This window comes from Panicum hallii, chromosome 1, assembly GCF_002211085.1.
Source record: "Panicum hallii strain FIL2 chromosome 1, PHallii_v3.1, whole genome shotgun sequence".
NCBI classification, from domain to species: Eukaryota; Viridiplantae; Streptophyta; class Magnoliopsida; order Poales; family Poaceae; genus Panicum; species Panicum hallii.
The window spans coordinates 48,705,830-48,766,828 of NC_038042.1; the positions used below are offsets into that span (position 1 = coordinate 48,705,830).

Consider the following 60,999-nt stretch of genomic DNA (forward strand, 5'->3'; position numbering starts at 1 on the left):
TAGCTTTGCAAGTGTTGTGACAAACTCTATTCGTTTGCTTTTGTTGCAGGACCAGCAGAAGGAGCTGAAGCATGGCCTTCCTGTCTACCTCCCAGAAATGGACAAGATGTTCCAAGGGGTGTGTGTCACAGGAGAAACTTCATATGTGCCGCAAAGGCTCACAGACCATTAGCAGTGACGAAGATGAAGTTGGCGGCGACACCACTCCACAGAGCACTCCACACAGTAGTGGCAGCAAGAGGAGCTCCAGCAGCCTTAGCACTCGCAGCACCGGCAGCAGCCCAATCAAGAAGTCCAGGAGCCCAGCAGTGCGTGCAATGCAGTCCAACATGAGGGAGCTCAACGTCATTCTAGAGAACAGGACTGCATCACAGAACCAGATTTGGGCAGATAGGCAGAAAAGAGAGGAACAACTTGAGGAACAGAAGAGAGCCAGGAGGAAGCGAGTGAGGGAGATGGCTAGGCAGCTGGGGGTAGCTGGAGATAGCCGCCTTTGGATTGGAGTTCTCAAGTTAGTCTGTTCTGATGAGGACATGGAGTCTTTTGAGGAAGCAGATGAAGAAGGAAGAAAATGCATCCTTGCACACCTTTCTGGGGTCGGCAACTAGAACCTCTAATCCATGCATGCACCTGTGTGTGGTTGTGTGGGTGTTGAACTCTGTGATGTTCTTAACTTTATTGTGTACGCTTGTGTTGTGCTACTTTGATGTGTTGTGCAACTTTATTGTGCTGTTGCTACTTTATTGTGGGTGTTGCTTGTGTTGTGCTACTTTGATATTTAAGTTATGTGGGTCCCTGTATGTGCGTTGTGTGCATGTGACAGTAGGTTACATAAGGCAAGGTTCTGCTACATCATTCCTTTTCTATATGTGATTATGTACTGATTAGAGCTTTTTCTCTTTGTTTCATGTGTGCAGGAAGCAGACGAAGCATCAGCAGAGGTGGATGCTGATGCTCGTAGGAAGCAGCTGTGGGAGAAGGATTTTTTTGGCATGCTAGCAGAGGAGGATCAGGAGGACATTGCACTAATATATGGTATGTACTCTCAGTATGCCCTCCATTTGGACAAGTTCTACAATAGGGTAGAACATAGAGTGCCCAAGATGAGTGGGTTGGAATGGGTAGAAGACAAACTAGCCAATGAAACCTCATGCTACAGCTTGTTTAGAATGAGTAATACTATGTTCTATAGTTTGCATACTCTGTTAGCAAATGAGTATGGCCTGAAGGACACTGCAAAATCGACCTCTATTGAGGCTTTAGGGATGTTCCTCTGGATTGTAGGAGCTCCACAATCAGCTAGGCAAGCTGAGGACAGATTTGAGAGATCACTAGGCACAGTACACGCAATGTTCTATAGAGTGTTGCAGTGTGTGGTTAAGCTTGCGGACGATATCATTAGACCTCGGGACCCACAATTCAGCACGCCGCATCCTAGGGTGCTTAACTCTCGGTTCAACCCTGAATTCAAGGACTGCATAGGAGGTATAGATGGCAGCCACATGCCTTGTGTAGTGCCTGCTGATAAATTTGTACAGCACTTATGTCGCAAGGGCGTGACGACACAGAATGTCATGGCTGTTTGTGACTTTGACATGTTCTTCACATTTGTCCTTGCGGGATGGCCGGGAAGTGTTCATGATATGAGAGTGTTTGATGATGCCATGACTACGTACAAGGATCAATTTCCTCACCCACCTGAAGGTAGAGTCTTAGGTGCTACTACATTTGGCATTTCTAATTCAAGTACTTAACACTTACAGGTACTTGCTGCTGTAGGGAAGTTCTATCTGGTGGACTCCGGGTACCCCAACCGTCCAGGTTACCTGGCTCCATACAAGGGAACCATGTACCATATTCAAGACTTCCAAAACGTCGCAGAACCACGAGGTAAAAAGGAGACTTTCAATTATGCCCATTCATCTCTTAGAAATGTCATTGAAAGGGCATTTGGTGTACTGAAAATGAAGTGGCGCATATTGATGCTAATCCCTAGCTATCCTCCCGCAACGCAAACGAAGATTATTGTTGCTTGTATGGCTTTGCATAATTTCATAAGATTGAGTGGGCTGGACGATAATGACTTTGGGCTGGTAGATCAACATGTGCATTATGTGCCGCCAGACGCCTCTATTGAGCAGACTGAAGCTGTTGATGTCCCAGATTTTGAAGATGTTGCACAGATGAATGCATTTCGTGATTATATTGCTGACCACCTGTACAATAGAGCCTGAGGACTTGTACTTGCTTTAGTTTCCAGAGGAACTTGTAATAATCTTGCTTGCGCCGGGCCTGTAGCACTTGTACTTTAGATTTATTTATTCACATACTATAAGCCAGCTAGTTCTTTCGGATATTTGTTGATTGTATCAAATGTTTGCTCAGAAGTTGCATGCGGTTTGTGCTATGGTACAGGTTTTTCAACTTGTAATATTGTCTGTTCAGAGGATTAGGAAAAAATCTGAGCTACTGAGTACTGTTGCATTTGAAACAAACATGCAAATGCTTGCAATGTGTGCAGCTGCATGGTGGACTTTCCTTGTGGACAGAGGGGCATTCTGGTCTTTCTTAGGCCAATTCAAAGAGTTGGAATTTTGTGTTGCAAAGTTGGAATTCCAAGATTTTCTAACCCTGTGATGTACTTGCAAGTTGGGTTAGAAAAAGTTGGAATCTAAACAAGGCCCTATTTCAACCGTTGATTTCACTTCATCCAGCCGTTGATTCACCTCATGTATCCATATACTCTCACCTACCTATACATTTTTCACCTACCGATGATCAATTTCACCATTAATTCAAAAATGAAGAACCACGATAACACGTATGGTCACATGTCCGTGTGAAAAATTACATATTAGTTTATTCATATAGTGTATCGGGCCAACACATTGGTAAGACTGTGCGTCGCCCATTCGTTGCACCTCTAGCTTTCGCTCCTAAATATGATGCCCCGTAGAATCTGATCCTGGACGATGCCGCCTCTAGGCTTTGGGCGGCGGCACGTAGAAGGACGAGTGACAGCAGCGGGGGCGACGTCCGCCATGCCGTGCTATGAGGGCTGCAGCACCATTTCGCAGCGGCGGCGGACCCGCCCCACACGCCCCTGCTCGGGCACTCCTCGACCGGGACGTACTTGTACTCTGGGAAGGTGATCAGCCCAAGGCAAGACACGTGGCTGCACGGGGGCTCCGCCTCCCGCGCCGCGGAGGAGGAGGAGGCAGGCCGCCGCTGCGGGCTTGGAGGCCGGCGACGCCGCCGCCATCGCTTACTGGGCCGGAGACCGGACTGACGGTAGCGCTTGATCGCTAGGAACGCGTGCGTACTGTGTGGAACACTATGTTGGTGCTTGGCGGCACGGCGCGAGCGTTGGTGCCACCGCGCACGCGTTCTGGACTTCTTACGGGCGAAGAACTCTGGGGCTGATACCTGACGACGAGAGCCAGCGGATATCTGCAACCGGCCGCTGCAGATACATCATACATGTAGATGGAGGCTGCAAAAGGAAATGCTTCGGTTCGGTGTTGCACAGCGGATTTGAATACGAGAACCGCTGCGGATTTTTCTTTTTCTCTTTCTGAGACCAAAAACCGCAGCGGATTGAACCAGTGGCAAGTATCCACGGTACCGTTTGTTGGTCTGCGGAATCGAGCTATCGGGATAGGAATTAGCGGGCATGGAGGCCGGTGACACCATCCCAGTTGGAGACGGACCAACGGTGCGAATCAGGTCGCTGCTTGTGAGCGTGTCCCCGAGACGCTAGCTGCTGCGTCGTTCCCCTTCTACGAGAAGAGAGCGTTGGTGCCATCGTGTGTTCTACGGTACCGTTTGGTTGGTTTGTGGAATTCAACTCGTTGTGTAGCTGATGAATTAGGGTACACCTGGCGAGCACGATTCAGAAATACTGACCTTAATTTCAGTTTCCATGATTTCCTCGTGAACCAAACAAAAAAAAATTACATCTTCCCCCATTGCCGTTTCCAACCGATATTTCTGGTCCGAGTCCTAAAACCTTCTGTTCCTGTGTTACTAACTTGATCCAAGCGTAGCAAGTGACAAATAACATACGACGTGATTTGCAACAAGTCATTCTAGAATCAGAATGCATTATAGGAATTCCCAGGTGCCTACCCATATTCTGCTCAAACCAAACTTACAACCCTGGCAAGGAATAATGAGATGCAAAAATCAAACTCAAGTAAGGATTTGTCAAATGTACCCATTTGACTTCATCTGTGATGCATCATCAGGTAACGCACAAGCTTCAAACAAGTTTGAAACTTCATTGCAACTACATACAGATTGGTCTACATGTACAGAAGCTCTATGTTACAAAACAATAAGAGAACTGTCGAGGAAGTTTGCACACAGCAGAGTTAGTCAAACAAGGATGAGGTTGCAGGGAATATCATCTTCTTCGCTCCAACCCTTCTGTGAAGAAGGAATGCCTCAGCGCCTCTTGTGCTGTCAGGCGGTTTGCTGGATCATACTTCAGCAGCCCTTGCAAAAGGTCGATGAAATCCCCAGCTGACTGATCCACATTTTGCATCACCAGATTCTGCTCATGTAACATAGAAATAAGCCTCACACCAGATAATATGGGTGTTTAAGCGAATGAATCAATGCATTACCTGGAGCTTGGGCAGTTTCATCACAGCTTTCATGCTCTCCCGCGAAGTACAACCCTCAGGCCAATTCAGACGTCCTTTTCTGATGTATCTCTCAGAGTGGCGACTACATACAAGGATTAATGAGCACACAACATTGACCAGACCTCACAACACTGAAGCTCAAGACTACATTGACATGGATCATAGACATGAACATACTCTGCCCTCCTAAGCATATGGTATGGCAAAGGTCCAAACACCCTCTCCATCATAGCCAGATGTTCCAAGTTTTCATGAGTCTGGAACAATGCCTCACCCTGCAGAACCTTGGTAACTCAAATCCCCTGTACTTGTGGTATATCAAAAATCAAAACAAGGCTTGCCAATATCATACCGTGCAAAGCTCAACAAGAATACAACCAACACTCCAGATATCACATGGGTAACTCCATCCAAGTCCTGAACAGAAGATCCACCAGTCATAAGAAGTCACCAAAATCAGGCTGAATTAGGATGACCTTTACACTAAACAAGATAGATACCAAGTATAACTTCTGGAGCCCGATAATGCCTGGTGGATACCACATAACTCTGATCCTGTTGATCATAGGTAGTGCTACCAAAATCAATCACCTTGATAGCACTAGACTTGGGCAACCGCTTGTAATAGGATCCCTCCTTTGGGGATCTGGATGAAACCTAGCAATTACACCAACAAAAAGGGATCAGTACAATATATTTTTGTCAAACTTCAATAGCTAATACAACAGAAATAAGAAGGCACAGCAAAAGGTAATTCATGGGTAGATCAATTAAGTAAAAGAACAAAGTATACTTTGTAATCAGGCACTTTAATGTACTCCGGAGAAACAAGAAGAATGTTCTCAGGCTTTAAATCAGTGTGTATGAGGCGCAATTCATGCATAACTGCAACACAGTACAGAGAGAGGGTAAATACATAAACATCCCATAGATGTTAGATATTCCTTAACAAACCATGAAAGGAAGAATTAGCAAAAGTCATGGATTAATGACGGTCTGCAATGCAAAGATAATGCGCAAGACTAATATATGCATGGTAGTGCAGGAGGGGTAATAGAAAGAACTGTGCACACACATGCTATACATTCCAACAGTTGTTTGGCAACCTCCCGAACTAGGGCAATTGGGAATGAGCGGTAATTGTTTTTCCGCAGAAAATCATATAAGCTTGGTCCAAGCCTCTCAAAGACCTGCTCACCATTAATCCAAATTCACCAACGTTTAAGCACCATATCGGTTATCTCTTTGGGTCAGTTATAATTGCCATAATCTAACAAAGTACTTACAATACATATATGGTTACGATAGTCAAACCAGTTCCGAATTTGAACACAACTGCAAAATAGACCAGCTTATATATACAAACAATCTTATGAACGTAAAGCACACAGAAGAGTGCTAACTGAACCAGAGACTCACCTGGATCTACTTTCATCGTATTTACCAAGCTGCTCGAGCATGCCAATTTCTATCATTGCAGCATCCCTGTACTTCTTAATCCCCCTAATGATCTTGATAGCCACCATTTCTTTCCTTTCCTTATCCCAACACTCCAACACCTGGCCAAAGGTACCTGATGTATTCCAGAGACGCATTCAGTTATGAACATAACTCCTAGGAGTTATGTATCAACGGTTTCAGAACATGCAGCCATCCAAACTGACCTTCGCCCATTTTCGCATTGATCTTATCTGCAGACATGAAAAATAATCCATAAGAACAAATCACAGATACAACTTTGTGGGGGCAACAAAAAGTTACACCATGGCAATATAACAAACTAGCCAGTTGCCAAAAGAAGAGGAAGAATTAGATTAGGTAATTACAGCGGGGTGTGAGGTTATCTCCAACAGCAAAAACATAATGCCCATCCTTGTCATCTTCTCTCAGTGGAGGGGAACCGTCACGAGTCTGCCCTTGGTTGAGCTGAGAGGAAACAATACCACCTGAAGAGAGACCCAATGCCACAGCACTTATGGCATTCACAACTTCTTGCCCACAAAGTCCAAGCTGAATCTGCATACAGGAAAAAATAAATTAACCATCTAATTGAGCTCATCAAGCAACCAAATCATTATTAAGTCCAACGCCAGTTTCTATAAAAAAATTTGAAAGTTAGGTGTCCCATGACAGTTGGTAAAATCATGTACAGTTCCCGAGTCACCTTCAATCATGCACTTAATTCATCTACAATTGACACAAACCCGTTGGCACTGAGTAGATAAATTACCTATAATTCGTAAGTAGATAAATTACCTATAATTCCTAAGCAGATTACTGACTAAAAAGCAGCAAAATATGAAAAGCCGGTATGATTGTACAGATTAACACATGCCAATCCTAACAAATAATGATATTCAACGCAAAAGAGCGACGGTGACCATACGAGCACGCATCACGCACAAACAAATCAACCCCAAAATTGACCTAAAGAACAGTGAGCATCTCCGCGGCCTACGATAGACCAACGCCACAGAAACTAAATCGACGGCGGCGAGTACTGTTATTCGATAGATCAGCAACCTAACCCTAAAACAACAGCACCGACAACCGCGCAGCACATGCAAAATCGACACCCCCTGCGGGCAACCACCGGTAATCGACAGATCCCGCGAGGCTGCAAAGGCTAACCGAAGCACCGAGTCGGATCGGAGGCATACCTGATGCATCCCGGCGGGGCCGACGTCCCACCCCAGACGCTGCCGCTTGCGCGGGCGGCGGTCCAGCGGCGCGGGCGGCATCTCGGCGATGCACTCCATCGCGGAACCGATCTGCCTCCTCCCCGAACGAACCCTCGAATCGGCGGCTAGCCGGCGGCGGTTGGCGTGCGGGTGAGGAACACGCAATTGCTATTGATTTCCGACGCGCTAACCCTAGCGCCCCCGGTCTTTATGGCGAGGCGACAGGGGATGGGTGGTGGAGGTGGGAAAGGATCGGACACCGGCGCTCGTGTACACGCGATGACAGGCTGTGTGTCACTGACGCTGTGCGGCCGTAGGACCCACGTGAAGCTCTTAGGCCTACATGTCAGTGGGAGTCTATAGGGAGCGCTGGCAAACGCATCGGTGAGAGAGCGGTTGCCGCATCCCTCGTTGTACGTGCCTTAGCCAAACCTTTCCGGGCACCTGGTTTCTGCACCCAGTTTATCAATGACACGTGGGGTCAAAATTTTCGTGGACCACCTGTCTGTGGAGGTATGCATTGTCGAGCCCCACTGCTATGTCGATTATTTTCTCTTCCTTTTTCGGTTTTCGTCTGGTAGACCAAACCCAAGGCGAAAAACCATGGGAAACTCGGACCAGGTCGCCGGGTTGGCCCGGACAGCAGCGATTGGCCTACGCCGATGAGGCCGTGAGCTTGGCATGTGGGCCCAGAATCTATAGGGGCCCCTGCTCAGTGGGGACGTGTGAGAAAGTGGGTTGTTGGGGGGCGCGCGACCGTGGTTTGGGCGATAAACCCTGGTTGGGCTCATGGGTTGGGTCATTGGGATGGCACCTGAACTGATGCTCTTTCATCGCAAAGGAATATTCCGCATCAATCCTCTCTCCACAAAGAAAATTTTGTTCCTTTGCCGTGCTAGTGTCAGAGAACACATTTAGTGTTAAAAGGTGCTACCATGTTACCAAATTTAATAACATCTGTATTGGTGCATTGAAAATTCATCCAAAAATATAAATAGATAGAGCACGCAAACAATTACTATCATGCAAAGTTTGAGGTTCAAGTAAAAAATATAAATGGATAGAGTACGCAAGCAACTACCGTCATGTGTGATGGTAGTTGCTTGCGTACTCTATCCATTTATATGATGAATTTTTCGTTATATATGCTATTAAATTTGGTAACACGGTAATTGCTAAGAGGCAGTAACACTGGATGCGTTCTCGCTAGTGTCAAGCTCTCCTCTTTCCACATACACACGCACAAAAAAATATTTCACATTTCTGCTACAGCACTATCTGCATCTATGACACCAGAATAAAACCCGTGTATGATCCGCAGGCTTGCCTCTGAAGAGTGAAGCCCTATTGCGAATTCAGACGAACAGGTACAGCATGCTTGGCGTCTCTGAACGCTACTGCCTCGAATGCTAACAAGAACATCCTGAGGAGATCAACGGGACTGCAGTTCTTGAAGCAGAGGGCCGATCCTTTGAGCACCTAAGAACAGAGCATCAAGCAGCACCAATGCTCCGACCTGGAGTTACAGGAGAAACAAGATGTTAAATCCCCTCTTTCCCTTGCAAAAAAATTACTAGCTCGAGTGACCATCTTCTTGAGATGAATTACCAGGCGGCCAGTGAAGACCAGGCGGTATCCCAGCCCTTCCTTTGCAGCCTGCCTGCGTTGCTGGTCCGTCCACCTGGAGGGAAGAGATCGCAAACAATTTACTCCTTTATGTCTTACAGTAACTGTTATAGAATGCTGAAACACAGATGTTTTACTGCTTTGTGACGTATAAGTGATGGAATAACTGTTATATAATGCTGAAACATATTTGGCATGATTTCAGAAAGGTTGGGGAAATAAGCCAAAAAACAATATCATGCTCAACAACATGTGCAATGTGGTGTAATCTGACCTGTCAGGTTTCAAAGTTAGTCGCAAGCACATAGTACCTCACTACAGTATCTTTTACCAGCAATCTGATTTTTCTTGTTCCCAAAGAACAGCTTGAATAGGCATTTTGGCCAAAGTACAACAGCTGGCGAAGTTCAGGCCCAGAACTTACCCAAAAAATTCAGAAACCCCTCCAATAGCAGCAAGCTTGAAAGGCTGAGAACCTTCCCTCTCAAAGTCCTGAAGGAAAAGGAAGGCGGATTTGGTATATGCTCAAAAAACAAGGCAAAAACATACGAAGGAATCAACGTGATCTCTTTTTGTAAGGTGCTACCTCCTCTTCAGCGGCTTCCAGACCTCCTTGAACCCAGAACAAATTTTCAAAACCAGCATTGTACAGCAGTTCACAAGCGGCAAGTGATCTGTCCACATTTCGAAGGAAATTGAAAGTTAAAACAAATCAACAATCCTTAAAAATTATGCACAGAAGCTCTCGTTTATTCTGCAGTGGTTCTTAAATAACACAACTCCAGGCTACATGGTTATGCAACACCAATAGCACAGATAACATGGAATCTTACACAGAGCAACGACAGGAAAAGTGATAGGACGAAAGCAAATTATCAACACAAATACAAGACTGCTAGCACAAATGGTTCAGGATGTAAAGATGCATGAGCTGATGTAAAGGGAAAACAGTAGATGGCTTTCTATCCAATGATCCAGAAACACTGAAACACCAAGACAGTACTCCAGAAAAGGCAATGAAGAATCCATTACTGAATGTGCTATCCAAACGAAAGCAAGGTGAAAATTTATGCATGTGCTTTGGCTCACATGAATAACAAATCAAGCTTCAGAAGAGAATAAGAAATTACCTAAGTCCTTTCTGGCACACTAGTATTATATCTGTATCTTTTGAAAACTTCTCCTCAACCTGCTGTACAAAGTTCCTAGCAATTTCATCTATGATCAGTCAAATCAATCATCCCACTAGGATCATAACAGGATAATTCCTATTTCAGTTGATGTGAAGCATACTTATTGAATGACAATGTTGAGCTGCCACTCCACCAGCCACCTATGCAACAATCATGCTATAGTTTAGTCCATTGAAGCCTTCAATTCTTCAATGAGTAATCTAGAAAAGAAAAAAGCCATGTGGAAAGCTAGACAAGTTTGGACGCAAGAGTTCAACACTGTGAGCAAGAGTCAGGACACAATTTGAAGGCAGATGGTAACTAGTGGCATACCCATTACGAAGTTGCTGACTTTCTTGCTAAGTCCGCCCAGATCAACCGATGTGTCCACATCAAATATAGGAATCCAGGTAGAGCCTTTCACCCAGGCCTGCAACCACACCAGTTTTGGCATAAAAAAGGATGAACAGAAAACAATATGCACCAGAAACGAGAGTTTTATATATTTCAAAATGATTGGCAGAAAGACAACCTTTTGACGCTCATTTGAGGGCCTGACATCCAAAAGAGCCTTGTCCGTCAGTTTAAATGTATAGCCAGCTTCCCTAGGTGTAAGGGTTTTAATTTTCTGCTCCCTAATCTTCAGGCAGAGCATTCCACAGTCGTACAAGTAAACAGCAGCTCAGAATTTCAAAATTGATACATCACCAAAGATTACATAATTCCATGGTGCAGAATTCAAACACATTGCATTTACACGAGAACAAAGAAGGCAAAACCCAAAAAAATCAACGGCGCATTTTCGAACCAAGATATTTCAGAAGAAATGTGCACCACTGTCATCCTCAGTTTCCACAAGGGAATAAAGCAAACAAATTGAGCAGACAAGATATTCCTAAGAGAGATGAATGAATGAACCGCACCAGGGTCTCCCACCGCCTCCTGGCGGCGGCCTGCTCCTTGGCCTGCCTCAGCTCCTCATCCTCTTCACCTTCCTGACCGCCTCCGACCACCGCCCCCATTCTCACCACCCCGCTCCATCTCTGCACGCACAAAACGGCGTGCCTCAGGAGGGAATAGAGCAGAGAGCACAGCAAATGAGGAGGATGCTCAAGTAAAAAGCCCGCACCTTTGAAGGGAGGAGACCAGGACGGAGACCCCGGGGACGGGAGCCGGAATGCGCCACGGCCGGGGAGGTGAAGACGCCGGCGAACCGGCGGGCGAGGCCGAGAGGTGGCGCTGCCATTTTTGCCGTTGCTGCTTCCAATCCAGGCACGGGTCGAGCGTTATCTCCGTAGCGTTTGCAATTGGTCAAGGAGATTGCAAAACTGCTGCAACTGCAGACCGGTGGGACCTGGAGCCCCTGGACTTGACGAGTCTAGAAACGTTAAGCTCTAGCACGACTGGATAAAGCACAAAGGCTATCCGGCCATGCGATTCTGGGTAGAAATGAACGCACCACTAAAAAAAAATGAACGCACAACAGTTCACCATTTAACATCATATGCCCCTCTATAAAAGACCCTTTGAGAACAATTCACTGTCTAACATCATAGTATTATGTTAGAGAACTTTGAGCGATCAGCTGCAAGCATACTCTACAAGACAACAAACTCAAATGTCCACACGAATCCAGTGTCCAGTACAGAATTCTTCTAAAACTGAAGGCGAAATTGCCCTCAATACAAGAATTGGCCTCGATACAGGGTCCAGACATACAACAAACAGTGAAGCCTCAACCTATGCTATATACCGTCTTTGGCGGGATACATGAGGGGAATATCTAATAAATAACTAAATATTGTTGGGGACGATCTGATGCTGATAGTCATGTAGGTCAGTTAATCTGCAAACCCCAATTGCCTTTGGAGGCTCAACTGTCAACTGGAGCTAATCACACGCAATGATCGTGACTGATTATGTGTACGTACCCTAGCTGATCTGGTGTTTTAATCTTCACATGAACAACTCTTTGGACAGTAGTTGCTGAACAAGGTACTGCCCTTCAGGTTCCTGGAGGTAGATTTTGTCATTCAGATAATTCTGTAGATTGTTGACAGCCTCGGACTGCATTTTGTTGCCTTGATCTTTCAGGGCTGGTAAAAAGCACCGTGATATCACATCCAGAATTTTCAGGAATTGTGATCCATATTTTTTGTGAAGTGCAAAACCCGCCATCTGAAAGAGCACAAGAATTTCAGTTAACAACATGCACACAAAAGCTGTGGGTCTTCAAGTGAATTTTTACCTTGAGGAAAGCATGAAGAGCACACGCAGTGGCTGTGGTAGCTGGGAGAGCATTGAGGAACATTGCAAGCCACTTCCATCCCTCGGCTAAGCCGTGAGGATGACGTACACCTTTGATTTCAGTCTGTAAATGAAGTCAGGCAGTCATGTTTCTGTTCTACTGCAACAAATCAGTTTACCGAGCAAAGGCTTACATAGGAACATTCACCACCAGATAGATGAAGGTAAAAGCAAGCATGCAACAATAATGTGAGAAACGAGCTGTACACACCTGAATCATTGCCGCATACAGTTTGACGTATGCAACGACATATGTTAAATAACTTTCAGTGCTCTCAAGTTGTCCATTTTCTTCCTGGTAACCTATCAATCTATAATAATCTTTATTACGTGCTTGTGCCTACAAAATTACAGATACCATGAGAAAATCGAAAGCTTAGCATAATACTCTAGAAAATTGTACATGACACAGCCTGCTGCATAACTCTATGCGCCCAATGGTGAAAGGTGCATTAGAAAAAATTCTGAGCATTGCTTATAACTTTTGGGTGTATATCTTATCACATCTGATACAAGAGTTACAGAGTTCATTAAGTTTTAAGTTCAGACTTACATTCAAAGCATGCAGATGCTTTGGAACTGTGTACATGCAAACTCTGTTGAACTCAGTTAGAAGATAATCCATTGCATCTGGTACCTGAGCAAGCAGACACATCAGATATGGTCATTAAGATTCAATGTTAATCTTGTTAAAATACACCAACAGATTTCAAGAGTAGTATATTCAGAAAATGTCGGGTTGACCGATGTTGTCAATGTAGTATATTCAGAAAATTTCTTTTTATAAGATGTTGTCAATGTAGCCTATTCAGAAAATTTTAGGTTGACAGAATCTTAGTTGACTACAGTACAATATCGCTACGAAACTAACACCGCCAAAGTAGCAATAACAATATTGAATAATTACTAAGGCAGATTATATTTTGAGGATGAAGAGAAGAAACCTGGTTTGTGACTAATAGCATGACATATCCACATGCAAAGGCCAAGTTTCCAAAGGTTTTGTCCTTTGTATTTCTACTCTTGACAATTGAAATGATCTGCAAAGCAAACCAGGTCAGTTATGTGAGAATATAAATATTAACCAGAATTTCATTATATAAAAATAAGGATAGACACAGGGTTATGAAACCTAGTTGATAACAAGGCCAAGATATCCCAAAGAGTAGATTTTGAAGATGTTTAAGCCTTCAGGTCCTAATGGCGATTGAATGGAAGGTACACTCAACAGTAAAACAGCCTTTGAAGTAACTGAAGTCATATCACTGGCTACTACTCCCTCCAATTCAAAATACAAGCCATTTAAACATGAGCAAAAGATAGATAATGTGTGAAATGACCATGTGAATCATTGATCCTTAAGTACTTAGTAGGTGGGAGTCATGGGAAACGAACATGCTCATAAAAGAGCCTGTCTATTAAAGAAACTAAGAAAAGACAAACAGGTTATATTTTGGAACAGAGGGAGTAGTACAGGTACAGATGCTTTACACCCACATAATTCAAAATGTTCGCTCTTGATAATGTATGCTACAAGTCACGAAAAAAACTTAATAATTCCAAAACATAGAACACTGGCAATGGCACAATGCTGCTAATTTAATGGAAAATTATATGTCAAATATAAAGTAGCTACCTTGTTTGCAAATAGAGAACATGCGATTGGACGGGGACAATCTCGTCCATCTAAAGCTTTAATAAGCTCACTAGCCCTTGCTCTGCAACAAAATAATATGCAACTGGGAAATCAAATTATGCTCGGATATTATGAACAGCAAGATCACTATCTTTTTCACACCGTGTGTAACAAATTGTACTAAATAAAAGGAGAGTAAGTGGAAAATAAAGCAGGAACAGAAACCATGGAAGTATGCTCATGCAATTAACAGCACTAGGTCCAAGCAATATGCATCCACAGTTTTGAAGTGCCTATCTGGAACTGAAAGATGCTATAACCCGCGTCAGATAAACGCTAAAGTGATTGAAAACAAGATGATACAAAACAAGATAATAACTAAATCATTCTAGTGGCAATGTGATCAACTACACATGATAGTATTCTAGCCACAATGCAAGCAACGTTATTATAAGCTTCCCAAAAATTATTGAAATCGACACAACATTTAGTTACGTGCATGTCAACCATCAAGCACATATTTGCATTGTCCTTTTGAGAAATAAAGCAGATCAATACACCATTCAGTTACAGGAACAGCCATCTCTTCTCTTGCAAGCAATAACACTGATCAACCACATGCCTGCTGCTGTCAACCAACTTTCAAGATAAGCAGTATTATAATCCAAACTAATTACAGACGTTTCTGAATTGTGATAAAGACCTACTTCATCACTATTGAGCTACAAGACAAAAAAAATTGCACATAACACAAAACCATGATACCTGGAAAGTTTACATTAACAACTTAGTCATCATAATGCGATGCAGGGTGATTAGAAGGAAAAAAATGTGACACCCACCAAGTGTGAAATTAGTTTCAAGATTAAATTTGACACTATTAAACTAGCATTTAACCTTATGGTTCTTAAATTTCATAATTTACATAATAAACTCAGTTCGCAGTTATTACAATAGCGTAGCTTTCATGTAGTTTATGCAACCATAATCAAGCTAAGATATCGTAATGTACTAACCTGACACTGTCAGTGGTCGGCATAAGTTTACCTATGGATTTGGCAATTTGTCGGTCATATTTGCTGAATTCCTGCATGATATTATGTAAACCAGAGTACAGTTAGCGACATACTCATCTATACATCAAATCGTAGGCCAGGGAACAGTCATTTCAACAAGTTGTTCAAAATTGCAATTAAACATTAGAAGCTTCAGCAGGAAATAAAGACCTTGTTGAGATGAATGTTTTCTGGCACTTGATTGTGTACCAATGCACGCCTCCGTGATTCTGCTTCTAATGCATATTTATCGGCAAAAACTTTGATACCTAGCATGAAAGAAAAAGTTATCACAATACTCTGCCGTATAAATCATGATAAAATAGACAAGCAGTGTTTGGAAAATAAACAACATATATAGATGATAATAAGCACTGCAGAATCATTGGCATGATTTCTTAGATCCCATGAAAATGGACCGTTAATATTACAAGCTTGCAATTTGTAGATTTCTGATCTTGTGGTTAGATCCTAGAATAGTACAAGGTATCACTGGTGCCAGTACATAACCCCATCATAAGTCATAAAATAAGGTCAAGTTTGGTGAGTGCAAGGGCTGAAGATAGGCTTCGCACAATAAAGACAACTTAAAGATGTCTGTTCATCTGATGAGTTCCAAAACAGAAAGTTAGAAACATACGAATGGACTATCATAACGTAGACATATATGATTTTAAAAAGTATAATTAGTTAATTACAACTCTAATTTCCGTAACCAAGTGCTGACCCAACAGATACTGAACTTTTTCCATACACAAATTGATATACCAGAACTCTAGAACAGCTCCACATACAGAACTAGAACTATCTAGTTTGCAAATCATTTCTTTAAATGCAAGGAGTACCTGCAATATTATCCTGAGAATTTTGACTAGGTTGGGAAGCTGCTGCTTCCCTCAATTTGGCAGCCTCCTTTTCTGCAGCTTCCTTTTCTGCCGCTTCCTTTTGAGCAGCCTCAAATGCTGTTTTCCGTGCTTCAGCTGCTAATTTTGCAGCTTCCTTCTGCCTAGCCTGCATCATTGTCGATGATCTTTGTTATCAGCTACAAACAGCCTGTAAGTGACTACCAGTGAAGTAAAGAAAATTTAGTGGCGAGAAAATCTGCAAAACAAAAGGCAACAGGAGTAGCTGAAGGGTGAAAAAACAAACACGGATATTACAATAATGGACTAAGCCTCAAAGATCATAAGCCCCCACATACTTAATGGTGTGTAGTTATGTACAGAAAAAAGATCGTGTGATCAACAAATCTGAGCAAACAGACCTCTGAATCTTGCCGGGCTCTTTCCTGCCTTAACTTTTCTTCCTTGATAGCTTGCTCTTTTCTTTTAGCTTCTTCAAGAGCTGCATCATCTCTTATTCGACGTTCTACAATCTGGGATTTCTGTTCATGATCCCTTTGGACCATAGATAAGTGTCTGTCGAGTACTTCTGCACTACAAGAAAGGAATAGGATAACATGATATTGAAGCTAATAGAAGATTGTCAAACTTTAAGGTGCTAGAGTTGCAGCTGTACAACATAGCTGATTGCTTTTGTAACCCATCCTTTAGATTTCTCAGCTCCTCTTCAAGGAGCACAAAACATGGCAGAATTTCCAGTCATCTTCTCCTCTTTTTATCTTATTGCCGGTAATAGAATGGTATTATTCTGATAAATGAATGAACCATCTTTCCTAATGCAAGTATAATTTGAAGGCACCGTGGTTCTTTGCTTATTTAATTTAATTCATGCACAAGCCTATTTGTGACCAGAGGGAGTATACGCTGCGACATCAACTAAAAAGTAAAAATAGTTATCTAAAATCCTAAAGAGCGTAATCTGAAAATTTTATTTGAATCTGAAGAATGAGTTGGAATGTTAAAATTTAAACAATGCAATAGGCACAGATTCCACATCAATGTACAATGTTAAAAAAATAAAAAAATAACCGTATCATAACACAGCAAACAAATTTTATAAATTATAACACAACTACTGTACCATGTACTTGAAAAAACAAATGGCACTAGTCCACAAGGTAACACAAGACCTGATTATGAGGGATACAGTAATAGAAGAAGTAACAATGGAGCATTGAACTCAAAAATTTAGCAGCGTTATCGGCATGGTTCCTTCAGTCGATCTAATAAAGATAATGTAGAAGAGTTGTGCGCATAAGTACAGCTTGTCTTCAGATTGTGTAAAGAAGTGCACTGAAAGCAAGTTCCAGGAGCCATCTAAATGCATACACTCTTCACTTCAGACTATTGATTGGAACATAAATAAATTGAATTTGCAACTCATAAGACCATAATGACATTTACTGTGAAACAGATTTGCATGTAATAAATGGAGTCGGAATAGATTTAAAGTGCAATCAATATTACTATATTAGTGAAGTAAGTCATTAGCTCATTGCTGACAAAAACAGGTACTAACAAAAAGATAACCTGCTACTGTGAAGCTTACTTCGGATACATATACTAAGAATAGTACTAGAAATGCTGAGTCTCAAATGTTGCTCAGTAAAACAGATATAATTTTTCTTTGGCATTCGTAAAGATACGAAATTGCAATGAAGTACGTACATTCTTCTCTGGAAGTGTACGTCTAGTCTTCTATCTATTTCTTTTCTTGATTCTGCATATTTCTGAAGTCGAGCAAACGCAGAAATTGTTCTCTGGATTTCATTTTGGTGGCATGCCTCCAATGCAGATAGCTTACTTCTGACTTCTTCCTGAAGAGCAAATATCATACATGCTCAAGACAAGTGTTCAACAAGATAAACAATGGGGTCCAACAATAGTCCATCATGGTCAAGGAAAGGGTGAAAGATAATGCTGTAACTAGTGGGACGACATGCTTCAAAGGCGGTGCCTAGGCATACACAGCTCACCTTGGATCGCTTGACACCTTTGAAATACTGGTGGAATGTTTTAATTCACTGGAATAAAATAACTAATGTTGTTCTATCAACCAAGAAAAATATGTCAAAGTGAACCCAGTGCCTTGGCCTTTCATACTTCCAGAAGTAGTATGGCATATTTTGCCTAGTTTGACAAGGTTGTTAAAAACCTGAACAATTTTTGTATACTCCACAAACCAACAATTGTATGGTACTCGGTACAGGCACATCAGCATCTGCTAGAACATGATATAACATGGAGATGACCTAAACTAAGTAAGTTTGCTTCCCTGCTATCTTTCTTCTTGAATGTCAGTGTTTTCAGTTTGACATAAAAATAGTGTTATATTTGAATATTATGTTAAAATCGACAAAGAACTAACTAAGCTAATATTTTCATACATATCATAATTCAATTTACATCTGAAACCTAGAGGTGTGCTTCTATCCATCCATCCAAACATGCTACATTCAGGTTTCTTGATGTACAATTTTTTCCAGATACAAGTAAAATGAGCAATTGGAAAAACATAAAAAGAGCTTGTGCAAGTATCCACATTCTATAGCTTGGACCAGTAAAGAATAGTATCAAATGTGAATCATAAAGGGAACCATGTGAACCTAAGCTGCAATGATGACATAACAAAAATTCAATGGTTAATTACAAAAATGACCAGTGTGTACTTGAACTTTGAGATGATGCTCGCGTTCCAGCTCAAGAAGAATGCTCTTCTCTAGGTTCCTTTTCTCCATTAAGAGGTACGGTGCAACCCGGCCACCTGATTCATCGTCTGAATCACTGTGAAGAAACAAAATGAATGTAACTAAGAAATTACACCATGCATAAAGTCACTAGGCAAATTTCTGCAGTTTTGGAAAGACAAAAACACATGCTTCTAATGGGATCCTTATGCTTTATAGATTTTCCTATGACAGAAGTAATCTTCCATACAATTATTCCCTCCTTCTCCAGGTAATATAGAAATCAGAACACATATTTCATGGAAAATGCAGCTACATGTACTCAATTGCAGATCAAGCTTCACCTGGATTCGAGGTCATTGCACGAGAACCTTGCTCCTGTGGCCACAAGAGCCTGGGACTCCCCATCACTAATATCGTCTTCATCATCTGAGTCGTCTTCGTCATCAACCCGCATCACAAAGGCCTTCTGTCTCGCACTGCCATCGCTAGCCCTAAATTAAGCAAACAAAACTCGTCAAACCTCATGTGAAGGCAAAACACCAAATCCAAAGCAAAATAGGCAAGCGAGAGACACCAATCCGGCGGCTGCTTCAGGGGTGTGGGCGGCGCGGCCCGGCGGGTGGCGTCCAGCGCGTCGAGCTCCGCGAGGACGTCGCCGAGCGTCCAGCTCGGGCGCGGGTCGAGGGCCCTGGGGCACCGCAGCTCCACGCGCGCGAAGCCCCTGTGAGGAGACAGAGGAAGGTCAGTTGCGACGAACACCAACCGAAGGGAGGCAGCAGGGCGCGGGAACCGGGGGCGGGATTACATGGCGGTTGTCGGCCGGCGATGTGGCACTGGGCGTCCCCGGCCGTCTAGATTCCTCCTTGACCCCCTGCGGTCGTCGCGTGAGAAGTACGCCGCGCGCCTCTCCACGAAGGCAGCGAGAGCGACGCAGGGTGAATTCAAAAATAGAAAAGGAATCCGAAACGAATTGGAGCAGGCTGGGAGATGGCGAGCGGTGACCAGCGGTGAGGCCCCAAAAACAAAAAAGCTGGGCACGCCCAGGGATCGAGGGATTGAATTTACGGCGATGATGTGGTGGGTAGGCAGCCGGGGCCTGGTTGTGGCGTTCCCAAGAGAATGCGCGGGGTGGGGGTGGGGGGGGGTGGCGGGCGTGCGGCGGGGCGGGGGCAGCGGCGAGCAGAGCGAGGAAGACAGGCGCGTCGGCGGGCCAACAGGAGAAACGGATGCGAATCGACGCTCTCTCAGCAGTCAGCCTTGTCACCCTCCTCGCTACGCTACATCGAGGGCGGAACAAATCGGCATCGGGAGCGGGTTGGCCGCACCACGCTGCGCCGGAGCCGAGCAGGGGCGCGGGAGGCCCGGGCCGCGGCGGCGGCGCCCGGCGCGTCCCGAGGCGGAGCAAAGGTGCGGGAGCCTGGAGGGCGGGCGGAGCAGCGGTGCGGCCGTGCGGGTGCCGGGAGGAGCAGAGCGGCGCGCGGGTTTGGGTCGGGAGAAGGGGTGGCGGCCGGTGGGTTTGGAGGTGTTGTTGAGCTGGGCCGTAACTTTACTGGGCTCATTTGGTATATCTCGGCTTTCTTGGGTTTTCCAGTTAACCGAGGTTTAAAACCGAATTAACCGACTTAATTTGGTTAGTTAAATTCTAAGACCGAATTTATGGCCGAAATTTTTCGATTTCAGTCTCAGTCAATTCGGTTCGGTGTTTCGGATTAATTATGCCCAAATATATGAACAGATTAAGACAAACATCATGGTCATCAACACCGATTTCGGAAAAATAAACCGTCATATTCATGAGAAATGTGGAACCCATACATAATAAAGAAAAGTAACATGATCTACTGGACTAAATATAGGAACATCGATTAGAAATTGTAGGGTGCCCACTGCACAGCCGCATAGCCTCATCCGCCTTGCAAGAGTCCATCATGACTCAAAAATAGATTAGCAGTAAAGGTAAAACCGGTGAAGCAGCAAAGAATAACTTCACCAAGCTTCTAATTCATATTTAACCCAGGCTGCGTATAGATTTCATCCTGCACGCCTGCAGTCTCTTAGTTTGCGCAAAACAGCATTTCCACTGGTTTAGTGCCACTTCCACTTTGGAAAGCTATCGTGCGAAGATCACAACTGTACCAGTAGTACCACCAAACATGTTCTAGCCTTAAGTGCAGTTAGATTTTAATTACCTCTAAAATTAATTGGGCAACGTGGTATCCTAGCTTAATACTACTCTCTCATTTCAAATTATTAATCGTTTTGATAACTAATAATTTAAAACGGAGCGAGTACTTACGAGCGTGTGTGTTAGCTAGTTAGCCGACTTCAGCAATAATATCCCTCAGTACCCCTCCCATCACGTGAACATCCTTCTCCGTTTTTCGCTGGTGAAAAGTCGGGTACGGTGAGCACGTCGTGACCATTCTACGATTTATTTTCTATCGCCGTGCACGCTCCAACTTGCCACCAACATTCTTCGTTCTTCTTTTCACCGCGCGCAGATACGAGGTAGGAGCACATGTCTTTTCTTTTGAAGGAGGTAGGAGCACATGTCGATCCCGTTCATTAACCGCGCCTCGTCACTCTCCCTGGACGCAGCGAACACAGTTACACAGAGATTGATAGCTCCCCGCACGTGCACATCGTCGCCATGATGACGCGGACCCCCCGCCGCGCCGCGCTGTGCCTCCTGGTCGTCCTCGTCGCCGCCGGCCACCGCGCGACGCGCGCGGCGGCCGTCACGCTGTCGACGTCGTCGCGGTGGGTCGTGGACCCGGCGGGGCGCCGCGTGAAGCTGGCCTGCGTGAACTGGCCGTCGCACCTGGAGCCGGTGGTGATCGAGGGGCTCGGGCGGCAGCCCGTGGGCGCCATCGCCGGGATGGTGGTGTCCCTGGGGTTCAACTGCATCAGGCTCACGTACCCCATCGCGCTGGCGACCAACGCCTCGCTGTCGTCGCTCACCGTGCGGCAGTCCCTCCTGGCGCATGGCCTCGCCGAGACGGCGGGCGGCGTCGAGGTCAACAACCCCGGCTTCCTCGACCTCACGCTCATGGATTCGCTCAAGGCCGTGGTGAACGCCCTGGGGGAGAAGGACGTGCTGGTGATCCTGGACAACCACGTGAGCAAGCCGGGGTGGTGCTGCGGCAACGACGACGGCAACGGGTTCTTCGGCGACAGGGACTTCGACCCCGACGTCTGGGTCGACGGGCTCGGCAACATGGCCACCATCTTCGCCGACGTGCCCAACGTCGTCGGCATGAGCCTCCGGAACGAGCTCCGTGGCCCCAGGCAGAACCCCGAGGATTGGTACACGTAAGTTAGCCTATCGTTCGTGCACTCTCGCCGCTGCAATCGATCGATCTCCAATGGAGATTTGCACGCTAGTTCATGGATCACAAATCTGAAACCGCACGCACGGCGGCCTGCCGGCCGGCAGGTACATGCAGAGGGGCGCGGAGGCGGTGCACGCGGCGAACCCTCGGGCGCTGGTGATCATGGGCGGTCTGAGCTACGACTACGACCTGTCCTTCCTCGCGGCGAGGCAGGTGGGCGTCAGCTTCGCGGCGGAGTGCAAGCTGGTGTTCGAGGTGCACTGGTACAGCTTCTCGGACGCGCGCGCGTGGGAGACGGAGAACGCCAACGAGGTGTGCGCCCGCGCCGCGCGCGACTTCGAGCGCCGCGCCGGGTTCCTCCTCGCCCGGGGCTTCCCGCTCTTCCTCAGCGAGTTCGGCGCCGACCTCCGCGGCGGCGACCTCAAGGGCAACCGCTACTTCCCGTGCGCCGCCGCCGTGGCCGCCGAGCACGACCTGGACTGGGCCTACTGGGCGCTGCAGGGCAGCTACGCGCTGCGGCAGGGCGTCGCCGGGATGGACGAGGTGTACGGCGTCCTCGACTGGTCCTGGAGCAAGCCCCGCAACGAGACCGTGCTCCCCAGGATCCAGGCGCTGCAGCGGCCGATCCAAGGTCAGTTCAGTTGCGTCACAATATCAGTGCTCCACGTTCCAATGCATGCGTGCATCGCCGTGTTAGTGGCGCATGGTTTTGACAGTTGGGCGCGTGCAGGGCCTGGCTACGGCGAGGCGCTGCCGTACACCGTTCTTTTCCACCCGCTCACGGGGCTCTGCGCGGCGGCGGCGGCGAACACGCTGGAGCTGCGCCCGTGCAACGAGACGGACGCGTGGGCGTACGCGCCGCCGGCGTCGACGCTGGTCCTGAGGGACGCCGCGGCGGCGGGGCTCCCGTGCCTGCGGGCCGAGGGGCGCGGCCTGCTCGCGCGGCTCGGCGCCAAGGCCTGCGGTGACGCGCTGTCGACGTGGCGCCTCGCGTCGGACTCGGGGATGCACGTCGCCGTCGAGTCCCCGCCGGGGCTGGACAGCGGCGGCGGCGGCATGCTCTGCCTGGACGTGGGCGCGGACGGCAGGAGCATCGTGACCAACCCGTGCGCGTGCCTGCGCGGGGACGGGACGTGCGACCCGGAGCGCCAGTGGTTCAAGCTGGTCACGAGCACGAGGCGCGCCGCGCGCAGGCCGCCGGCCACGCTCGCCTAGTCGCCTGAATGGGACGTGACGACGACTTGCTACTTTACTACTAGGTTGGTTGCATAGGCCCGGACCTCCGGTGCGTGCGATTAGGCTATTCTTGCCAATCGATTCGATCAGTTGCAAGGTCGTACGATGAACACGTAGGCACAAAAAATTTAAAAAAGAAAAGAAATGAAGGTAGAGGCCGGTGCATTTTGTGGCAGCGACGATTAAATGGAGGCTAACAAACGGCACGCGCGTTTTGTGTGTCGCTTTAGCTCTTCAGTCTTCATTTATCACTTAGGTCGGATTTGTGGCTGTTGTAAAACTCTTATCTTCTTCTTAATGAGATATATACTTTGTCATATGATAGAGCATTGTAACAACCACCTTCTTGAAAAGGAGGCTAACAAATGCCTTTGGCAATTCTCATTCCACATGACAAGTGAATGATGTGAACCATACCATGCATATTAAAATGACGTCGTTTCTTAGACCAGTTTCATTGTTGTACCTGCTGGATGCCATGGGGATGAAACTCCTCTCTCATCTGATGAAGCCATGAAACTTTATTCCTCTCTCCTCATAATGACCTTGTCAAGTTAGCATTTTTGCTGATATGGCATGGAATTTAATACCCATGAAAAGATTAACCTTAGATGGTTATTATATGAATTGTGTTATACACAATGGGTTAATACGAAATGGGTTCAAGACAAGTGTATGCATGATTTCAAAAATTATGAAACGGATGGAGCAGTGTAGTTGAAGAGGAGAGAACTAACGCCGCCTATTTGTCCGCATCTAAGCTGGCAACGGAAGAATTAACGTGTGGCACGAGTAAGTTGCTGACGGCACGTTGCTAAGCTGCTGTGCAGAGTATGGCCGATGAAAGTGCCGGCAGGCGGCAGTGACGGTAACGCAGACAACGATCGAGCCCCGCGGCGCTCGGCTGAACAGCGCGTCCGATCCTCTGCGTAAACAGTGACTGCCGACTGGTGAAGTTGAACGCTGGATGGGCATGCTGGTACACGATCCGTGCAGGAATAATCCGAGGTCATGGGGGGTCTTTAACGCCCCTGGTCCGTACGCTATTCCGCAATCATATCGCAGCGATTAGCGGATCGCCACGTCCAAACCCCCATGCACCCATGCACTTTGAGTCGTTGCATGAGAGGTACGTGCCACAAAGTATACGTGAAAACGTGCGAGATAACTAGAAAGTACTTAAAAACTTTTGAAACGATGCACGACCATAGAACATCAAATAACGTACTTTGTCGCGAAATTTGAGATGCAACCTCGTTTCATAAGAAAGATAGTACAGAAATAACAAATTTCAGCGCCTGTGCACTAGAATACAGGTTCATAGAAATTTTGTCTTATACTACAAACGCACATGAAATTTGCCATTTTCTTTTGATTTTTTTTATTGCAGATTGAGTTTGCACCTCAACTTTTGTGAGAAAGTACATGCATGGATAATCTATGGACACGCACCTCTTAAATCTTTTTTTTAAAATACTTTTATGTATGTCTTTTAAATATAAAATAACCATCCTATAATCTCCGCCAGCAGAAGCGACTGTTGAATCTGCTGAGATGATCGGATGAACATGCAACATCAGAGAAGAAATTGGGGATACGATATCCTTGCTAACGAGGTTCTGCCGAAAACTAGATCCGTGGGCATTGACTACGAGCGCTTCTCTCTAATATCGCAACACCAACAATTTTGGAATCTTAACAATGTCTCACCCCTCCTGCGAACATGTCGCGCGCGCATGTTTAAAAAACAATATTTGTCTCATATTTATAAGGAGAAGCGGGTTATAGAGTTTGACACAAACTCTACGTTATACAACTAAATACAGCTGAAGTCACGTAGTAACCGGACTCATCGTACATATATTCATCATATATATAGTCTAACACGTTGCAATGAATATTTTCCCTATATTTGCGGTGGAACAGTCGGTCCTCTCGACTCACATTTTATATTAAAAAATAAAAGAACTTATCACACACATACTATGCATCTGTTCATTGGGAACGCAGTTCTGTGATTTTCTTCTGAGCTGCGTAAACACGACACAACTTATACACAGAGAGAAACACGTGCATACACCACGTATATATACACACACAAGTACCCATTGTCCATATATATGACACTAGATACATACGCTTTATCGCCTCACATGGACTTAGTCCACCTCAATCTGCACGTATTCATACCATCATCAATCCCTCAACCTGATCGAGTGGCTTTCTTATTCTTCTTCGATTCTTACACAGCTTCGTGTGTGCTTCAGCTGGCCGTCGTCACTCTTCCCCTGCTAGCTCGACAAGAAACCGATGGATCCATGAGAGGTCCGTAACCACAGATGCTCCGAAATGTTACTAATTTTGGATGCACGAACCGTCCCGCTCAATGGCGGCTTTAGGCAGCTCGCGTTTAATGGCGCACCCACCTGCGGCCGGCACGGGCTCGTGCCGCTGCTCCCTGGCGGCGAAGCGCACCATGAGGCCGCGCTTCATGTAGAGCGTGGTGTTGAGCTTGGGCTTGACGGCCTCCGCCTGCCCCGGCAGCACCTCCACCCGGAACCGCGCCAGCACGGCGGCCGCCGCCGCCTTCATCTGCGCGTAGGCGAACCGCTTCCCGACGCACAGCCTGGGCCCCGCGTTGAACACCGCGTACTTGTAGGGGCTCTCGGCGCCGCCGGCGAAGGCGCCGCGCGCGTCCAGCCACCTCTCCGGCCGGAACTCCAGGCAGTCGGGGCCCCACGAGGCCTTGTCCCGCCCCATGGCGTACGTGTAGTAGATCACCCGCTGCCGCGCGCGCACCGCCGTGCCGTCGGGGAGCACGTCGTCCTCCAGGGCCTCCTTGAAGTCGGCCGGCACGGGCGGGTACAGGCGCATGGACTCCGTCAGGGCCGCGTGGAGGTAGTCCATGCTGCTGCCTCCGGCGTCGAGGGCGTCGCCGCCGGCGCGGACAACGTCGGCGAGGACGCGGGACTCCACGTCCGGGTGGGACGCGAGGAGCCAGAAGAACCAGGCCAGCGCCACGGAGCTGGTGTCGCGGCCCGCGAGGACGAAGCTGATGCAGAAGTCGCGCAGGAACTCGTCGGAGTAGCCCTCGGGGCAGTCGGGGGGTGGCGGCGACGACATGAGCCGCGAGAGCAGGTCGCAGCGGCCGGCCAGGGTCCCCGTCTTGCGGAGCTCGGCACGGCGCTCGGCGACGGTCCGGTCGGCGAACTCCCGCACCGCGCGGGTGGCCTCCACGAGCGCGCGCTCGCTGCCGACCCCGAGGAGGCGCTTGGCCTTCCACAAGAAGGGCGGGGTGACGAAGCGCGCCAGCGAGAGCTCCGTGGCGCGCTCGAACGCGCGCGCGAACGGCACGTCGGGGAGGCCCTCGGCGAGGCACCCGGCGTCGACCCCGAACGCGGCGGCGCAGATGTTGTCGAAGGTGAACCGGAGCAGCACGTCCTGCAGGTCCACGGCGGCCCCGCTCTCGCTCAGCGCCTCCATCAGCGGGACCAGCTTGCCGCGCACCAGGTGGGCGATGGTGCCCGCCGAGAACTCGATGAACCGCGCCGAGTGCATCTCCGCGGAGGCCGCCCGGCGCTGCGCGCGCCACGCGTCCCCGTCGGCGTTGAAGATGCCGCCGCCGAGCAGCTCCGCGAACCGCTCCCGGTAGTAGGGCCCCTTGGGGTAGTTGGCGAAGTTGGTCTTGAGGACGTGCTCGACGTTGGCGGGCACGGAGGTGATGACGCCTGAGGAGCCGCCGCCCCACATCCCGCGGTACGGGAACGTGCCGCCCGCCCGGGCCAGCGCCGCCGCGCCCCAGTCGTAGATGTCGTCCAGGTGCGCAAAGAGCGCGGGGATGATGCCGAACACCGGCCACAGCATCGGCGCGCCGGGCTTGGCGGAGAGGCGGCTCCGGACCGCGCTGCAGGCGAACAGCGCCGCTGCCGCCACGGCCAGGTCCGACGCGCGCACGTACTCCCGCACGAAGCGCACCGCCACGGCCACGAGCTCGCGCGCCATGTCGCTGGCTGGCTGGGTCGCTCGCCGCCAAGCTGCTGATGACAAGCGTTGGCGACGGCGGCGGCTAGCTAGCTAGCTGCAGAGATCGAGGTGCCGGTAAGATCGATCGATGAGCTAGTAGCTAGCTCAGCTGCTTTGGACGATGCTGGCCGTGCGCTCCCCCCGGGTATTTATACACGCGCGAGCGAGCGAGCTCTCGGCCGGGTAGTGCGCTGTGCACCGGCTGCTTGGTGGTTGGTGTATCGCGTGTACGTGTGCGCCGGGGGTTGAGACCGATGGTTACCCGATCTAAATGGGACCCGAGTGGAGTGGCGGTGCGGGGTACGTAGCCGGGTAGGGGGGGGGTGGTGGCGGCGGGCGCGCGGTCTATTCGAGCGGTTAGGGAAGAAACTGCGTGGGAGATGGAAGGGACGAACCGCCGCATTGATGTGTTGGGATTGGATGCCCGGCCTCGGAACGCGAAATTCTTCCCAAGTTTGTACCATGCATGCCCTCGTGGTGTTTGTTGCAGTGTACTACATGCACGCTCGACCTTACTACGTGTTAAAGTTTGTACATGTAGCGCATTGCTGCGCGCTGCACACCACGTCGACAGCCGACGTGCGCTTCGTTCCACGCTGACGACGTACGGGTGCAAAATGAAAACAAGAAGGAACTCGCCAAACGCGTGACACGGCTCTCTTTAGGATACCGTCCAAAACGAGACGTCGCGCAACAACGCGAGTAGAACGAAGCACAAGAAGTCACCAAGCCGATCCGGCCTGCCGGCCGGCACGTCCAGCACCGGCGGCGCGCGCCTCCCCGAACCGCCCGGGAAGCGAGCGACCGCGTCGAAAGGGCCCGTGTCGCTGTTCAAGAAAAAGGAGGCGCTGACGACGCCCGGCGGGCCGGCACGCGGGCGCCTTCCGCGTGCTGCTGCGCGCGGGCGCGGCTCGTGAGAGAAACGGAGAATCATTGCGTTCTAAAGAAAAGGCATTCAAAGCGAGACACTCCATATTGATTCTAGTTTGTTGAAAAGAGGAGGGTCTACGTGTCTAGCCACGCTTTATCTGTAGATTATCATATATACGTTATATTTTTAAAGAAAAAAGAAACGCAAACGCTCACGTACACGTAACACGCATGTACGCATCGGCATCCAAATACGATCGTATAAGTTGTTTTTTAAAATATAGACACTTCATTAGGGTTTTACGTACAGAGGGATGCATGGAGGTCCTTTTCCATAGGCACCGGAGGACTGCACGCAGAGTTGACGGGTAGTTGAACTAGTTGGTGAAACTGCATGGGGGGAGGTGGTAACCGGCATTGATCGGCGGTCAATGGCCTTGGTTCGCGTAATAAGTCCCAAGCCTCCCACCATCTGCTAGTTCCGGCAAGTGCTTTGCCGGATTCTGCCAGCTGAACATTCTCAGGAGCGCTGCGCGAATGGAAACAACAGTTGAAACGAAGGGTGCTAGCTTCCGTTCCATCCGCGCCCATCCATACACTATCGTCGCGTGCCGGCTGCGCCTTGCCCTTACCACACCTCGAGTGGTTTCCTCGGCTGGAAAAAGGAATGCTAGCTAGGTCCGTATAGGCATAGATACACAAGAAACGCTCTGGCACCAACCAGAGACCGCAAACAGCGGGAGACCAAACGCGGCGATGTGGCAGCCCCGCGCTCCATCCGCTGCACCGGCGCCCAATAATCAGACGACGGAGACCAGAAGCAGGCATGGGAGAATTCCAGCAGCGCCCGGGCAGATCAAGCATCCAATCGGGCCGACAGAGGACGAAGCAGCAGCGACCTCCATGGAGCTCCTCGCAAATTAAAACGGGCTGGCAGGCAGATCGCAGCGAGCAGTCTCCGTCCTGACCCTTTTCAGAATTGATTCGATCGGAAACTGACCGCCGCGTCGCCGTCGTGCATCCGTTTCTGCTACCGGCTCCGGGGATCATGCAGTTCCCGCAAGTGGCAAGGCCGGGGCGCTGTCGAGCGCGCTCGGCAGCACGTACCCCAGCAGCAGTAACATGGAGCGACGGGTGGAACGGTACGGCGCGCGTGGCCTGCGATTTTCTTCAAGGTTTTTTTTTTAGCTTTCTTTTCGTGATGATGATTCGACGCCCGAATTCGAGTTCCAGTCTGTAGGCTAGTAGTAATCGCTCACTACAGTGCTGCGTGTGTCACGGTTGAACAGCTGCATCCGGAGAACACACCAGAGCGTATATGAAATCCCTCCATCTAAGCATATGACGTTTAGGACACGCTAACTAGTTCTAAACGTCATATAATATATATTTAGTCAACTAAAATTTTGCCAAAATCTGCATTTCTAGAGCATACCACAGTTTATTTTTGGGGTCGAAATTGTACACAGGATGATGCAAGTTCAATGTAATCGATATGAACTGGCTCTGATCAAGTGCCAGAACGCACGCATGAATGAAATGAATATCCTGCACGTTGCAACGATTAAGCTCAGGTAACAAGTGGTACCCAGAAAGGTCGCATCTTTTTACAGCTTTGAACGCAATCACATATTCATATTCTTACGGAAGAAAAGGCACGTGCTTGAGAACTTCAGCATTTCTGCCTTCAGAGAAATGCATCCAAAACATTATGTGTTACCCGGTAGGGATTGGACTATAGATGGACACTGGGAAGTCCAATCTGGCAGTAATCAATAGTCGAGAACAACAAATTTCTTCATGCTGTACAGAATAAAATTCAGAGATGGCTGAAAATGGGGTGGTACAATGAAATGGTGGGTATGTTACAACTGCAAACCGAGAGTGCCCTATTCATCTCAGCTCCATCCACTATGCAGGTAGCGGCTCTTCCAAAACTGTTGATACAAAATATACATCAGTGCACAGTAAAAAAAGATAAACCTAATAGAAAGAACATGGACTGATGAAAGTATTGGGGATGATAATAACATGAGATCAAAACCTTTCGTCTTTTCTGGAGCTTCTGGTCTCTCCGGAGCTTTCGTAGGCACATCAGGAAGCTCAATAACCTCATCAATGTCCTCAGATGCAGCTTCAGTGTCAGCCGGTGCTTTCATTTTCTCTTCAGGCCGTATAACAAGAGCGTCTGGCGAATACTCGCCAGCAAGCTGAAAAGGAAGAAAAAAGTTTGAAGATAGATTCGAATCTAGCAAAACAGAAACAGAACCGTCTACATCTCAGTTCAGAGTCTGAATCATTTGTGTGATTGCCCAAGATGGAGCATGGATGATGTCATCATGCATTAAAAGTGACCAGGCAATAACATTTTTGGGCCTTTCAAGAAGTGCTCTCGTGAATAGCTAAAATGAATGAGAATAGCTGAGAATGTTGGGAGAGAGACTAATCAGATATTAAGCTCCCTAATGTCTACTGTGATGACTTGGGAATAGGTGGTTACTTAGCCCATTTCTGACTCAAATATAGAACCTTTATATATAAATGAGAGGGGAGGACTTATTGACCATGAGTGATACAATTTAAATCTGGTCCAAACTAGAATTTCAGTCTCCTCTATTTAAGTTGCAGAATTTTGGGTTCCTTTTCAACAGATAAGAAATCTAGAAGCTTTTTTGAACAAACCTGAGCTTCCAAAATTTCAAACTCAGCCATAACAGCTTCTTCATCCTCAGCCGATAGCTGCTCGCCTAGAACAGCATTTATTTCCTGAAACCAATCGTGATTGGATAAGTCACCAAAAGGATGAATAGACCCACTCATTTGCAGTTGGGGCATCATAACAACAATTCAACAAAAAGCAAGCTTTTTATGAGGCCCTAAAAAGGAAAGGAGAAGATAGACTACTTGTAGATAGGTCATAACTCATAGGGGTAATACATAGAAGACCCAATCATATTTAGTCATTTACTACCTATAGCTCCAACCCTATAACCATGCCCAAGACTAGTTTTGATAAAAATAGGAGAATGGGCATGAGATCAAAGTTGCACCTAACTACTGTATTGAAACAGGTCAATATTGTGGATTCAGACAGGATATGGGTGCACTTCATAATGTCACATTAGAGTGTTGCTATCATAATGCCTATACAGTATAACAAGTTGCACACAAATGAATGAAATATTGGACCTTCAAAACATCTGATCTGAGGTGCAGTTGTATGTAATTTAACTATATATACTGCAAATGGAGTTGCTTAGCAAAGACAATAACTCCCAAAACGATTAGCAGAGGATGAACTCCAAATGCATAGCACACCTATAGAAATGATCACATAAATGTAATGGTAGAGTTAGCTGAACTTACATCTTGATAAGCCTTAGCCTCGGCTGTATCATCCATCAGCTTTTGGACATCATCAATGTTTATCTCATTCTGTATAGACTTAAGGGCAGCATTTCCAGCCTTCAGGCTTTCAAATACAGCCTTTTGTTTACTTGCTAGTTCAATGTCTGCCAGCTAAAGCAAGCAACGAAAATACTGTCAGACTATTATGCATCAAATTATGCTTATTAACTCCAATTGATTTGAACAAGAAATGTGGAATTCCAGCCCTACACAACAGTATCTGATTGATATTCAGAAACAATTATTTGAATGAACCACAAACCTGTTGTTCAACATTCATTTGCCATGTGTCAACTTGTTTCAGCAGCTCTTCCTGAGCTTTCTTCTTCTTCAGAGCAATCAAAGCTCTGTCCCTCTTCTTCTGTTGAACCAACTGCCGTGCAGCTTCCTTTTCTGCTTCGATTACCTTCTCAAGCTGGAAGGAAAGAGAAGCATACACAAACAAATTCATCAGAACCTTCTTCACTTCTAGCAAAGGTGATATTGAACTGATTAAATGTGAGGGACTGTAACGTGTAGCAGAAGCAAATCCGATTTTTGGAATACGCTCCAGAAACTAATGTACTTTTTTTTTGGAAAACTGATATAGCAGCTTTTACTTTCACAGTGAATACTAGGTTATAGCGTAGAGACAATTTTTCTTCACTCCCGATCACACAGGCAGATATCTCGAGTCTCGACCTGGATCGGTGCTGCGACACGATTCCCATCAAGGCAGAGGCGCGGCAATTGAGCCCAGGAAAACTAGCAACTCCGCGCGCAAGTTCCTTCGATTCACCAATCGAGCCCGCTGCGTCCAAGTCCAGATCCCAATTCCCACCCACACCTGCGCCCCCTCGCGACGAGCGGCGCGGGCACCGAATCTGAGACGATCCCCACGGCGTGACGGAGACGCGGCCGGAATTCGATACCAGCGAGGGGGATGGGCCATCCGTAGCTCAGGGCAGGGCACGGCGCGCCGGAAGCGGAAGGAGAAGGACGGGGAGGGAGGGGAGGCGGACCTGCTGCTGGAACTGGGCGAGCTTGCGGCGCTGCGTCTTGAGGGTGAGGATGGCCCTGTCGACGTCCGTGATCTTGGGCTTCTTCACGAAGATGTTCCCCATCTCCGCGGCCGGGGGGTTGCGCCGGCGGCGAGGTGGCGTGACGGCGGTGGAGTGGGAGATGCGGAGGAGGGAAAAGGTGGACTCGGCGGGGACGAGACGGTCACGGCATCACAGCAGTTGAGCCGCGCGGTGCCGGCGGGGCAGAGGATGCGGGTCGGGTCGTGCTTGGGTGGGACCAACCACCGTTGTTGGACCCGGCGAACTTTTTCTTTTTTCTTTTGAGAAACAAAAAAAAATGGAAGTTGTAGCTGATCCGCACCTTTTTTTTTCTTTTGGAGATCCGCAACTGAACTTGGCTGGATTGTAACGGGCCGTCAGCCCAGACAGTTTCCAAAACCGGCCTGCTAAACAAACCTCTCAAAAAAAAAAAGGAAAGAAAGGAAACAAACCTAATAAACAGAATACTAATCGGTTAAAGCCCAGTGACAAGCAAGTTTCTCCTCCAACTTCCTCGATCGCACAAAGAAGAAACTTTTTCCTCGATCAAACATTTTTTACACCGAGGGAACACGCATGTGCAGGTTCTGTTTTCTGTGTTGCTCCACGGACTGCCGCCGCTGCCTACTTGTCTCGGCCGAGTGGAGCCCGACACGCACACCGCGCGTAGCAGCCTACCAGGGCCTCCCAGCTGCACTGCGCGTACGATGCCAGCAAGACGACGGGTAGTCACGTGCCTTTTGGAAACCATGAGGACGGCGACGACCAAGAAGGCGGCGGCGGCGGCCTGTGCCATCCCTGCTGGCTGCTGCCCTACGCAGTATTCTCCAGCGTCTCTGGTTGAGCCTGGAGCTAGCTAGCAACTCCGAATCTCCGGTGCTTGTTGATTTGGTGGTTGGCAAGGCAGGCAATGCAATAGCGGGAGCCGGGCCTGGTAGTGGTACCCCACCACTTTCTTTCCCCAGAGAACAAGAGAACCCGTGCCACTAAAATTAGCCACGTTTCGCTCGTGCTGTCCCCGGCCGCGCTGTCCTCTTCGCTGGTTGGTTAGCTCACTGTCCATTCCAAGCGTGCCATGTGACCGTCGAGTGGTATGGTACGGACTACGCGGCCTGCCATGCATCCTGCCCGCCTCACAAATCCAACCACTAGGTATATCTGTAATTCTCCATAAAAAAAAGAAGAAAACTCGGTTGCTTTTGAATTTGCTTTTTCCTCCCCCGGCTGACAAAGAACAAAAAATAGAAGCACCAAATGTGTGGATCCGAGTCAGCAATCTAGTACCACGAAACCCAAACTTTCCAGTAAAGAAAACCAAAAAAACAAAGTACGCGTGACTTGTCCACATTGTTCCCTGATCTGTTGCTGACACAGCACCCCCCAACCACCTCATTTGCCAATTCCAAGCATGATTAAAGTATCACGAGAGACCTCTAAACTACAACCAGTAATTTGTTGTCTTGTTGTCATACATGTACTCTCCCTTTCTCGTGAACATGGCTCGGAAAGGTTCTATACGCATCAAGATCCAACAAAATGTATGTGAGCTCTAGCTCAGTTCAAAAGACTACGCTAACAGATGAGGACTATTTCGCTTTATATATTATACTTCCGAGCCATTAGTTTTCAATGTGGAACTAAATTTAACAAAATTAAGATAAGCAATGTTCATAGGCAATACGTTTTGCAGACAGAGCAATCCTTGATTCCTTAAAAGCAGGGAAATTTCATGATCCAACCATCCAAAAGCTCCAAAATAAGAACTCTTTATTTATTCATACCTCATACGACTTAACTACGCGAAAATAGGTGATTTATCAGTTGATTTGGTATGAAGTATGAACACAAACCGGCTTTCTTCTACGATGACATTTTCTTTTCTATTTTCGGGTTTAAAGAAAGGTCAGCGCCAGTCTTTTGAGTGGCATGGCACTATTCTTTTCGAGGGAAGAAAAAAGCAATACTGGCGGCGGGATAAAGGAGAAGAGGCAATCCTGTACATCTTTCATAGATCCTGTGGCTAACAACTGGCCGAACGAATTGTTATATTCAGCCATACTATCTCCCTTGTTTAGTAGTTTTACGTGTTAAGAGTTTTTGGAAGTCTTCCATTAAAAAAGATTTTTTTGGAAATTTTCGAATTGAAGGCCCCGTGTCGGTTGGCACCGTGGAATGGCCCTTTGGTTTTTAGATAGCGCTTTTTTTTTGAAAGAATTATTTTTAGATAGCGCTTCAAAAGCTTCCCGTCGCCTTCCGACCGCGTATACCCTTCTATAAAAACTCGCCCTAGCTGTGCTTGAGCTCCCCCGTTTCTCGTTCCGCCTAGTCGTAGAATCCCAGTTTTTTCGTTCTTTCACACTCATTCTTTTGTAGCGCAGCTTTTCTCCGTGGTAATCCTTCCAGGTCTTTTAGATCAAGGTGTTCTGAATTTCGCTAGATCATCCAAAGAGCAGCGGCGCAGGGACTCCTACAGCAAAGATCTTTAATTTGCTATGGCGCCGTGCGCGGATTTCGCTGCGCTCCGGGCGTCGCCGGCCGACGTGCGGGTCGTCGCGTCCGACGGGAGCAACATCGCGGCGCACTCCTCCGTTCTTGTGAGTGCGGTTTCTTTGTTGGTTTTCTCGAGTGGATGGATGGTGGATTACCCGCCGCTGATCGGATTTCGTGTTGTTGCCTCGGGAATTCGATGGCGGACCAAAGGCCGCGGCGTCGCCGGTGATGGAGCAGATGATCCTGGGCGCGCGGCGCGGGTGGGACGCCGGCTGCGCCGTCGTCTGCGTCCTCGGCGCGCCCTCCGACGCCGTCGCAGCCTTCCTCCGCTTCCTCTACTGCCGCCCCGGCCCCAGAGGGATGACGGCGGCGGGGGAGGAGGAGTGGGCGGAGGGCGCGGTGGGCGAGCACGGGGCGGCGCTGCTGGCGCTGGCGCACGCGTACCGCGTCCCGTGGCTGAAGCGGCGCGCGGAGGCGGCCGTGGCGGCGCGGCTGACCGCGGAGCGCGCGGTGGACGCGCTGAAGCTGGCGGCGCTCTGCGACGCGCCGCGGCTGCGCCTCGCGTGCGCGCGACTCGCCGGCAAGGACCTGGGCGCCGTCGAGCGGTCCGAGGGGTGGCGGTTCGCGGCCCGGCACGACGCCGCGCTCCAGGGCGAGCTGCTCCAGCTCCTCCACGACGCCGTCCAGGTGCGTGTGACTCTCTCGCTGTACTGTGCCTTGCCTTTTCTCGCCTCCGTCGGTCAGCTGTTACGACATTTCTTTTCGGATAATAAAGAAGTAAGCAGCCTAGTCATGGCACTGTCAGATCTACTAGTACGGTATAATTTTTTAGAACAGCTGCCACAATGATATAGATCAACGTTTGATACTGTAAGCTGCGTACGATTTCATATCTGCATGGTTCATCTTTAACCTCTCATTGGTGATTACAAATAAGAATATAAGATCACAAGATATGTTCGTTCTATTTGGAATTGTACTCCATCCGTTTCAAATCACATATCGTTTTAGAAATCTAGATAAATAAATTTTACTATATACTTAGATATACATTGTAATACATAACAAAATTTATATATATTAATTTATTAAAAAATTTACAATTTGAAACGAAGAGAGTACTATGCAGCCTCCGCTGGTGATAGTTCCTGCCCATCTAAAATCTATTGAATTTTCATATAGATCATAGGCAGATACACTGACATCTCATTATCAATGCTACACACCACTAGCTTATCACTTATCAATCCTCCAAAAGTCATGTGTTCATTTTGACGCAAGAGTTTGGCTCCATGCTCTGGTACAGAGACCGTACCCTGCGGAAGTCCTAGCAAGCACCGAAACCCGAATCCACCACGAGCACCACGATTCCAAAAATCTCTTCCCATTTCCTGACACGGGCACGTCGGTCTCAACCAATTTTTTTCTTCTCACAGAGAAAGAAGAGGTGGGAGAGGGAGCGGGCGTCGCAGCACGTGTATCGGCAGCTCAGCGACGCCATGGCCATCCTGGACCGCATCTTCGCCGCCGGCGGCGCCGGCGCCGGCGAAGTGTGCGCCGCAGAAGCTTCGCCGTGCGAGGTCGACGGCGTGCGCCGGGGCCTCGAGCAGCTCATGCGGCACTTCGCCGCGTGCGGCGGCCGGGCCAGGAAGCCCGCCGCCTGCCCGCGCTGCAGGCGCGCGCTCCAGCTCCTCCGGCTCCACGCCTCCGTCTGCGAGGACCGCGCCGGCGCCGGCGAGCCGTGCAGGGTTCCCTTGTGCAGGTAAATGCAGCGCAGATGAACTATCGCATGGCGGTGTCGTGTGAAATTTTGATTTCTTTTTCCCTTTTTGGCTGTGCGTGTGAACGATGCTGCTCTAGTGCCAGTTGGTAGCAACACGCGGGAACAGTGCTCGGCTTTGTGGTTGCAAGTGTTCTGTCTGTCCCTACCGAAGATGTAGTTTTCAGTCACGTTTGGTACAGCTGCACTGTGCAACTTGCACATGAATGGCATGAAAGAAAACGAGATCTGAAGGACCACCTGACTATTCCTGAAAGTGCATACATCCAATATGGAATTAGGAGGCTGTTTGGATCTGGATCACATCGGATATTTGTATACTAATTAGGAGAACTAAATACAAGCTAATTATAAAACTAATTGTATAAATGGAGACTAATTTACGAGATAAATGTATTAAGCCTAATTAATCCATCATCAGCACATATTTGCTGTAGCATAACATTGCTAAATTATGAACTAATCAGGCTTAATGGATTCGTCTCGCGAATTAGTCTCCATTTCTGCAAATAGTTTTATAATTAATCTATACTAATACTTCTAATTGATATCTAAACATCCGATATGACGGGAACAAGTTTAGTCACCCATGTCCAAACACCCCTCGGTTACTCACCGTAACCTTTACATATTTACTGTAACCCATGTCCAACACCACTCGGTTACTCACCGTAACCTTTACATATTTACTGTAACTGTGCATGTGCTGTTTTTTCCCCTCAAAATCGTTTGCTCAGAACCTGAAGTAATTCTTGTTTCCTGTTCCAGCAACCTCAAGGCCAAGATGCAGGAAGAGGGAGTGGACAAGACATGGAAGCTTCTGGTGAAGAAGGTGACCAGGGCTAGGGTGATGTCGGCTCTGGCCAGCAGGGAGGTACCAGAGGTTGTGAAGAAGTCATGGGCGAAATACAGCAGCCGTAGAGCTGCCAGATTCAGATAAAAAGGGAAGATGGAGGAGGAAATGGTTCTGCAGAAGGCCAGCGCAATCTTGGCTACACTGTATGCTTTGGAAGTATTCCTTCTGTATTTTTTTTGGGAGGAACACTGAAATTACACGTTGCATCTACGACTACGAGTAGCCAAAGAAGCCTGATGCCTGCATATTATATGGCATCCTTGTGACACTGTTGGAATGGCGCCAAAGTTCAACCTGTACTCATGATACATTCATATTCATTCATGAATTTCAAATATAAAAAAAGAATTGTAAGTTATACTGCGTCCATGCGTTTCTTGCATTCTGAAGTTGCTCTTCTCAAGGTGTGCAGCGAAGGCAACAAGCAAGCTACCTCGTTTGACTTGGCGGCCAATGCAAAAGCATCCTGGTTTGCCAACACCAAACACAGTTCGTACAACGACTAAAAGGACCACGGCGTAGAGAACAAAGCAGCATCTTTAGGAGACAGACGACGCGTCGGCGAGCACAAGCCTCGTGCTATGCACGCCAAACAGAAACGCCACCGACTTCCCCGGTCTGAAAGAAGAGCGCCTTCAACGACTCCTGAATAAGAATTTGCCGATCTGGTGAACCTTTTCTTCTGCAGACTTACTGAAGAATGACCTCGTGGCAGCTGCTGTACGCGGGTCCATACCTTGTTCATCAGCTACTCTTTCTGCTAGTTCAGCTAAGGTGATACTCAGCAAGCTAGTGATATGCGTGGGATACGCATTTGAGACGGACGTTAGAGGGTGTCTGCCTGGAGCAACAGCTCTGAAGGTCTGAACCTCAGTTTTCAGCCAGTGTCCTACTGTACCTGCGGAAGAGACAGCAGCAGATAGCCTACGCAACGCTACGTACCACCAGGACATAAAAACAAGTAGTGTCTATTACGTTAATTTGTGGTCAAAGTTCTAATCACTTGCTTGACTCTAGTCTACCACGGAGCCCTAGATAAGCCATGTGATTTTCACTATGATCAATGCCGCTTCTTGGGTTTCACAGTGCGACCGGAGCAGGGCCTACATGTGAACCAGGAGAAACGATCGATGAAGCTACTCCTAGTTCATCCTGAATTTCATTCTGATCGACATTTCCACTAATCGAGCTGTCCGAACCGCTCACGGGCTCCGAAGTCTGAAGTCTGAACTTTCAGCCTGAAACCATCTCGCTCCAGAGGTCAAAGAGAGACGAAAACGAGAGATACCAAATTGAGTTGTTCACCGAGCTATCAGAGCACAGCAGCTAGCTTCACAGATTTAAAACCTCAACAACCGATCCTCCTTACAAGATTCAGATGAAAGAAAACATTTTTACTTCTATGTAACTTCACTCACACCACTACTGTCTATGTCCTACTATGGTCAGGGGGGACAAAACTTGTGTGCGTGCGTTGAGACGACTGCACACCGGAGACCAAGAATGATCACCAACTTGTCGATCCAGCAGCACCCGTCAGGTCGACGTACGCTAAGGATCCAGCCGGTTGTTCCTCGGCGTGTGCCGCCGCGCGCGCGCGTAGTCCCTCGTCATGAACCACCGCATCCTCTTCCTCTCCTCGGCCCACTCCTCGGCGTGCTGACGACCCTGCTGCTGGTTCCTGCCATGGCGCCCGCTCCCTGCTGCTGCTGCTGCTGCGCCTTCTCCTTCCACGAAACGAAAGAAAGGTCTCAGTTCAGGCTCTCGGCAACAGGGCTGAGCAGCAGCTTAGCTGACCACAGTGAAACGCAGCTAACCCAATGGCTAGGGCACTTACCGACGAGCACTTGGTGATGGAGCAGGGGCCTGAAGCTGAGGAGGAAGACGAGAGCGACCAGGCTCACGAGGCCGACGAGCCTCATCCCAGCCGCCTTCTGTAGCTTCAGCCCTCAAATCTCTCGCGCGCGTGCGGCGCGCGCGCGTATATAGTGCAGGGGGGCTCGTGTCAGAGCATTCCAACAAGAAGTTGACAGGTCAAGTGACAGGAGATAAGTTTATGGGTTTTTCTGTCAGTAGAGTTGTGAGCACAACGCCTCTGCCATCTCGCCTTTCCCCGCCCTGGGGCTTAAACTAGCCTCCCAAGAACTTCGATGTCCTGCGAAGAATCTCTTGTTTCCGGAGCTCATCGCCTCATCGGTTGCCTGAATCCAAGGTCTCCATCGCGGTGGCTACTTGGGCATAGCTTGCTTTTAAGTACTGTATGCAATGCGACGACGTCTCAGATCAGATTCAGAGGATACCGAGCAGCCAGCCAGCCACATGGCATGCATCCGCACGCACTTGGAGACCGTGGTTTTGGCCATTTTCGGATCCATGAAACTTACTTTGACGAAGGGACGGAGGACTGCTTCGTTCATTTGTATGGTTGAGTTTACAATACCTTTGGTCGAGCTGCTTCCGGTGAATCCCTGCTTGGTTTCCCTCCAAGGCCTGCCAGCGTTGTGCGAACTGAGATGGTTTTTCTTGAAGATAAGCCGTGCCCAATTTTCTAAAATATAACCTTTTCTGGCTTTTATAGAAACAATATGCCTTTTTGACAAACTTACAGAAATGGCACCCCGCTGCGACATGGTACTCGGTAACGACATAAACCAAACCCCACAATTGGTCTACCCGGCAACGAAAACTCCCTTTGTGGCCAAAATTTTTGGCAAGCTTTGCACAGATGTAAACTCCTTGAGCTCGCCGGGTTCCACAGGCATACCATTTTCTCATACGGGAATATCACAAACAATATTTCAAAAAAAAATTATCACAAATATAATGTCAAATATGGAGAAATTGCACCAGATTTCAAGAACGCTCTTCACAAAACACAACCTAACCAGTTTTCCTTTTGCAACAAAGATACCAGCACCAGTGAAAGAACAATAGAGAAAATTTGACAATTCAATTCACACCAATTGTCTGAAATAGCTTATTGTTTAACTAAGCAGAAAATGGAGTCCAGTTCCAGCAAACACTAGAGTACCGAAATAACATGACAGTTCAAACCTCAGGGATTAAAAGTTTGCCGCTACCAAATCTCCAATCCGCATATACAAACAAAGCTAACAAGATCCATGGTTTCCACAGGCTACGATAAAAGGGAAGTTATATTAGAAGCTTCCTAGTAGGGTGGGGCATATACGCTATATAGTACACACACAACAGGTTCTGAGCAGAACACAGTCAGTCATATGTCCATGTCAATCAAGGCATCTTCCTCTTCACCATCAGACGCCGCACCAATTAGGAAATCATCTGCTGATAGTTTGCTGCGGTAAAAGAAGGATATGCAAGTAATTTGTTAATATTTATGTTGTGTTCCCTGTAAGAACCTTGCAGATTGGAGCAAGCGCCTACCTAGTGCAGTAACATCGAAAGCTCACAACTCGCTTTAGCTTCCTATTGTAGAAGAAGTAGTAGAATGACCATCTACAAGGAGAAAATTTTATCCATATTAGAGTGTCAATTTTGTTGCATAAGCTAACCATCACGTTTGTATCTTATTTCACATGAACATACATGGCCCCTTTCTCTTGAACTGGATCTCCATCAGAGTCTGGGTTATAGCTGTAGATGTCACACTCTCTGATTTTGATAACCTGAAACGTAAGGTGTAAACACAAAATCGAAGGACCATACAACTTCTAAACCAACCTTTATGAATGAATCCTGACCTCATCAATAGCTTTAGTCATACTGTCCAGAAGAGAACTGCCCTCATTTGTTGCTGCCCATTGCTGAACAGAAGTCCGATTTCAGGTTAGGCATATGAAATCATTGGGAAAGCCAAAAACATAAAGCCTCAGGATCATTTTGAATTAGCTAAGCCTCAGGATCATTTTAAATTAACTAGGTGACATTATGCCTTGTGATTTTTTCCCTTTCCGAAAATTGCAGTCTTACTAAGATAATATATTTATATGTAGTGAGCCAAAAAAATTAAATCACAAGATGAAAAAGAAACCATAAAGCATTACCCTGGAAGCGTCAGACAAGTAGGTGTCTATCATCTGCTTGAAACTTTCCATCTCCTCTTCTTGGAAGAACAAGTGTGCCCGAAGAGCACTGATAAGTGAACAAATGTTTACAAAATGATGTTAAATTTAATCTAAAGGTCGTGCTATCATGAATGTGTGGCATGACAGCCAGGAGACCTTAAGAAAGTTAGATGTATCAAATACCAAAGACCAAGGGAAATGGAGAGAATTGAACTCTCAGCTCAAAGAGCAACGGCTATTAATCCGTCTGTCATACCATCTGACAACACCCCCTTTAGGCTGGTAGGAAAGGACAAAAGCGGGTTTGCCATATCGCCACATAAAAGCTGATTATGACATTACCCAAATATCCTTCCTTCCAGATTATATTAGAACACACTCGCTACAAAGACAAAATTACCTGAAATCATAATCTGGATACATGTGCCCAAGAGTAAGAACTAGATATATCAATGTCTTCCGGCTGGACAAACATCAAAAAGAAAAAGAAGTTAGACTGGGCTAAAAGTAAACATGTATCATGAAGCTAATCCACACATCCTAACCTTGATCTGGAGGATAGGTGCTCCACTGGTGAAGAAGGATCACTGTCAGAGGACTTGCCCAAGTAATCAAGAATCTGAAAGCACAACAGAGAAGTTAGATTGGCATAATTACAATGATACGTACCAATTCGGTGCTGTTGTAGAAACAACAATGGTTGGAATGATATGTTGCATCTCTCGGTAAAATGCTTTACAGTTACTGGGGAGATACATTACATGAAACAACAAAATACAAACTACAACTGTGATATGTCTTTCGGAACATTCAGTAAATTTTATGTTAAGTAGAAACATTCTTTGGCTTCTGATGATCAGTCAGATAGCCAAGTCAAACACTCTTACCACCATTGATTTACAACAAAAAAACAATAATGACGACCCAAACAGCCTACAACAAGAGTAAAAGATAAATCCTAAAATGAAAGATGGAAAAGAACATAAGACTCCAGTTTCAAGTAGTTTGGCATTAAGCAACAAAGTCATACATGAATCGTTCCATTTTCTTACATTTTGTGCAAAAGGATATCTACAACACTTGCCTGCGAAGTATCAATTGCACACATGAAAGGAGACATCTAAACTAGTTTCATACAAAGTAACATATGCTACAACAGGCATTTACAACTATGTTCCACCTATTTATATGTTATTTTGACTTAACACAGGAGACCACATGCTGTGATATATACAACGAACAAACAAACCATATCTAGAAGCAAAGTGAGGGGGAGCACAGAAGCCCAAAAATGAATGAACACAACCAGGGCTTAGAGGACTATCTGAAAGTATATGGTCAATCACAATACTGTTTCACACTATTTGATTCCAAAGAGAGAACAACACTACATGCGCTGATTCATGTCGTTGTTGGAAGAAAAAAGATCTCAATGTTAACATAATTCATGGGTCTGTGAGATGCATGTACCTCATGTTCTAGGCTTATTGAAAGTCGGCGGTCTGTCGCAGTGTGCTTGCCTGCAAAATTATACCACCTCATCAAAAGCATGCACCTCAAGCTCAGCGAAGAGACGAAATGGAGCATGTTCCTAGATCCTTACATGAGAAGGCTTCAAGGTTTCCTCTGATTGTACAATCGCCGAGGTTGAGTTGGTCGAGGAACAGATTTATGCTGGACGAAGGTAAACAAAAAAGCGCAGAATTAGTAAACCGTGGGGGATTGAACCGCATCCTACCAAGACGGCAAGACGGCATCGGCAGCAGCAGGAAAAGCCGTGTTTACCTGTCGAAGGGGGTGTATTCTAAAAACTTCATCCTGGGTGCCTTGTGGACTCATAAAAGAGTCGATCTGAGCGTGCACGCCCGACGAATTCCGCAAACCAATTCGAAATCAGTAGGTATATTGGGCCAGATCCGAAAACAAACTGCTTAGGGTTTGTGGCGCTCCGCTACGCGCAGCAGGAAGGGAAGAGAAGGGGAGGGCATACCTTGTGGGAGCTCGTCGCCGGCGGAGGGCCCGGCGAAGTCGTGGCGGATGGCGCCGCCGCTCGCCCGGTCGTCGCCGGCAGGAAAGGGGTGCCGAGAGAGAGAGAGACGGGGGGGAGAGAGAGAGAGAGAGAAGGGAACACGGGGGAAGGAACGGAGACGAGGAGACGAGAGAATGGGTGAGCCGTGTGAAGGAGACTTGAATCGGATATTCGGATACGGGAGCGGGGGAGCCCCCCCAGCCCATGTGCCACACTCCTCACCTACACGTGGCAAACGAGCGGCACGTCACGGAGGATTGTGTTCGTTGCAGCTGCCGTGGATCTCATCCCACCGCACAAACCGAACGCCACCCCGCCTGCCGTTCGGTTGGTGTCGCCGCCACCGGTCTGTACTGTGACGACGGTCTGTCTTCACCAACCACCTCCATGCTAATCTACTCGCGTCAACTTTCCCGTTGCAAAGCCAACCTACCGGTTATCCCGCTGCCGCCAGCGGCCGATGACATCCCCACGCCTTGCCGCGCCGCTCCTACAATCTGCCTGCCACCACCGTCAGGATTCCCTGCACATCTCCCATCCCCTTTTCAACCAACCAAAGATCAGACAGTAAACTTAGAAACGAGAGAGGACACGGCGAGCTAGTTGTTCTTCAGGATTGGCATCAGCAGGAGGCCGCACCTCGAAGCAGGAGCGCAAGGTGGTCGCACCTAGAGTCAGACGTACGAGGGCAGCTGCGGCAAGAGGGTGACATGCTCGTAACGTTCAATAAGTGATCAAAGATGCAGATGCTTGCAGTGATATTTTAATCTCAAGGTACGTATAGATTATAGGCCCGCAAGTGTATCTATGTGCATTCGTAAAGGTGAGTATATATGCAGATATATATATATATGATACGTTTAAAAAAACACTACGATGTTCCACATCCGATTTAAAATGCAAAATTTCTTTCAACTCATCAACTGTATGGAAAAAACAAAAACAAAAAGTTACAAAAGAAAAATGGGGAAAAAATGGTGTTGCCACAGAAATCTGTGGGTTTTGTTCCTGCTGTACTGCCGTACGTTTCCTATGTACTAGCCGTTGAGCCAGTACCTGCTAATTGCCCTTCACCCGTCACCAATTGGCGGTAAATTATGTGCAGCAATGCATTGGAAATTCGGAATCATGTCACGAGAGCACGGTCTTGAGCTTGTAGTTCTTGGCGAAGCCGCTGTACACGACGAAGTTGAGCGTGCACATGGCGGCCATGGTCCAGAAGAAGTAGTCGAGGTGCCCCCGGTTGAGGTCGTCGCAGATCCACCCGGGGCTGTCCGCAGTGGCCGTGAACGCCGCCACGACGGCGTAGATGAGCGAGCTCAGGTAGCTCCCCAGCGCGATGGTGAGCAGCGCCAGCGACGTGCACGTGCTCTTCATGGCGTCCGGCGCCTCCGCGTAGAAGAACTCCAGCTGCGCGATGTAGCAGAACACCTCCGCGCCCGCCAGGAGAAAGTACTGCGGGAGCTGCCACGCGATGGTGATCTCCTCGCCGCGCGCCGCGCTGCCGAGCCGCCTCATCTCCACGAGCGCCGAGGCCGCCATCGCCAGAGCCATGAGGAGCCGCCCGGCGCCCATGCGCTGCAGCTGCGACGGCTCGCCGTCGCCGTCGGAGGAGAGGCCGCTCAGCGTCGGCGCAATCACCTTGCTGTAGAGGAGCACCCACGTCAGGACGCAGAGCACCTCGAACGAGCCCATCGACGCCGCCGGCACCGGCACCGACAGGATGGACATGTTCATGACGCTGCCCTGCTGGATGAAGGTGGTGTTCATCTGCGCGTACGCCGAGGACATGATGACGCTGGTGGCCCAGATGGGCAGCAGCCGCAGCAAGATCTTGAGCTCCTCCACCTGCGTCACCGTGCAGAGCTTCCACGACGACCCCGCCTCCGCCGTGACCTCCTCGAAGTCCGACGCGGTGACGATGGCCGCCTTGTCGAGGAATGAGAACTCGCCGGTGTGCGCGATCTTGGGCTGGGGGTCCACCTTGTCGCTGACCTCGTAGAGCATGCCCGCGTCGGCGGGCACCTTGAGGGCGACCTTCCGGCAGGCGGCGACGACGACCTGGCTCAGGCGCTTGAGCGGCGTGCCGGTGGGCACGCGGCGCTTGTACATGGGCGTGGCGAGCACGAAGGCGCCGAACGCGAGCGCGATGCAGGCGGTAGCGATGCCGAAGCCGAGGCCCCAGCTGACGTTGTCCTGGATCCACACGATGAGCAGGCCGGAGACGATCGGGCCGAAGTCGACGCAGAGGTAGAACCAGCTGAAGAAGGACCCCTTGCGTTCCCGGTCCGTCGCGTTGCCGTCGTCGAACTGCTCCGCGCCGAACGGCAGCAGCGACGAGCGCACCCCGCCGCTCCCGACGGCGACGAGGTACAGCCCGACGAACGCCACGGTCTGCGCGCCGAGCACCGAGGAGCCGCCGAGCGCGGCCGCTGTGGGCAGGAACGCCGAGAAGGTCACGAACATCATCCCCTGCAGCCGGCACGCGCGCGGCAGAGCCGAATCTGTTAGCGTCGATCCATCGTGGCGTGACGACGGCCGATCAGGGCGCGTGCCGCCATGGATCGAGATACGAATGATAATATACGACGGCGTACGAGGAGGTAGACGGCGAGGGAGACGATGATGGTGTTGTAGTTGCCCAGGAAGGTGTCGGCGATGATGGCGCCGAAGATCGGGGTGAGGTAGCTGGTGCCGAACCACGTGGTGACCTTGGAGGCGCTGGCCAGGTTGCTGCCGTGGAGGACGGTCTCCAGGTACACCACCAGGTTCGTCGAGATGCCGCTGAACGCCGTGCTCTCCAGGCACTCGAACCCTGCACACGAAGCACCCGGCGATCAGTCCAAAGCTCAAACATAATGTTCAATCGCGTGTGTGTGTTTTGTAAATTTGTAAAATTAAAACTAGCAGCTTGTGTTTGTGCAAATTTTCCATTTTTTTAAAAAAATGTAACATTGAGCTCTGCTCACCTAGAACAACCGCTGGTGCCTTGCTGCCGGCGCGTTTTTTACCCTTGAGGAGCGGCACATCCAGGCTATTTTCCTCGACCTTTGGCCCGTGGCTCTGCAACGGAGAAAAAATTACAAAAATTGTCAACAACACATGGAATCTGCATATCGAAAAGGTCATGATGAATACGGTGCGCTAGTATAGCGTGGAGATGCCATCTGCATCAACGCTTGTGGTTTCTGAAGAGGAAAGAAAGACTGCGATTACAGTGACAGGCACAGGTTTATCTACGAGACCTCGTGAGTAAAAAAACTTAAGTTTTTGATGTGTCTAGCAAGTTTGAATAGATTGTTTTAAGAAGTTTTTGTGGCCCTTTTCTCTCGGTAATTTTAGACTTGGTCCATAACGATGGCGTGCTTCCAGACTCTCGTATCGTCGTCATCGCAACCGCCCTGTTCCTTGAGAAATGTTGCGTTCGACGCCAGCATCGCGGCAATTCGTCACCCAGATTGGAGCGCCGAAAACCCGAATTCTCGCTCACAGATGCAGAAGCATATACTCGCTTCATTTCAGCGACGAGGAAAGGACGAATTCGCATGAACAATGCTGACAGAAAGTGAAGCTGAAATAACGGTCCTGATCAGTGATCAGTGATCGTTCTAAAACGAGCTCACGGATCACGCACGCACGCGGCATGAGACTATGAGAGCGAAGGGCAGAGATCTCGATCTGCCGGCCGTTACCTCGGGCAGGAGCGGCGCGCGCTCGCCCCTCTCCATGGCGTCCCCCGCGTCCATGCCGGTCGGGAGCTGCGAGCGAAGCACGAGGTGATGGCCTGTGTGTTCTCGGGAATGGGACTGGGAGTGAGCTGATGATGAGCTGCTGCGTGCGACGAGAGGAGCTGCGGTTCTCCTAGCTCTGGCGCTCCGCACCGTTCGGGGCTCCGGCCGCTCTGATGTCTGATGTGGGGTGGTGCCAGGCTGCGACGGCGACCGGCTGCTTATATAGGCACCGCACACGGTCGCGGAGTGAGGCGGCGGAGATGTCGTCCCGGCACGCGAAAGGTAGTGGGTGAGCCAGCCGGGGGGGATCGGTTAGGCGTCGCCGTCGCCGCAGGTAAAATAATACTCCCCGGCCGCGCGTCACCCTCGAACAGGAGGGCTACACGCCACCAGGGTTTTGGGATTAAAAACCGGAAAAATTTCAGTTGCTACCGAAATAAGTGAATTTTGGAAAATTTAAAAATTTTAGACCAGGATTCGGTAACCGGTCAATAAATTTAAATTTTAAATAAAATTTGGATAGAACTTGATGAAAATTTGGGTATCGATCACTTCTGAAGTAGATGGTGGGGAGAATTGGGGAGATACGGTGAAAAACTAAGGAAAAGTTGATAAAATTATACTGTTTCAGTATTTGATAACTATCGTAAGATGAGAGAGGCACAAAAGAGTTCTATAATTACGGTTTATTCATATTTTTATACTTAGAAGAGTATGTTGACTTGTATAAATCATAATTATGTCATAAAAATTCAACTTCTATCAAATTTTTGGGACGATTCGGTTTCGTTTCGGTCCTCACCGAAATAGACGCATTTCGGTAAAATTCGGTGGTTTCGGACCGAATCCCAAAACCCTGCACGCCATCACCACGAGCTCTTTCTCCTGTACTGCAAGTCTGCAACCGCAGCCGCAGCAGCTGACGGCGACCTGGGTAGAATGGTCGCGCGCGGGCTCGCCGTCGCCGATCGAGCCGGAAGGTTCAACACAGTAGGTGGATACTGGATAGGAGGTGGCCGCCGCCGCCAGCCAGCAGCAGCAGGATTGCATGGGGCCAAGGGCGGTTCAGGTTTTCCATTTCTGCCAAGAACCGTCGTGCTCGTGCCCGGCCCCGCCGCGTGCTCGTGCGTCCGGTCTCCGGTCAGCTGCCGCGACGGCCGGAGCGGATGGAGTGGGTGCCATGTCGGATCTGTTTCTGTGCATTCTTTTTTCGGTTGCAGGCACGTGGTGTTTTACTCGGGGGATTGGGATTCGGAGGCGGAGGACTGGACTGGACCTGTGGATGCCCCCGTACGTACTCCGGTACCTAGTCGCCGAAGAACGAAGGGCTGGAGCGGTCATGGCCGATGGCTTCGTTTCGATTTCGAACGTACCTGCCATGGCGGCATCGCTCAAGGTCATTATTCCTCTCTGTGGTAGGTTGGTTGCTTCACTTGCTTTTGCACCTCGCATCGTTCTTCACTCTTCAGGGCAACGAGCAGAGCTCCAACACCGTAAGATAAACCGGCAGTGATAAACTAACCGAGGGTTCTGGCCTTTCGTCATGTTGACTCCATCCATCTTTAGAAGCAGCAGTGCCTTGCAGATTTAACAAGATCTCCTTGAACCTGCTAATTGCGCTGACGACTGAGGAAGTAGGTATGTGGATGAAATGAAATGAAAAGATCAGCTCAGTCCATTTCCGCATCATGATCTGGTGACCTCGTCATATGTGGACAGGTTGGGAAAAAAAAAAGTGTGTCGATGGAAAGATCAGACAGATTGCACAAGTTTGGTCATGTGAGGTTTGCCTCCCAGATCTTGAGTTCAGAATCTTCTGCATGGAAACAAAGAACACGTGCCACAAGATCCATAATGAATGCCAGTGTTGAACGGTGAAAACCGCCTACTGTCAACGCGAGATTACTTGCTGGTCGTCTCCTCTAATAAAGTGCATTATACTAATGAAACAACGATGGTTTGAGCACATGCGGAATTAGCAGAACCTTCGGGCTTGATCGGAGGAGCATTCTGATTTTGTAGCATTGAGCAATTTCGGCTCCAAAATATAACTCTATAGTAAAACTAATATAAGAAGACTACAGCAGCTGTGTGCATTCAGGTGTAAACCAAACTTGTTCAAAACAGTCATCAGCATCTTGTTGGAAACCTTCTCTCTGTTTGAAGCTGCTTGCTTGAAGCAATCAGGGAATATGCGAACTGATACAAAATCGTCTCTTTCTTGGAATAGTTCAGGCTTCAGAGAGCCAGTTGGTTGGTGCAACTAATACCCGATGGATGATGCTACTCGCGTCTTACCAGAACTCAACTGTGCCTAAAACCCCTTTAAACAACATGCTCTCGAGACTTTTGACCAAGATATATATGCATATATGCGTCATGCTTGAAAAGGTTGGTAGACAAGTAGGTGAATGATCACAAGCCGCAAATAGGCCTTACCAGAATCAGAAGAGAATACATCATAGAAAAAACGATCTGATCAGACTGCTGTCTGGTTTATTGTGGACGGTCCGAGGATTTGACATTATATCCGGATAACATGTCTGACTCGGTGTTCAACAACTTCAGCTGACATATTTCTGTAGCACAATCACCTACTGCATGTTTTTTTTAGGTTACAGATCGAACACGTGGAAAGTAGACATCCACGTCACACCTGCAATAGTATGCAAGCATCTCAGACCTTCTGAATTAAAAGCTCCAAGAAGGTTGAATTCAACTCGAGGCCAACGGAATCGCCCATGATTTGCATGCCAAGGAAGTAAGAGATTTAGCTTCTGCACGTGATTAGAAAAAGGGATCACCGATACTTTCCATGCTTACAGCAAAGCTCTATACATGCAACAGAATTCATCAGGCCAATGGCCACAAGAGCCAAGTACAACACTACTAGTAAAGGTGCTGCCCGTCGTCCAAGTTTGGTGCAATCGGCCAACCATCTTCCTCCAGCCCTAGTCAAAGCCGAGACGATAGTGACAGCTTGTGAGCTCAGCAGGTTCCCAAAAAACAAGACTGATAGGACGAGCAGAGCCGTCAATAATCGTTAAGATTAAAATGAATTCCAGTCTATCCGGCCCGAGCTCGTGCCGGCCCACCTGCTAGGTAGCGGACCGTGCACGGCCCGATGATGGTCCGTGTCGCCCCAAGGGCCATGCCATGCTTGGGCCGCGCCCAAAATGGCGCTTCAGTCCGGCCCATTTTGCACGCCCATCGACGCCTTTTGCGGCCACCGAGATTCGGGCCCACCTGTCAGCGGGCAGCGCTGCTGGTGGTACGTCAGCGGAGGGCCTGGAGGAGCGGAGCGGAAGCCGGAGGACAGGCACGGAGGCGTCGGTGGCGGTGTCGCCATCATCCCGCACGCCACCACCGTACCAACCCGAGGACGGACACGCCGGCCACTCGAACGCGCGCCGCACGCGACGCCCCGCAGCGTTGTCAGCACGCGCGCCAGGACAAATCCAGCGCTCCCCCCCGAAGCAGAAAGGCCGCGGTCCAAAGCAAAGCAAAGCGGAGGCGCTCGAGCTCCCTCCGCTCCGCTCTCCAGTCTCCACCGCCCGCCAACCCCGAGATATACCTCCCTTCCTCCCGAAGCTTCGTCTCCCCAGGCCCCAGAGACAGACGAACGTTGCTGCCTCGGCGCGGGTGCCGGTGGTTGCCAGTGGCGGTGGGTGCTGCTGCCGCTGGGATGCCCGCCGCGACGGCGACCACCGCCCGCCTCCGCCTGCCGCTGCTCGAAGCGGCCCGCCGCTCGCCCGACTCCGCCCGGCCCCGCCTCGATTGCCGCCGCTGACGGGCAACCATCCGCCCGGCCATGGACGCCCTGTCTCGCCCCGCCGTCGTCATCGACAACGGCACCGGGTACGTACGCTCCCCCCTCCCGTCCCTCCCTCTAGATCTGCGCGGCGGCGGCGAGGCGCGCTGCTGATCTGATCCCCCGGCTCCCGCGGCAGGTACACGAAGATGGGGTTCGCGGGGAACGTGGAGCCCTGCTTCATCACCCCCACCGCCGTCGCCGTCAACGACTCCTTCTCCGCCTCCGCGCAGCCGGCGCCCAGGGGCGCCCCCGCCAAGGGGAACTGGCTCGCGCAGCACAGCGCCGGCGTCATGGCCGACCTCGACTTCTACATCGGGGAGGAGGCGCTGGCGCGGTCCCGCGCCAGCAGCACGTACAGCCTCAGCTACCCCATCCGCAATGGCCAGGTGGGGTGCTGCTGCTCTGTACTGCCGAGTGCAGCTGCTGCTGTTTTTCTTTTTCACGGCCTTCGTTCGATTGGTTTGGGCTGAAATGGACTCTGCAGGTGGAGAATTGGGATACTATGGAGAGGTTCTGGCAACAGTGCATCTTCAATTACCTGCGGTGCGATCCGGAGGACCATTACTTTCTTCTAACCGAGAGCCCTCTGACTGCTCCCGAGACCCGGGAGTACACCGGAGAGATCATGTTCGAGACGTTCAATGTGCCTGGCCTCTATATTGCAGTGCAACCAGTCCTTGCGCTCGCTGCTGGGTACACTACCACCAAGGTTAGTCGTCTGGAGCCTAGTCTTGTGGTTTCTTGAGCACAGCACATGCATACCTTAGGCTAAAAATAGATGGCAATGAAGGTCATTTTTCAGTCCGATTGAAAATGGATGAGAATGCATCCATTATTCGTTGTTGTTTTCCTTCGCTGTCAAACAATCATCACATTCTTGATATTTATGAGAAACTTCATGCTTTGTTTTCAGTGTGAAATGACAGGTGTTGTAGTTGATGTGGGTGATGGAGCTACCCACATTGTTCCTGTTGCTGATGGTTATGTCATCGGGAGCAGTATCAGATCTATTCCGCTTACAGGCAAGGATGTTACCCAGTTTGTCCAGCAACTTATGAAGGTAGCTTCCTCTGCTTTCTTGTTGATCGTCACAAGCTGGTACTCAACATTTCTAGAGCAACTATAATATGTAAATCGAGCTTGATTTGGAGGATAAGTATCTATCACATTGGTCTGTTCCTCGTGTGACACTAGATTTCACTTAAACATTTTGAGGCTAGCTGAAACATGCAATGTAATCATATCTTCTTTTTTTTTTTGATATTCCATAAATCTGTTAGGTTTTCTCAAAATTGTCCATGTTGTGATTTTTGTGAATACCTTTAGACTCTGTGAGCCACCTAACTGTAATTTTCTAATGAAGATAACAGCTGCCTAGGCCTTTCTGAGTAGATGGGCACAAATGATGAATTCTAAACCTTTTTTATTGACATTTAACCTGCATGGTGAAATGACTTCAAATTTGATATATATACAAAGGATGCACAAAATCTGTTTCATAGATAGCTTGATATCATCTTGTAGAAAACGAACCCGAGCAACTGCAACATACGTGTAGTTGCTGATCTTCCTATTCTTGCATCCAGGAAAGAGGTGAGAACATTCCGCCAGAGGAATCTTTTGATGTAGCGAGGAGGGTTAAAGAAATGTACTGCTATACTTCTTCAGACATTGTGAAGGTATATATTACATTAACTGCCTTGTTATGGAATATACATATTTTGATTCTGAAGAAGATGGGTGATGGGAGGTTCTCTTTTGCCTCTTCATGGTAGCACAGTTGGTTTTCAGTGCTAGTATAGCAACCACCTAGCTGAACAGTTGCCATTTAGCACCTTTACTGACTGGAATCTGAATAAGTAAAGCTGTTCTAAACTTATTCTTTTTGCTAAAAACTACATATGCATTTTTTTGTTTCATATTTTTGTACTGGTGATTGTTTCCTTTAAAGATGATGTCTCAGTAGGGAAAATATTCATGATCTACCTCATTCTTGTTATTTCAGGAATTCAATAAGCATGACAGAGAGCCGTCGAAGTACATTAAACACTGGACTGGCATCAAACCAAAAACTGGTGCAAAATACACATGCGACATTGGATATGAGCGATTCTTGGGGCCTGAGGTAGTTGATTTTAATAAATCAGTATACAATATGTAGAAAATTCTATGTTGCAATGCCTGTTTCAGGCTTATAAGAAAATTCTTTTAGTTGATCAAAGGTAGACCATGGCACACAGAACTACGCCCTCTTGTTAATTTAGTTTGCGTTGTTTGTCTTGTACCTGAGTTAAGTTGGCTTCATAGGATAACTAGTTTGAGTTTTGCTCTATGGTCTTGAATGTAACTGCAATGCAAACTTTTTTTTGGGAGAACCCTGAAACATTGTTTTATACATTTTGTTATCACTGCTCATTTAATTCGACCTTCTCATAGTACTGCAAAATGTGTGCAGATATTCTTCAACCCAGAGATTTACAACAGTGACTTCACCACTCCTTTACAAGTTGTTATTGACAAGTGCATCCAATCATCCCCAATCGACACAAGAAGAGCTCTGTATAAGGTATGTATGATCAGAACGATGTTTTTTTTCCATTCTTAGACATTACAGAAGTTTTGAATTTATTCCCACTGGCACAGAATATTGTCTTGTCTGGAGGATCGACTATGTTTAAGGATTTCCATCGGAGATTACAACGGGACCTAAAAAAGATAGTGGATGCACGGGTCCGTGCATCTAATACTCGGCTTATTAGTGGAGATCCGAAGGTACGGACTTTCTTATTTGCTCTTACTCACCTTCTGACTGGAAAAAAGGCACCGAACCAACCAAGAATGTTTTTGTTATGGCTTTTTATTTACACCTAAATTTTATTTATTTTCAGGCACAACCTATAGAAGTGAATGTGGTCAGTCATCCGATTCAGAGATATGCAGTATGGTTTGGAGGTTCTGTGCTTGCTTCCACAGCAGAGTTCTACGAGGTATTTTGCAGCTTTATCAATTCTTGTGAAAAGTGTGAAGTATTGTTGGCTTGTTGACCATGTTGTGATGCTCCTTTTCAGTATTTGAGTTACAACTAATTACGTCAACTCTTCTCTGTAACCAGGCGTGCCACACAAAAGCAGAATACGAAGAGTATGGCGCGAGCATCTGCCGAACAAATCCTGTTTTCAAAGGGATGTATTGAATAGAACCCCGGTGCATTGAACAGGAGAGCAAATCTCAAGGTGGACATGAAAAATGCCATCCCCATGCGATCAACCCGAGCCTGCACACCCCCTGCAAGAATGGGGAGACTTAAGGTTGAGGTGCCTGACAAGAGATCCAGTAGAAGGCTCGCCGCATGAGTTGTACAAACCAACCAAAGTGCGCATAGATAGACCCATATTGCATCTATATTTCTCCATTGCTCTGTAGATGCCGGTAGCCTGGCAGCGGCTTTGTCACCTGCCTGGGTCGCGCCCAATTGGCCTACAGCTGCCTGTACTATAATCTTTGCTAACTTGTGGCGCGTTGTAATTTGTAGCGTCAACATTGTTGTTTCTGGTGATGCGGCGTTGTGCCTTGTAGATCTAATACATGATTCGTTTGACGGTGTTCTCTCCCGGTGATCTGGTGTTGTGTTACTCCTTGGCCCTCAGTCGTCTCATGTGTTAATGCCGTCACGCCCTGCCGTGGCGAACAGCACGGCAGTGCCGAGGCATCAACAAGCAGGGATGGCGAATACTCGTGCTTGCGAATGGTTGGGAGGCTCGGCCGCCAGCGCCAGCCCCCACGGGGCACGGTTCTGACCAAGCCGTGCCGTAGAGCGGGCGGCACCGGCACGGCGTGTACAGCTTTCGGCACGACCGCACCAAGTTTCCGTCCGCTCGCGCCAGGCTCGACGGACACGGGTACAGCGTCCGGCGCGAGTTGGTCTAGCTGTGGTGACCATAAGCACCCGATCCCCGCACAAAAACTCTTCCGGCTTCTGTTGCAGCTCAGAGGCCGTGATCACCTCTTTCGAACAGCGCAGAACATTAACACTGATTCAGTGACAGAGCCACCGAGTTGGGTAACAGAGCGGTTGCAGATTAGTTAAACTTCAATTCGGCACCAAAAGCCTTCATTTTACTTCAAAGGAGTTCAGATAAACCAAGCAAAAGCCTCCCTAATATTTACATCCTACCATGTCTAAGCTTACCACCGCTCTGAATGAAGAGCAAATGCGGCTGAAACCGGAGTGGGCTCAGCTGAGTTCAATCGGAACATGCATCGGGACGCTCACTTTCTCCACGCCCTCGAGGAGCTTCACGCCGAGCTGGCCCCTGGTCCCTCCCCCAAACGCGCACAGCTCGCCGGACTCCATCACCGCGAATGTGTGCGGGTGCCCCATCTCCGAGTTCAGCCAGTAGGAGGCGTTGGTGGGGCAGACCTGCGCGACCTTCTTGTTCAGCGCCTTGAGCGACTCGACGATGCTCGGGGTCGAGAAATCTGGACCCTCCTCCTCCTCCGCCTCATCGTCCCCCTGAGAACAAACGGTAGGCATATCAAAACACTGATGGACATGAAACACAACATCAGTTTGCATATCAACATAAATCTACCAAGATCATGGTTTTTAGTATTAGTAGCCAGCCCATTTACTACTTTTGACATACAATTGCTATGTTTTCAAGTAGAAGCAAGAAAGAATGAACCCACCTGAAAAGCTAAATTCAAGGACTCGCCGGATCCACACGAGTACACATCCCCGTTATCTGCGACGACAAAGGTAGTGTATTCACCAGTTGAGAGGTGAACGGCCTTCACGTTGCGTAATCCTTCTACCACTGTGGGAACAGCCTTGTATTCCTCATCACCATGCCCCAAACAACCAGTGTGTCCCCAACCCCAGGTGCACACACGCCCGTCAGCACCAAGGGCTGCGGCATGCCAAGTGCCAGCTGCTATTGAAACTGGATTAAAGCTCAAGGACCGAAACTGTTCGATCAACTTGGGCATGCCCTTATTATTTTTGCATCCATGCCCAAGCTTGCCCCCTAAACCACAACCTACAGAATACACAGACCTGCATATATCCGGGATACACTGTTAAAACCTTCCATACAGTTGAAAACCTCCAAGCATGACAAGTTTCATGATCAACCACATGTTAAGTTTTATGAAAACTACAGAATGAAAGCTCCAACTTAGAACAAAAAATACCTTCTTTTCATAAAGAAAAAAAGGCTCAGTAGTCAGTAACATATACTGTCATTTGAGAAAAATGGCAAAGGAGGAGGACCTTACATTCCATTTGGTTGGTATGCCAACATAAGGAGGTAGCAATTTCCTGCAGAGATATATGCAACAGGGACATCCTCAAGTTCAGAGAGAAGACGAGGCTCCACATCTGAAGGTTCTGAATTATGGCCAAGCCTCTCGCTTTTGCCCCATGAGAAAGTGTAAACTCGACCCTCTCTAGACAGAACTGCAGAGAAGTAACCCCCTATGACAGCTTGAACTACAAACACACCCTTCAGTGACTCCACTACCTTAGGAGTTGTAATCTGATTAGTATGAGCAGCCTCAACGGATTCCGCACCCCTGAAACTATCCTTGCCAAATGCATAGACCCTTCCTGTGTCACTCACAAGCATTGTCTGTCTTGATCCAACTGCAGCTTGTGTGATTCTGATTCCTTGTAGAGACCTAACAAGGAGATGGCAGCTATGACACTGGTAAATATTAAAATAGTCCCATTTCAGAAGAAAAAACTGAAACATTACCTGATAAGACATGGCTTAAATCGGTCTTCTGAATCCCCGAGGCCAAGCTGACCGGAGCAGTTGGCCCCAAACGAATATACATCTCCACTTGTTGTTACAACTATACTATGGCCTGGCCCAGCAATCACCCGAGAGACATTCTTCTCTCTAACCAAAATATACCTAAGAACATGCTTCCAGGAGCCTCCACACTGTTGTTTCAGACACTCCTTTTCTTCTTGAGTCATCAGCTTAAACATGGTCCTTTTCTGGCACATATCAAATGATGCTAGCTCTGGAAGCGACAGTGCAAAGTAGGGTGCAAAATTTGCAGGTTTACTGAAAAGTGTACATGTAGCCTGACACGACAAAGAAACTCATCAGTAGCAGCGTCTGTTAAAACAAAGCACTGAGTGTAGTGGTATGACTTGCCTCCAGAGCGGCAAGATCTTTTGGGTCCAGATCACAGGCCGAAAGCACATGGAGGACAATGGAGGGGCTCACAGCAAGGGGGAATTCACCTGGGGTTCCATCTCCATAGCAATGGCGCTGCGAACGTTCCAGAACCGTTGGCAAAGGAGATGAATGGGAGGTCGACTCATCAGGAATGCTATGGCATTGCATCACTGGTGAGGTTCCACTAGCAGCAGCGTCCATGGGGCACTGCATGATTCTTGCAGTGCTGCGGCAATGTAATACAGATGAACGGGACCAAAGAAGTCAGTCTGATCAGAAAAGGCAAATATCAGTTAACCAGTTGGACACTTGAGATACAGATTAAGCAGCATATCAACTTCACACTTAAGTGAAAGTGCAGAGATGATTGATGAAGAAGTTAAGACCAACTGGAAGGAGAAAAACAAAGACAACAAATAATTAGATGACCACATTCACAGTTTCTGATTCTTTAAGTTGTTTTCTGAAAAGACAGGCTGATGACAGAATAAGGAGAAAATAAAAACAAATCTATCGATTGGAAGCAGATTGCATCGCGAAATCAAGATGGACGCAGATCAGTGCCCAACGACAGGGTTTTACACTGATCATCTCCAATTCAGCGCACAAGCTCGGGGGAAAAAACGCCGAAGTGAAACAAAGATGATCCGTGATCAAATCACAACGCAGGCTAAAGTTCCACCCGCACAATCGACACCAAGATGGTCAGATCGCCAAAATCCCATCCTTTAAGGCACCAAACATGTCGATTCCCCTGTCCAGAACCCAAATCCCCAACCCCGCACACCGCATCGCCGCCGGAGAAGAACCAGCGGAACCAACCAACCAAGATCCCCCACAAGCCATGAAAAGAAGATTCCTTTCCCACCCGATCGATCCCGCGCGGCCGGAAACCGATCCGATTTCATCAGATTCCCCCCAAAACTCGTTATCCCCCGCTGTATTCCCACACAAAAAAAATCCCCAGAAGACCAAATTGCGGGGAGAAAAATCAGGGAGCAGCATGGAGCATCGAAATCGAACGGAATCAAGCGAGAAACAGTCCGATCGCCGTACTCGGATTTATCCGATGGGTTGGTTCATCCGATCCTCGCAGGGCGCGGTTGAGGGGCGCGGAGCGGCGGCGAGGTGTCGGGCCTGGGAAGTTAGTTAGAAAGGGCGCAGAGGAGGCGTCACTCCCGTACTTATAGATGCGCGGGTGGGTGCCACGTCAGCGTCGTCTGGTGCCACCCCTCGGTCACTGTTTGATACTCCCGGCTGGCTAAACAGTGGGCATCCCAACGACCAAGCCTGCGTCTTGACTCTTGAACATGGAGGTTACCAAAGCGACCTTTCGGAAGAATTGTTTAGTACTAAAATAATAGATGATTGAGGTACAGAGCCTGATTAGTTTGGTTATAAAATTTACCTTGTAAAAGTTTTGGCAACTGTAAATTTTTTGACATCCATTTGTTAGAATCCAAAAAATAACCTACCTCATAGAGTACTTGCTAAAATTTTGGTAAAAAATTCTTGCCAATGTTTTGGCCTGCCCTAATTTTGGCAAGGCAAATTTTAGAATCAAACCAATCAAGGCTCATAATATTTTTATAAATTGTTTGTTCTGAATTTTATTATGTAATTACCGTATATTTTGTATTAAAAAAATTCACCTTCCATAGCCGTTTGTATGTCGACTCTCGACTCGAGACTATCAAAGTTTTCACGGGAGCTGTTTGCAAAGAAACTTGTCCAACTACAAAGTGTGTAAACAAAACTCGTCAAGGGAGAAGAGGGCACAGGAACAAATAGCTCGATCAGATCAAACAATCAAAACCGTCTCTGATCGTGTATTTTTTTTAAAAAAAAAGGAACACGCTCGAGGTGAAGGTGGCTATCGTTTTTGTTTAGACGAGTTCCAGAGCCATGAATATCGAATAGCACATTGTTTTAATAAAGGATAGTGGATGTTTTTTTTTTTGGCCAGGAAAGGATAGTGGATGTTGAATTGTTGATGCTACATCACGTATAAGTGTCATACTCTCATTTACCTTTTCTAAGAAACTACTTTTTTTAAAAAAAAAAATCTTTCTACTCAAGGATGCTGCGAGTCAATGCTCTCTTAGTCGGTGGGCAGCGTGGCACAAAACGAGACGATCACAATTGATTTGACTCCGTCTCATGCGCGTTGCTTTCGACCAAGGAAGATCCTCGCAAAAAAAAAAAGACCAAGGAAGACGCAAACGGAGTCACGGAGAGTAGCAACTCTTTGATCCGTGACTGCGGCGTCACCGCTCACCAGATGAACTCACCACGATCCTAACCTCCAATTGGAAGCTTCAACCGCAGTGCCACATCTTCGGCTCCTCGCACCAAGCAAACTAGGAGTATGTCACCAGGGGGCGGATACGGGCCTAGAGCCACTAGGGCCATGGCCCTAGGCGTAGCCCAAAAAACCTTTTGTACCCCATGGTCCAGCAAAGATTTATGTCGAGTGGTCTTGATCCTCAATTGGCCCAAGTTCTTTCGCAGCCCACTGGCGGCCCGCGGCCTGTCTCCCCACGCGCTCGCCCCCAGCTCCGCAGCCCTTAACGATCCGCGGAGCCCCGAGCGCTGCTTGCCGTTTTGCCCGACTACTCGTCTTCCCAGCCGTCAACCCTAAGCCCCGAGCGCCGACAGCAAGCGGGCGACAGGCACGGTGCGGGCGCGCGGCGCGGCGTCCCGGCCGCTCTGCGTCCAGGAGGCCAGCAGCCTAGCGCCACCACCCACCAGCACGGCAGGCGGATGGCCGGCAGCAAAGGCAGCAAGCCAGCAAGCAAGGTCAATTTGATTTTACCTCCCCAATCGGTCAATCTTGCAATGCACATTCATTTTCTCCACTAAAATTGAACAAATTGGCTTATGAGATCATTTATGCCCCATTATATAGACTAAATTACTAAATGAAGAGGACCAGAACAATAAAATCATTTTTTTCTCCTGCTCCTACGCCTGTAACTGCACCTGAGCAACCTTCTGTTGAGCCATCAAGCCAACCTTCTGATGTTGAACAACAAGCAGAGCCAGAGACAGAGAGTGTAGTACAGCCTGAAATAGTAGCTTAGTTTCATTCTTCATTCTTTGATCTATTTTTTTAGCAAATGCAAAATGTCAGATAAGCGACTAATTGTTTTTATAACTCATGATAGTGGTTCTGGCATATTTAGATATTCCAAATGATGATGTTAGGGTAGTTTCAGCGCATAGTTTCATCGCACAGTTACCAAAACCATAGGAGTGTCACGGTGATAAAACTTATCTCTCATCCTATGAAACTCTCCCACATCTCTCCTCATAATTACCCTATCATATCAGCAAATTTGCTAATGTGACACAACATTTAATGCCCATAAAACTCCTATGAAACCCCCACTAAGACTAGCCTTAGTGTTTGCTTCTCATAAGATGGATGGCCAT

At 48.2% G+C, this 60,999-nt stretch overlaps 11 protein-coding genes across 14 annotated transcripts; 3 read left to right on the forward strand and 8 right to left on the reverse strand.

Moving 5' to 3' along the window:
• Nucleotides 1-4,150: 4,150 nt before the first annotated feature.
• On the reverse strand, nucleotides 4,151-7,521 carry LOC112889722 (serine/threonine-protein kinase AFC2). Of its 2 annotated transcripts, XM_025956483.1 has the most exons (12): nucleotides 7,310-7,521; nucleotides 6,476-6,665; nucleotides 6,314-6,340; nucleotides 6,069-6,222; nucleotides 5,936-5,984; nucleotides 5,725-5,839; nucleotides 5,443-5,534; nucleotides 5,150-5,306; nucleotides 5,002-5,066; nucleotides 4,827-4,924; nucleotides 4,629-4,731; nucleotides 4,151-4,555 (listed from the first exon to the last, which is right to left on the reverse strand). In XM_025956483.1, exons 1-12 carry the CDS (start codon nucleotides 7,406-7,408, stop codon nucleotides 4,406-4,408), a joined length of 1,299 nt encoding a protein of 432 aa, XP_025812268.1. In that variant the 5' UTR covers nucleotides 7,409-7,521; the 3' UTR covers nucleotides 4,151-4,405. The 2 variants fall into 2 exon arrangements, with proteins under 2 accessions (XP_025812268.1, XP_025812277.1); XM_025956492.1 differs by lacking the exons at nucleotides 5,725-5,839; nucleotides 5,936-5,984; nucleotides 6,314-6,340; nucleotides 6,476-6,665; nucleotides 7,310-7,521 and having other exon boundaries at nucleotides 6,069-6,232.
• Nucleotides 7,522-8,476: 955 nt separating this feature from the next.
• LOC112889322 (rhodanese-like domain-containing protein 11, chloroplastic) lies at nucleotides 8,477-11,533 on the reverse strand. The gene is made up of 10 exons (XM_025955895.1): nucleotides 11,258-11,533; nucleotides 11,052-11,171; nucleotides 10,661-10,768; nucleotides 10,462-10,558; nucleotides 10,250-10,289; nucleotides 10,087-10,161; nucleotides 9,543-9,630; nucleotides 9,381-9,448; nucleotides 8,939-9,011; nucleotides 8,477-8,846 (listed from the first exon to the last, which is right to left on the reverse strand). Exons 1-10 carry the CDS (start codon nucleotides 11,372-11,374, stop codon nucleotides 8,763-8,765), a joined length of 870 nt encoding a protein of 289 aa, XP_025811680.1. The 5' UTR covers nucleotides 11,375-11,533; the 3' UTR covers nucleotides 8,477-8,762.
• A 131-nt stretch (nucleotides 11,534-11,664) lies between these two features.
• Nucleotides 11,665-20,200, reverse strand: LOC112889309 (protein GLE1). 2 transcript variants are annotated; one of them, XM_025955879.1, is made up of 15 exons: nucleotides 19,524-20,200; nucleotides 19,293-19,439; nucleotides 19,060-19,209; nucleotides 18,698-18,812; nucleotides 17,697-17,845; nucleotides 16,391-16,562; nucleotides 15,972-16,137; nucleotides 15,298-15,395; nucleotides 15,088-15,158; nucleotides 14,072-14,153; nucleotides 13,380-13,475; nucleotides 12,989-13,072; nucleotides 12,647-12,775; nucleotides 12,377-12,499; nucleotides 11,665-12,306 (listed from the first exon to the last, which is right to left on the reverse strand). In XM_025955879.1, coding segments are annotated over exons 1-15 (1,806 nt in total). In that variant the 5' UTR covers nucleotides 19,526-20,200; the 3' UTR covers nucleotides 11,665-12,084. The 2 variants fall into 2 exon arrangements, with proteins under 2 accessions (XP_025811664.1, XP_025811669.1); XM_025955884.1 differs by lacking the exon at nucleotides 19,524-20,200 and having other exon boundaries at nucleotides 19,291-19,415.
• A 1,168-nt stretch (nucleotides 20,201-21,368) lies between these two features.
• On the forward strand, nucleotides 21,369-23,265 carry LOC112897889 (glycosyl hydrolase 5 family protein-like). Its single transcript, XM_025966288.1, has 3 exons — nucleotides 21,369-22,030; nucleotides 22,155-22,681; nucleotides 22,781-23,265. The coding sequence occupies exons 1-3, from the start codon at nucleotides 21,369-21,371 to the stop codon at nucleotides 23,263-23,265; spliced, it is 1,674 nt and encodes a 557-aa protein (XP_025822073.1).
• A 2,376-nt stretch (nucleotides 23,266-25,641) lies between these two features.
• Nucleotides 25,642-27,288, reverse strand: LOC112897898 (cytochrome P450 86B1). The gene has a single exon (XM_025966297.1). It carries the CDS (start codon nucleotides 27,286-27,288, stop codon nucleotides 25,642-25,644), a length of 1,647 nt encoding a protein of 548 aa, XP_025822082.1.
• A 2,554-nt stretch (nucleotides 27,289-29,842) lies between these two features.
• Nucleotides 29,843-32,864, reverse strand: LOC112903399 (vacuolar protein sorting-associated protein 20 homolog 2-like). Its single transcript, XM_025972694.1, has 6 exons — nucleotides 32,589-32,864; nucleotides 31,850-32,002; nucleotides 31,546-31,698; nucleotides 30,862-30,945; nucleotides 30,224-30,389; nucleotides 29,843-30,116 (listed from the first exon to the last, which is right to left on the reverse strand). Exons 1-6 carry the CDS (start codon nucleotides 32,688-32,690, stop codon nucleotides 30,091-30,093), a joined length of 684 nt encoding a protein of 227 aa, XP_025828479.1. The 5' UTR covers nucleotides 32,691-32,864; the 3' UTR covers nucleotides 29,843-30,090.
• A 2,080-nt stretch (nucleotides 32,865-34,944) lies between these two features.
• LOC112880360 (BTB/POZ and TAZ domain-containing protein 1-like) lies at nucleotides 34,945-38,111 on the forward strand. The gene is made up of 4 exons (XM_025944944.1): nucleotides 34,945-35,221; nucleotides 35,328-35,804; nucleotides 36,554-36,879; nucleotides 37,666-38,111. Exons 1-4 carry the CDS (start codon nucleotides 35,120-35,122, stop codon nucleotides 37,835-37,837), a joined length of 1,077 nt encoding a protein of 358 aa, XP_025800729.1. The 5' UTR covers nucleotides 34,945-35,119; the 3' UTR covers nucleotides 37,838-38,111.
• A 2,573-nt stretch (nucleotides 38,112-40,684) lies between these two features.
• On the reverse strand, nucleotides 40,685-43,961 carry LOC112878864 (repressor of RNA polymerase III transcription MAF1 homolog). The gene is made up of 11 exons (XM_025943105.1): nucleotides 43,790-43,961; nucleotides 43,585-43,650; nucleotides 43,403-43,473; nucleotides 43,270-43,319; nucleotides 42,345-42,418; nucleotides 42,200-42,262; nucleotides 41,779-41,866; nucleotides 41,476-41,538; nucleotides 41,321-41,400; nucleotides 41,159-41,230; nucleotides 40,685-41,070 (listed from the first exon to the last, which is right to left on the reverse strand). Exons 2-11 carry the CDS (start codon nucleotides 43,614-43,616, stop codon nucleotides 40,989-40,991), a joined length of 675 nt encoding a protein of 224 aa, XP_025798890.1. The 5' UTR covers nucleotides 43,617-43,650; nucleotides 43,790-43,961; the 3' UTR covers nucleotides 40,685-40,988.
• Nucleotides 43,962-44,764: 803 nt separating this feature from the next.
• On the reverse strand, nucleotides 44,765-47,574 carry LOC112877338 (protein NRT1/ PTR FAMILY 8.3-like). The gene is made up of 4 exons (XM_025941638.1): nucleotides 47,521-47,574; nucleotides 46,798-46,891; nucleotides 46,426-46,643; nucleotides 44,765-46,300 (listed from the first exon to the last, which is right to left on the reverse strand). Exons 1-4 carry the CDS (start codon nucleotides 47,572-47,574, stop codon nucleotides 44,960-44,962), a joined length of 1,707 nt encoding a protein of 568 aa, XP_025797423.1. The 3' UTR covers nucleotides 44,765-44,959.
• A 3,670-nt stretch (nucleotides 47,575-51,244) lies between these two features.
• LOC112878898 (actin-related protein 3) lies at nucleotides 51,245-54,984 on the forward strand. Its single transcript, XM_025943157.1, has 10 exons — nucleotides 51,245-51,417; nucleotides 51,510-51,759; nucleotides 51,858-52,082; nucleotides 52,287-52,433; nucleotides 52,960-53,052; nucleotides 53,379-53,498; nucleotides 53,829-53,939; nucleotides 54,017-54,145; nucleotides 54,262-54,360; nucleotides 54,486-54,984. The coding sequence occupies exons 1-10, from the start codon at nucleotides 51,371-51,373 to the stop codon at nucleotides 54,564-54,566; spliced, it is 1,302 nt and encodes a 433-aa protein (XP_025798942.1). The 5' UTR covers nucleotides 51,245-51,370; the 3' UTR covers nucleotides 54,567-54,984.
• Nucleotides 54,985-55,452: 468 nt separating this feature from the next.
• On the reverse strand, nucleotides 55,453-58,736 carry LOC112874834 (ultraviolet-B receptor UVR8-like). Of its 2 annotated transcripts, XM_025938388.1 has the most exons (6): nucleotides 58,621-58,736; nucleotides 57,541-57,833; nucleotides 57,130-57,467; nucleotides 56,651-57,052; nucleotides 56,063-56,429; nucleotides 55,453-55,886 (listed from the first exon to the last, which is right to left on the reverse strand). In XM_025938388.1, the coding sequence occupies exons 2-6, from the start codon at nucleotides 57,775-57,777 to the stop codon at nucleotides 55,608-55,610; spliced, it is 1,623 nt and encodes a 540-aa protein (XP_025794173.1). In that variant the 5' UTR covers nucleotides 57,778-57,833; nucleotides 58,621-58,736; the 3' UTR covers nucleotides 55,453-55,607. The 2 variants fall into 2 exon arrangements, with proteins under 2 accessions (XP_025794173.1, XP_025794182.1); XM_025938397.1 differs by lacking the exon at nucleotides 58,621-58,736 and having other exon boundaries at nucleotides 57,630-57,762.
• Nucleotides 58,737-60,999: the final 2,263 nt, after the last annotated feature.

Coding starts and splice junctions, on each gene's coding strand:
- LOC112889322 (XM_025955895.1), bottom strand. CDS start 11,374: ATGGCAGCGCCACCTCTCGGCCTCGCCCGCCGGTTCGCCGGCGTCTTC. Junction 10,162..10,249: donor TCAACATTGTCATTCAATAA/GTATGCTTCACA, acceptor TGAAATTGCTAG/GAACTTTGTACAGCAGGTTG. Junction 9,012..9,380: donor GGGGTTTCTGAATTTTTTGG/GTAAGTTCTGGG, acceptor TCTTCCCTCCAG/GTGGACGGACCAGCAACGCA.
- LOC112903399 (XM_025972694.1), bottom strand. CDS start 32,690: ATGGGGAACATCTTCGTGAAGAAGCCCAAGATCACGGACGTCGACAGG. Junction 32,003..32,588: donor TCGCCCAGTTCCAGCAGCAG/GTCCGCCTCCCC, acceptor CTTTCCTTCCAG/CTTGAGAAGGTAATCGAAGC. Junction 31,699..31,849: donor AAATGAATGTTGAACAACAG/GTTTGTGGTTCA, acceptor TGCTTGCTTTAG/CTGGCAGACATTGAACTAGC.
- LOC112897889 (XM_025966288.1), top strand. CDS start 21,369: ATGATGACGCGGACCCCCCGCCGCGCCGCGCTGTGCCTCCTGGTCGTC. Junction 22,031..22,154: donor AACCCCGAGGATTGGTACAC/GTAAGTTAGCCT, acceptor GCCGGCCGGCAG/GTACATGCAGAGGGGCGCGG. Junction 22,682..22,780: donor GCTGCAGCGGCCGATCCAAG/GTCAGTTCAGTT, acceptor GGGCGCGTGCAG/GGCCTGGCTACGGCGAGGCG.
- LOC112878898 (XM_025943157.1), top strand. CDS start 51,371: ATGGACGCCCTGTCTCGCCCCGCCGTCGTCATCGACAACGGCACCGG. Junction 51,760..51,857: donor ACCCCATCCGCAATGGCCAG/GTGGGGTGCTGC, acceptor TGGACTCTGCAG/GTGGAGAATTGGGATACTAT. Junction 54,146..54,261: donor TTATTAGTGGAGATCCGAAG/GTACGGACTTTC, acceptor ATTTATTTTCAG/GCACAACCTATAGAAGTGAA.
- LOC112878864 (XM_025943105.1), bottom strand. CDS start 43,616: ATGAAGTTTTTAGAATACACCCCCTTCGACAG. Junction 43,474..43,584: donor GAATACACCCCCTTCGACAG/GTAAACACGGCT, acceptor ACCTTCGTCCAG/CATAAATCTGTTCCTCGACC. Junction 41,071..41,158: donor TTTCGATGTTACTGCACTAG/GTAGGCGCTTGC, acceptor CTTTTACCGCAG/CAAACTATCAGCAGATGATT.
- LOC112889722 (XM_025956483.1), bottom strand. CDS start 7,408: ATGGAGTGCATCGCCGAGATGCCGCCCGCGCCGCTGGACCGCCGCCCG. Junction 6,223..6,313: donor CAATGCGAAAATGGGCGAAG/GTCAGTTTGGAT, acceptor GGAATACATCAG/GTACCTTTGGCCAGGTGTTG. Junction 5,535..5,724: donor ACTGTTGGAATGTATAGCAT/GTGTGTGCACAG, acceptor ACTGTGTTGCAG/TTATGCATGAATTGCGCCTC.
- LOC112880360 (XM_025944944.1), top strand. CDS start 35,120: ATGGCGCCGTGCGCGGATTTCGCTGCGCTCCGGGCGTCGCCGGCCGAC. Junction 35,222..35,327: donor CGGCGCACTCCTCCGTTCTT/GTGAGTGCGGTT, acceptor GGCGGACCAAAG/GCCGCGGCGTCGCCGGTGAT. Junction 36,880..37,665: donor TGCAGGGTTCCCTTGTGCAG/GTAAATGCAGCG, acceptor TTCCTGTTCCAG/CAACCTCAAGGCCAAGATGC.
- LOC112889309 (XM_025955879.1), bottom strand. Junction 13,476..14,071: donor GTTCTCTATTTGCAAACAAG/GTAGCTACTTTA, acceptor TTTGCTTTGCAG/ATCATTTCAATTGTCAAGAG. Junction 12,500..12,646: donor TGTATGCGGCAATGATTCAG/GTGTGTACAGCT, acceptor CTTCATTTACAG/ACTGAAATCAAAGGTGTACG.
- LOC112877338 (XM_025941638.1), bottom strand. CDS start 47,574: ATGGACGCGGGGGACGCCATGGAGAGGGGCGAGCGCGCGCCGCTCCTG. Junction 46,644..46,797: donor GGCACCAGCGGTTGTTCTAG/GTGAGCAGAGCT, acceptor CTTCGTGTGCAG/GGTTCGAGTGCCTGGAGAGC. Junction 46,301..46,425: donor CCCTCGCCGTCTACCTCCTC/GTACGCCGTCGT, acceptor TGCCGGCTGCAG/GGGATGATGTTCGTGACCTT.
- LOC112897898 (XM_025966297.1), bottom strand. CDS start 27,288: ATGGCGCGCGAGCTCGTGGCCGTGGCGGTGCGCTTCGTGCGGGAGTAC.
- LOC112874834 (XM_025938388.1), bottom strand. CDS start 57,777: ATGCAGTGCCCCATGGACGCTGCTGCTAGTGGAACCTCACCAGTGATG. Junction 57,053..57,129: donor TTTAAGCCATGTCTTATCAG/GTAATGTTTCAG, acceptor TCTCCTTGTTAG/GTCTCTACAAGGAATCAGAA. Junction 56,430..56,650: donor GCATACCAACCAAATGGAAT/GTAAGGTCCTCC, acceptor GGATATATGCAG/GTCTGTGTATTCTGTAGGTT.